The sequence below is a fragment of the Myzus persicae genome, unplaced genomic scaffold (genome assembly GCF_001856785.1).
Source record: "Myzus persicae strain clone G006 unplaced genomic scaffold, MPER_G0061.0, whole genome shotgun sequence".
Classification (NCBI taxonomy): Eukaryota; Metazoa; Arthropoda; class Insecta; order Hemiptera; family Aphididae; genus Myzus; species Myzus persicae.
This window is the reverse complement of record NW_019100582.1, coordinates 13,198-85,286: the sequence shown is the minus strand read 5'-3', so window position 1 is coordinate 85,286 and position 72,089 is coordinate 13,198. Positions and strand designations below refer to the sequence as shown.

The 72,089-nt window shown below is 28.9% G+C and overlaps 2 protein-coding genes across 8 annotated transcripts in view; one reads left to right on the top strand and one right to left on the bottom strand.

Annotated features, from left to right (window-relative positions):
• LOC111034935 (patronin) overlaps positions 1 to 22,747 on the bottom strand; it is a 27,162-nt gene extending 4,415 nt beyond the window's left edge. The window contains exons 1-23 of one of the 6 annotated variants that reach the window (XM_022316383.1): positions 21,708 to 22,746; positions 20,327 to 20,428; positions 8,273 to 8,368; positions 7,976 to 8,182; positions 7,584 to 7,793; positions 7,265 to 7,512; positions 7,090 to 7,199; positions 5,931 to 6,041; positions 4,529 to 4,610; positions 4,273 to 4,465; positions 4,016 to 4,199; positions 3,738 to 3,956; positions 3,485 to 3,657; positions 3,301 to 3,420; positions 3,108 to 3,217; positions 2,400 to 3,026; positions 2,111 to 2,322; positions 1,758 to 2,032; positions 1,457 to 1,687; positions 1,148 to 1,384; positions 837 to 1,035; positions 586 to 678; positions 417 to 488 (exon numbers count right to left, since the gene is read on the bottom strand). In XM_022316383.1, the coding sequence (XP_022172075.1) occupies positions 417 to 488; positions 586 to 678; positions 837 to 1,035; positions 1,148 to 1,384; positions 1,457 to 1,687; positions 1,758 to 2,032; positions 2,111 to 2,322; positions 2,400 to 3,026; positions 3,108 to 3,217; positions 3,301 to 3,420; positions 3,485 to 3,657; positions 3,738 to 3,956; positions 4,016 to 4,199; positions 4,273 to 4,465; positions 4,529 to 4,610; positions 5,931 to 6,041; positions 7,090 to 7,199; positions 7,265 to 7,512; positions 7,584 to 7,793; positions 7,976 to 8,182; positions 8,273 to 8,368; positions 20,327 to 20,428; positions 21,708 to 21,764 (4,168 nt within the window). In that variant the 5' untranslated portion in view covers positions 21,765 to 22,746. Of the gene's footprint in view, positions 1 to 416; positions 489 to 585; positions 679 to 836; positions 1,036 to 1,147; positions 1,385 to 1,456; positions 1,688 to 1,757; positions 2,033 to 2,110; positions 2,323 to 2,399; positions 3,027 to 3,107; positions 3,218 to 3,300; positions 3,421 to 3,484; positions 3,658 to 3,737; positions 3,957 to 4,015; positions 4,200 to 4,272; positions 4,466 to 4,528; positions 4,611 to 5,930; positions 6,042 to 7,089; positions 7,200 to 7,264; positions 7,513 to 7,583; positions 7,794 to 7,975; positions 8,183 to 8,272; positions 8,369 to 20,326; positions 20,429 to 21,294; positions 21,395 to 21,707 lie in introns of those variants that run through there. The other 5 variants (XM_022316391.1, XM_022316407.1, XM_022316398.1 and 2 more) reach the window with 5 other exon arrangements.
• A 13,615-nt stretch (positions 22,748 to 36,362) lies between these two features.
• Positions 36,363 to 68,482, top strand: LOC111035027 (midasin). Of its 2 annotated transcripts, none has more exons than XM_022316525.1 (55): positions 36,363 to 36,609; positions 37,769 to 37,981; positions 38,053 to 38,278; positions 38,355 to 38,499; positions 39,816 to 39,943; positions 40,108 to 40,401; positions 40,480 to 40,720; positions 41,520 to 41,691; positions 42,591 to 42,918; positions 42,984 to 43,200; positions 43,263 to 43,473; positions 43,543 to 44,008; positions 44,064 to 44,307; positions 44,802 to 45,010; positions 45,631 to 45,916; positions 45,986 to 46,096; positions 46,158 to 46,274; positions 46,348 to 46,662; positions 46,747 to 46,874; positions 46,967 to 47,145; positions 47,627 to 47,806; positions 47,862 to 48,025; positions 48,088 to 48,419; positions 49,325 to 49,522; positions 49,607 to 49,873; positions 50,331 to 50,552; positions 50,757 to 50,882; positions 50,945 to 51,086; positions 51,170 to 51,372; positions 51,441 to 51,652; positions 51,711 to 52,534; positions 52,597 to 52,879; positions 52,939 to 53,103; positions 56,843 to 56,979; positions 57,039 to 57,370; positions 57,445 to 57,629; positions 57,689 to 58,085; positions 58,155 to 58,328; positions 58,412 to 58,609; positions 58,671 to 58,855; positions 58,918 to 59,662; positions 59,723 to 59,949; positions 60,017 to 60,437; positions 60,502 to 60,630; positions 60,697 to 61,091; positions 61,869 to 62,025; positions 62,089 to 62,223; positions 63,363 to 64,139; positions 64,209 to 64,394; positions 64,453 to 65,539; positions 65,725 to 65,903; positions 65,959 to 66,336; positions 66,396 to 66,698; positions 67,632 to 68,021; positions 68,197 to 68,482. In XM_022316525.1, exons 1-55 carry the CDS (start codon positions 36,566 to 36,568, stop codon positions 68,365 to 68,367), a joined length of 14,880 nt encoding a protein of 4,959 aa, XP_022172217.1. In that variant the 5' UTR covers positions 36,363 to 36,565; the 3' UTR covers positions 68,368 to 68,482. The 2 variants fall into 2 exon arrangements, with proteins under 2 accessions (XP_022172217.1, XP_022172209.1); XM_022316517.1 differs by having other exon boundaries at positions 36,566 to 36,609; positions 57,039 to 57,379.
• Positions 68,483 to 72,089: the final 3,607 nt, after the last annotated feature.

Below are 72,089 nucleotides of genomic sequence, written 5' to 3'. Positions count from 1 at the left end.
CCATATGTCCGGGGATCTTTGCAATATATCAAAACTTTAGATTTTAGAATAAAATAAAAATGTTCATTACATTAAAATATAAAAACTAAACTTAATAACTAGTTGTCTTTTAAATTGAGACCAATTTAATTTTTATTCCAAAATATTAAATTATGTTGTTTCTCGCATTATAGTTATAAAATTTAAATTTAAAAGCCCAAATCTATATGATCCCAACAATAGTAATTATTAAAATACTTATGATACAGTATGCTTAAATAAGCATAATGCCACACATACACTAAAGTCTTGTAATTAACATTGCTATATGAGCAAAATATACAATTAGCAAGCAAACTATAGACGACTAAGATATAAATTTTTATATATAAAACAAATCTGTCTACACACATCGGGCAATATTAAAAAGTACTAACCTCTAGAATTTTTGTAAGATCCATGACGATCCAAATTTCTTGGAGTATTGAGTTTCCCTTCATCAGTCAAGTCTAAACAAGAAAAAAAGTCGGGGAAAATACTAATGAGCATCAAACAGATGCAATCTTATTTGTAATTTTGGAGTGGGAACATTTGAAACCAACATACCTGAGTAAAGAGAGGAAGTTGACGTTCGCCGAGTTTCGGCTAAGCAGTCTTGTGATCCTCGGTAATAATCTCGTCTAATTTGTGAGTTCAATGCTACGTGCACAAAATAACATTTTTATTTTAGTAGTGTTCAACAAAAAAACCAAATAAAGATTAAATAAAAAAAAAAAAACATCAAACAACATAAAGCGTGAGAATACAGTGAGTGTTGTTACAAAGAGTTATAAAAAAAAAATAATAATGAAACTTACTAGCAAGATTTGTGATTGAACCTTTTTTGCCTCGAGATGGTGTCATTGTTCCATCAGGAGTATCACTCCGATCAACATGTATAGTTTTTGGTCGGGGCCGCCCACTCTGCATTTTACTTCGTAACCTTGGAGGGCCACCCATAGTATGATTGTTGTTAATTTTCAATGAGTTCAAAAGTTCTTTATCAACAGTTTTCCCCTTAAAAAATAAAAATAATCATAAATAATGAATTATGTAAAAAAAAAGTATTTATTGTATTAAATATATACATATATTAAATTTTACAACAGTATTTTTTCTTGCTACTTACTTCTCTTTCAGCTTCTTCGATAGTCTTTTTAATCCTATATTGTTCTAATATCACCGCCCTTCTCTGTTTTTCTTCTTCTTTCTTACGCAATTTCATTTCTTCTTTTTCTTTCTCTTTTTCTTTTCTTTTCTGTGCTTCAATTTCTTTTTTATTCTTAATTTCTTCCTGTTGCTGCCTCCGTTGTAACGACAACAAAAGAATTCTCTCTTTTTTCTTTTCCATCTCGTCGATGGCCACCTTAATATAACATAAATTAATATACTTAGTACCATACACAACAAATGACAATTTATAAAAGTATATACATACAGGGTCTGGATTTTGGTTTTCAATAATGAGCTCAACTCCAGTAGATGTTGGAGTTTTGGAACGATTAATTTTGCTATTTGAGCTTTGCAATACCGCAGATTCAGAGGCAGATTTAAGTGGAGTAGACAATTCTTTTGACTTGGCAATCGTTGAAGAATTAAAATGTCTAGGAGAAATATCCAAGTTGTTTAGTGACACAGAATTGTTTAATACTTGAGTCAAATTCCTATCCTGTAAATCAAACATTTATTTAAAAAATGTAATTAATTTGTCACATAACAAAAGTTAAACAATGACATACTTTTGATACAATTTTTTTCATTCTCAGAGGAGGTTTGGGTCGTTTAGGTGTTTCTCCATCTTCAAATGACACATAAAAACCTTTATCCGATGTATTTGCAGATGTATCTTGACTAGTGTTGGATATTGAGGTATTATTTTCATTAAAGGAATTTCGATTAATTGGCATATGTGTTCGCGTAGGAGATGGTATCCTATAAGTTCTATGTCCTGACGTTATTTGAATTCTATTCAGGCTTTCAGAAAGGTCAAGATCTGACTTATTTGCATCGCTGCCTAAAACCAAAAGTAAATTCAAACGATATAGTTTTGTTGCAGACCAACTGACACATGATATATATATTACAAACATACCAATAAATGAAATGCTTTGAGGCTGCATATCGTCAATGGATGGAGTTGGCAATTGAGAGTGGCTTACAACATGATTGGAATTACGACGAGGAGGAGGAACTGGTGATGAAGGACTAGTTTTAACACCAGACCTATTTAACAGAGCAAATTCAGACTTTTGACGTGGCGACCCACTCAATGATGATGGTTGAGAAGATTTTGGTATTGTGCGACTAAATACAATTAAATTATGAATTAATATTATGTTTCAAATAGTCTAGACATTTTTACTAGGTTATGACATATTTACCTGCCATTCCAAACGTTTTGAGGTTCTTGAGCAAATGTATGTGTCTGTGGTGATGATGAAATGTCCCAACTTTTTCTGAATTTTTGTTGTTGCTGTTGCTGTTGAGGTGGTTGTTGGTTGTTGTGTAAGAAAAACTGCTGGGATTGTGTTTCCTTGTTAGGTGGCATTATTTGTTCATATGGATCTTGTGGCAAATAATGGTTGTCCGCTGGAGAGTATACATTGGGGTTTGGTAGTGTGTTAGAAGAAACTGGTCTTTGATTAACATATCCTTGCTGATTTTGGTATTGTGTGTGTTGTGGTTGATTATAATTGTTAAACGCTGGCATGGGTGGTTGATTGTGATTCATAAGACTATGCCATTGTTGATTATTATCAGTGTTGTTATGATCCATGTGTTGAATCATTTGTCCATTGGGCATTACACAGTTATTACTTTGCTGGCGGTTGATTAAGTAGTTTTGAGGTTGGTGAATGGAATGAGTGTTTTGATAAACTTGATGCAATGACTGGATTCCAGGATAATGCTGCATCATTTCTGACTGTAAACTGTTATGTTGTAATTGATTTTGTTGATTAGCTAAGCATTGTAAATCTGCTTGAATTTCTTGATAATTTGAATGCATTCTGAAATATTTAAACAAATTTATAAATTACAAAAATAAACTTTTATTAGAATATGAACAATAAATGAGTAATGATATTTACTTGGATAAGGTATTGTAATCTTCTGTATTTATGTGATCTAAATCAGGAGTCTTGCGGTCATCCGTGTACTGACTCATTCGATCAGACCATTTACTTTCCATCCCATTATCCTTTTATAACAAATTATTTATCAGTATATAATATACACTAAATTTTACTTAAATATTAAAATAACATAACTTTAAGCAAATACCTGAAATGAAAAAGACTGCTGAGCAGTTTTAACAGAAGATGGTGAAATATTCCCGTCGTTGAACATCATCCTACTATAGTTTGAATCGGGACTTTGTAGATTTCTACCGCCATTTTTATTCTAAATAACCAAACATAACATTTTAATATTTTCATCAAAAAATATGTAAACTTTTAAAAATTACCCTTGTGACAGCTTGGAAGAATGCAGCTTTTCCTACTTGTTGCCTTTGTCGATTCATAAGGGATTCCATTTTACGTTTGTCGTTTTCAATCTGTCGCCTTTTTTCTTCTAATTTTAATTTTATATTAAGCAATTGTGAACTCATTACAGAACCGTCACTTTCAGAATCATCTCCTATAGTAGTTAATTTTGTAATAACAAATATATATGGATGACAATAATGATCAACAGAATAAATTTTTAAATAGCATTACCATGATCACTGTGAGCAGCAGATGAAGAACTTTGTTGTAACCATGAAGTTGTACTGGATAGATTTACGGGTTGCGTGGTAGTATCAACATATGATAAACTACGTTTAAGTGTAGGCATAGGTGGTTGGACAACAGATTCTACATCGTCAAAACTATCATACAACATCCGTTGAAGTCCTTGGCTATTGTTTGATGCATCACTAGAAACCCTCGACATTGCTAAAATGTGGTATGTTTTAGTATCGTTTCATAGACCAAATTAGTTAGTATGAAAGTACCAGGACTAGTATTGGAGTGTTGTAATAGATTATGAACACCAGAACTATCATTTTCTTGAGAATGAGAATTAGTTACTTTGCTAATGCTATCTTTTCGTGCAACGTGTATGGCCGGTTCTTTGTCTGGATTTCGACCAAGGAAATGTAAATTATCTTGTGATCCACCAAAATTTTCAACTGTTAACTAATTTAAAATTGAAATAAAAATTAAATTTATTATTTCATAGTTATAAAGTTAGTTTAATAGCAAAACATACTTGTGAATCTTCAGAAAATGAATTTCTTCTTGATCGCCGACCGGCATACGATTGTTTTCTTGTGTCTTCCCAATGTGTTGGTTTACCTGCTGCTACATCATTATTAGCATCACCATTACTGGGATTCAACATTGAATTAAGAGTGAGAACAGAACGATTACGATGAACGATGAATTGTTCTTCACCATTACACCTAGAAACTCAAAAGTATTAAAATAAATTGTACAACATATTTTTTTAAAAATTCTTTGAATACCGGCTAGTCTTTTTTCCGTCTTGTGGCGGTTGAGGTGTTATTGTATTTGAAACTTTTTTCGCGGTATTGTTATGTGCCATGCCTACAGACAAAATACTACGTAAATAGTTGCAACTATAATATTTAAGTGTTTTAATTAAATAATAAATAAACAATATGTATACATATAACTTCACAACATTTAACTACATAAGGGTTTAATAGAAGTACAATGTACATCATAAACAAAATGAAATATACAGATGCCCAATTAAAAATTCTGCCAAATAGGCGTCCGAACTAGACCTTTAGGTCTACTCCCGGGCATCGCACCATACGAAAAAATAAAGAAATATAAATTTAAAATAATTTTATTTAAATTAAAAACTGACTTGATAAAATGTTCATATAATAAAATGTATTATAACAATTTAGTTCATTTATTTAAAAAATAAAATTAATCATTTTATCTCTATCTATGAAAATGTTTTCAATATTTTAAGTGTTGTTTTCTATTATAATATAGATATTTTAATAATTAGTCCAAGGAATTAATTATTTATAGTACATCACTTAGGCAATATAAAGGAACCCCAAAGCTTATTTATTTAAATATACCCACAAGATATAAAAAAAAATACTAATTTTTTCTATTCAAATGTAACAATTTTAATTATATTAATAACTTTTATTTCATAGGTTATGTGCATCTAAAAATTTAAATACCATAAAACATATTACACTTTTTGAAAAAAAATCAATAATTTAACGGTGAATACTCAAAAGGAAATTATTATTCAAGAATGTTTTTTAAGCAATATAATTTACAACTTTATAAGCAAATAAAGATGGGTATTGGGTAGCTATTGACAAATATTTGTTTAATTTATCATGAATTTCTTAACAACTTACTAAATTTGAGAAAAGAAATACGTAATATTCATAAAATATTTTCTAAAAAACTAATGAAAAAAAAAAATAAATATATAATCTATTAAAAAAATTAAAAATAAATATTTTCCTTCAAAAATAAATAAGACTTTACCAATCTATTTATTTATTTAACATTCACCAAAAATAAAAATGCCGTACGTAACATCACAGGGTAACATGCATAAAATATAAAAAATATTTTAAACCTTCAAATTGTTTATTTTATTACACATTAATCATTGCAAACATTAGCAAACAGTTAATAAAAAAAACACACATTGACAATGTCAAAAATTGTATTAAGGTATTAATATTATCCAAATTTGATCTAGGAAACAGATCTAAAATTCAACATAATAAAAAAAGGTGTAAAAAACACAAACAAAGCTATGCGGTGATAATTGAATTTTAGAGGCATTGATATATAAATATATAAAAAAACACACAAACAAAAATAAACTCATAACCAACTCGAATATTATTCAGATACCTGTAAACCCTGTTGAATGTGAATCCAAATTACTGCGGAGATCCGGTATAACAGAAATTGCTTGAGGTAACAAACGTTTATGCGCTACTCCGTGGCTATTTCTCGGATATGCTATCACCACAAGCAAAAAAAATTCTATAATGGTTTGAATCTTTTTTATCAAACTTATTTATGTTACCCCCTTTCTCGTACTATTTTATTTACTATAGTTGTATAATGTATTATTTGTTGGTTAAAAAAGTTAAAAAAGTTAAAATAACATCCATTTGTTCAATCATAAACTAAAAGTTAGAATGACAATCATGCAAAAATCGAAGTATATTAAATATATATACATTATCTATCTGAAAACTATTTTCATATAAATTAGATTATACAAATAATTTATTTAATTGACTGGATCAGATAATTTTATTTCATTATTGCAAAATATTTTATTTTAAATGGTAAGAAGTTTTCAATATTTTAACCTATCCTTTATACTTTATCATTAGTGTAATAAAAATGTTAAGTAGATCTAAAAATCACAATAAATGAATACTGGTTCATGTATTAAAATGTGGACGTGTAATTAAATTTAATAACTTTTATATAAGAATAATATTGACTAAAAAAGCATAAATTGCAAAACTTAACTAATATATTGCATGAATTGCTTTAACTATCCCAATTACCTCAAATTAAGTGGAAAATTATATTTATTACAATTTTTACTGCATAATATAACTTATTTATATGATTAATACTATAAGGTATAACATATAATTTTTAACTAAAATAAAACAATTTTAAATAAACCTTTGTTTTTTAAATATTGTTATTCATACCATTAACATTGTTATGTAAATTATTAAATAGAAAATACTTAGTTTGATTTTTAAAATTATTTAAAATATAATTAAATTATACTTCTAGTTCTCAGCATATTATATAGATAAGCATAAAAATATTAAAAATTTTAGAAAAACAAAAATAAATTATGAAAATGCTGCTGGTGTTTGAAATGAAAATGTGTATGGAATGGTTTTTAATAAATTATCTGATTTATTATATTTACACTTCAGCCATTCATAAGCATAACAATTATTAGAAAATCATATTCTAATTCCACGTCCACAAAATAATAATTTGCATGAATAAAATTAAAAATTTAAATTACCGTCTGCCAAGTCATTTCTACCCTGATTGAAACTGACACATTTAGCTGGATGTATTTCCAAAACATTGAATAAATCAGCAAAAAATGCAATTAAATTTGTTTTCATAGACCTATGAAAAATAAAAAGATATAAGTATTTGTAATAAATATAATACAATTATTATCATATTAATACCCTCTTATATAATATACATCCTGTGGCCTCATGTGAAATATGCTAAAAGGCAAACTGTGATCGCAAAAATCATTAATAACACTGAAATTTTTTATACAGTCCGTAGATGTTGGTGCTTTAGATACAGTGATATACTGCCAGGGCAACTCATCGGGACAATAAAAAGATATCAACGCTGCTATAGCTGCACCATCACTGATTTCATGAAAATCATTCACAGGGGAAATGTCGGGTACAGATGAATTTTCCTAGATTTATATACCAAAATACAATATATTTCAAACAAATAAAATTTAAAAAGTATTGAAAAAATACTAACCGTTTGAGAACTTGATATTCTATGTTTTAGAGCCTCAACGGTACGATTAACCCATAGTAAAATAGCTTTTTCATTATCCTCAGGCATTACAATAGTGGTTCTGTGAGGAACGTGATTCAGTCTTTGTATAGCAGCCATCACACGATTAGGTGTTGCTACTTCTTTTGCATACAATGTCATAACAGCTTCCATTATTGCCATATGAGCACTCTATGCAAATGAATAACATTAAAATATAATAATATTAACTTCAAATAAAAATAATAATAGTTGACAAATATCATAACTTTTAGTATAAATAATTTCATTAAACAACCAGAATATAACTTAATATTTTCTTATAAATCAATAATTTACAATACAATATATTAGTAATTCTAACAAAAACTTACAAGTTTTAAAGGTGTTGTTTGAATTAAAACGGTCTCTGTTACTGATGGATCATTTACAGTTACACCCTTTTTATTCAAAGCTTGGATTACACCCCAATGATTAAGATTATGATAATTTGGATCTGAATATATATTTCCTAATGCCAGACAATAAAGTTCAGCATTAGCTAAAGAATGGACCAAAGGTGGTTTTAAATGTTCTTGATTCTACATAAAAAAAAAATACTTATTAAATTAATATTAAAATTTAAAAAGTATGAATTAAAATACCCATAACTTGGCGTATTTTATACTTACATCATGGTCTTTATAAAATGGCTCAATAACATTTTCTGGAATTCTATTATTATATGCCTTTGACAGAAGCCATTTTATCGTAGCTCTTTGTTTAGCCTGAAAAAAAATAATATTTAATCATTTAATTCATATTCAAATAATTATATGCTGAAATCTCACCATAACATTAAAAATTGAGTATGGTAAAAAATTAATAAAACCGATTAGGTAGTTTGAAATTTAAATTCAATTTGAATAGTTTTACAATTTACTATGTTCTTTTGAGTAGTTCCAAGGATATTTTTTAAGTGTGTGTTTGCGAGTCCAGTAAATGTGTGAGTAATAAGTGAACATAAGTGTGTATATTAGTATATTACTGTGTGTAAAATAAACTGCGGAGCGCCCCGCATGGGCATGCACAAATTGACATTTTACATGAATATAAATTATTTTGTTTTTAACATAAATATGTTTTTGGGCTGAATACACTTTTTTTGATCAATTTTGTGTAAGGTTTGTATGGTTACTTAATACTTATTAGCGTAAAAATATTTTATTTATGATTCATTTATATTCCAAAATTATACCTAGAGGAAAAATATCCAGTTAAGTACTTCTTTTTTTTTTTCAAAAATATCATCTTTTGTGAATCTTATTAACTAACCTATTTATTTCGTACGATTTCTGAAAACATATTTGAATTCTTCATACAATTTAGATATTCACAAATGATTTTTTTTTTACTTCAACGTCTATTATTAACATTTTAAGATTCATTATATTCAAAAATTAAAACCTAATTTTGAAGGGAGTTTTTTTTAATTATTAGAAATAAACTTAAAACAAAGTGGAAAAGTTATATGATGAATTCAAATATATTTTCAAAAATTGTATCCAATGACTAGGGTAATCTGTAGAATTAGGATAAGATTCTACCATCTTAATTTTGGTAGAAAACACTGGATCAAACTTAATAAAATGATCAGCCAAATATATGACACAAAATAGATTCTGCTGAACACAAATTTTGCGAGGTTTGTTTGTAAGACGAAGAAAACACATGTGATTAAATTTTAATTAACTGTTGGTATTTTTAATACTAAATCACTTCATACGTACTTAAATACTTAATAAAATTTTAAAAACCTATGTTGTTATACAAAGTTAATTACATTTTTTTTAAATATTTTTAAGTCGTTTAATAAAAAAAAAATTTTTTTTTTGTCATAATATCGGCATACTTGTCTTATTTACCTTTTTAGAGACCTAATTTAAATTATAATTGTATGTAAACATAATTAAGATATAGAAGCCTAGTGTAGGCACTAGTCAAGCTGAACATACTTCCGAGCAAGATAGTGGTGCATTATTATTTTTTATTTTGACGTAATAAATTTTATTGCATCCTTAAAATGATTCCAAGTAAAGCTCAGTTTAGTGTTTACGTATAAAATATCAAGACATCAGAATATTTATACAAACGAGTTTTAACTTAAATATGGTAAATATTACTTTCTGTTTTCGGTGGTTCCAAAAATTCAATAAAATATGACATTTCTGCGAATAACAATCAATTTACATTTTGTAAAAATTCTAAATAATATTTGTTAAGTTTTCTACTACTTTAGACGCTAATAAAAAACTTAAAATTATACAAAGAACTACCGATTGTAAATCAAACATTGCAAATTAAATAAAAGCTCGTTTGGAGAAAATGTGTAGTAAAACATAAGAAAAATAATTAGTAATGAATCTTACGGTACATAAATAAAACGAGTTTCTTATCATTGCAGTGTTTATTTTGAAAATTGATCAGCTACCTCATGGCTATTTACTAGTTATGAACCGGCTTGGTATATTACTTAAGCTACTAGAAAGCTTGAAGCTAATTTAACTTTTTTCGGGTATCTTGTTAATGGTATTATAGATTATAGAATCGCGCGGCTCCCCAACTACTAACACAGGTGTTTTGAAGTTTGAAGTAATAAAATCCCATCCTCCATGCCCGTCATACGCATTTATTTTCTTAACCTATTTACAACACTAACTATGCAAAAAAATCACCCATTATGCCATTATGCTTTAAACATAACGACGAGTAAAGTTGTAAAATAATTATTCATCAACTTATTTACTTATGTATACATAAATATTTTGTTTCTACTACACAATATGTGTATACAATATTGCATTGATAAAAATCACGTTCAGTATTGTAATAAAATACTTTTTTTTTTTTAAACCCAGTTCAATGTGTGTAATTATATGAAACGAATAAAATTCGTTATATGGCAACGGGCATGGAAACAAGGTACCTCAAAATTAAACGAAATTAAAAATACCATCCACACATGGCCCTCTCCACCAGACTTCTCAAGGAAAATGGAAACCTCAATCAACAGAATTCGTATAGGACATACATCGATAACCCACCAGTATCTGATGAAGAAGGAAGACCCACCACTATGACCTATGTGCCAGCTGCGGTACTCATCTATCAATCAAACACATCATAACTGAATGCCTTTCATATGAAACGGATAGACGAGAAGCATTCAAACATTCTGTCAGAAGCTCTCCACCCAGACAACATAAGATACACATGATAACATTTATTACCAAGTCCAACCTTATCAATAGTATTCAACATGTAACTTATATAACATGTAAATAATTTAGAGTTAAACTCTTTGTTGCCAATGTCCATAGTTGCCGAGGCGTAATTCAAATAAAAAAAATTTTTTTTAAAAAGTTCGTTATAAATATACTTATCAGTTACCAATATGTCCAAACCATTTATTTTATAATATAGGTACAGCACGAAAAGATTTTTTTTTAAATAAAAATCTACACTTTGACAAAAAATAATAGGCATGTAATATGTTTAACGTAGATAGTAGGTATTATATAAGATATTTACACTTTTAAGTTAAACATTTAAAATATTAAGTGTATGCTCATTTAACTCGACGCTTAAATGGATGTGCGTATTATCTCAGAAATGAGTCATGCGCTCGTAGTTCGTACTACAGCAAACATTTATAGTAGGTACCTACTTGCTATAAATTATAATTTATATATGACGCTCATTGCGTATGATGCATAGAAATAATATTATAAAATTATAACATTTATACACGATTTGTTTTTTTAAGTTAACATTTTCTGCGGTATTGAGACTAAAAAAAAATTTAGTGGCAACACTCAAACTTTTGTTTAAAAATATTAACACACCAAACTAAGAAAATAGAACATTGAAATTTAATTCTGAACTCTGAAGAGCTGCTGCACTACAGCTGATTTTACAAGATGACATATTAACGCGTGTTCTTAAACACGGCGATTAATTACTGAAAATTGCAAGATAATAAACAACGCCTGAGCGTAGGTAATCACGCAACGTTGAAACTTGCTGAAACTTACTATGCAAGATGTAAGATGTTTGAAAATTAAGACATTTTAATGAATTTAGGTAGTTAAGCCCGGTTAAACGAAAAACAAAGTTTTACAATAATTGTACATTTGTACGCTAAATTCAAATCTTTTATAACTAACGTATAATAAAGAACCAGTCTGTTCTAAAAAGAACAATAAAAGAACATGCAAATATGCAATACTTAATTTACTAACCTAGACCTATATGAAAACACAAGTTTGTGGGCAGTAGTAAATTGAAAGCCGTACATAAATTAAATGTATAAACTCTTGAAAAATAAATAAATTTAATAAATGGAAAAATTGCAACTAGCGTAGGTACTACATTAATGTTAAGAAAAATATTTATTTTCGAATATAAAATCCCCAAAACTACATTAATTACACTAATAACTATTATTAATATCCATAATTTTACATTATTATAAGCCGTTATACTGTTTTTTGTAATTTTAAAAAAAGTTCAATTCTTATGTAATCGCAATAGGTACAAACTCGATAATAATATAATGTTCTTAGAATCATTACGTAAACAGTAAAACATATTTTGGGAACAGAAACTAAATAATTAGATGGAAAAACGATATATTTTTCTTTTCTGCTAAGAAACATGTAACGATATGAAATTAGGTCCATTCTATAAATAAATTATAAGCTACTTTGAGTATAAATATAGCAGTATAATAATATCAAATATGAAAGGAATACTTCGAATGAATACCTGTTAAATAGTTAATTTATAATACCAAAATTAATTGTTTATTATGCATAATTATCAATATGTAAGTAGAAAATCATAACATTAATACAAAATGTGGTATTTTTCTGTATTTATTGTCAAAACATGAATTTCAGAAGAATTTGAAATTAATAATATGAAGTTTAACACTAATGTTCCAATTACTTTTCACTAATAAACGTTCGCCTTAAAATAGCTTTATGAATCTAATGCCTCAAATTGGCATACCTATTCATTGGCCTTATTACCTAATAATAATTCGTAGACGTGAAAACAATTCATCCTACTCTGTGACCTCAATGAGAACGAGTACATAATATCATAAACATTATCTAAAAAAATACTTACAACATAATAATTAATTTGTGCGATAAGTAGGTAATAGAGATGATATTTATTACAATAAATTGTAGAAAAACGAATACAAAAATATAAATCGGAAATACATTTGTGCGCCAATTCAATAACAACAATGACATATGGTAACATCTGCTATGTTTTTTTCTATTGACCTTAGTTCGTGCACAGTTGATATGTCCTTAAACGAACGGCAGTTAATTGTTATTCTGAAAATGTGTCTACCCCTATCGTCCATAATATCGTACGATGTTCACCATTTAACACCACTGAAGAAGAAATACAAGTAAATATGTAGATGTATCGATGTATTTATTTTGAACCAGTGAGTGGAAAAAATGACTTTTTATTATTATACATTCCTCGTGATTAATTTCTTACATCCTAAGACCATAATATAATATCAATGGACAGACAGGTGTGGTGGACCGCATGGGCCCCCACAAAACGACTTCCATTGCCAACGCCTTCTGACTGTAGAGTAGGTAAGGTATACTCCTACTTGTTTATTTAATAACATTAATGTAACATAAATCTATGTTATGCAAGACAAATTTTACTCAAAAAAACGCTTATGGCTTTAAAAAGTAGTTCGTATTTTTTTCCAGACCTACAGATGTTTGAGTTTATATAATTTAAAGATAACTACATCAAAAGTACTTAATATAATAATGTATTCACTATTCAAACAATGATGAAGCAAAAATTGTACAGAAATAATAAAGCATTGTTAATTTGTTAAAAAAACCCAAAATCAATACCCACTATTTATAAATTAAAATTATTAAATAAGTTTTTGTTTTGTTGTAGACGTTAATTATAAATTGAATAAAACATTTGAGTAAATAAATGCTGCTATCATATGCAGAGGTCATTGACAACCCAACTAAATTGGGCTAAAAGTATTTCAATGAATAAAATAATTTAATAACGTTTTAGCCACTGATAACACGTCATAATAAAAACTTCTGTTTCGTAAGCCTGGATATTAAACGAACTTCTAAACAAACCCAAAAAATACGGCAATACCATAAAAGGAATTGAAAAATAATTATGTTTCATTTGAAACACATTACGACAGTATTATATCAAAAGTTATGTTAGGTAACTGAATGTAAGTCGTAACAATTCATGAACATAAATATATGTTATGCATTTATAAATAATATAAAATATTTATACCAAAATAATTTGACTCTAAAATGTAGTGCCAATAAATTCGTAAAATAAGTTTAAATAATAACCAATCTTGTAAAAGTTTTTGAATACTAGTACAATAAAATATATTTTTTTAAAAATAAATAATATTCCATTCTATATTATTAGGCAATTTGTATTATGTAATTTCTTTAGTGTTTTTCTCTAAATAAATGTTATATGAACGATTGACAATATACACATTAATAAGATAGGTTTTGGATAGTAATGTTCTTTGTATACTTTGTTTATCTCGTCAAAAATAAACTGTATTATTGTTTTTTTTTATTTTAAAATAAAAAAATATACAACCCTATCATTTAAAAAGTGATTATGATATAAACAATTCTCGCATTGTGACGTTTTTCAAATTTTAAACTTTTAAAGTGATAATTCGACACGCGAATATTGGTAGCCGTTTATTCAAAATATAATGATTAAGGGTCGGAAGTTATAGGACCTATAATAAGAAAAAATATGCACGAAAAAATTATAAAATATGCATGAAAAGATGTCAAATTCCAGAAAAACCATTAAATGTAGTGATTAATTGCACTAAAAGAAATGTAAAAATAAATTTATAATATTTCAACTATGGCAGAAAATTATTTAAATTTTGACATTTTATTGAACTGAAAATATATATTTGTAAAAATCAAAATATTAGTGAAATAGAGATGTAATCACATCACAAAGTTGTTGATAAATTAATAGTCAAAGTCAACTGCGACGATAACAATAAATACCTATATTAAATATTATTGAATTTTATATTTAATATTATTATGAATACACAGCAAAAGAAAGGAAAATAATTTTGTGTATAAAATCAAGAAATATGATCTTTTTTCATACAATTTGCAAAAATATGCATTTAAAATTTTTAAACTCACCATTGTTTCGCTCTGATTTCTAGCTATAAATTGAGAACATAATGAATAATACAACTTCTGAGACATAGTAATGACAAATACTTAGGACATTTTATAACATTTATAAAAAACTATCTAAAAATTATGTAGGTAGTAGTCAAATTTACAAGACAATTTTTAAAATTCCAAGATCTTAAATTACACATTTTAACAAAATAAAAAGTTTTAATTATTTTTTGATTTGTTGCATTGCTCAGATCCAAGTTTACAAAAGTGCAATAGGTTCACAAGCACATTGCTAAAATAGGGATAGTGATCTAAATGATTTTTTTGATCTTTAAAATCAAAAGACCAATAATTTGTTCAATAATTATTATTTCCACCTGTTATTTGTATGATAATACAAACTCTATGGCTGTCCTCGCATAGATGATAAAATAATGAATAAACATTCCTGTATTAACTTAATATGAGGTCGTAGTTTTTTTTCAAAAATAATGTAGTAATTTTTGGGAAGTTTTTGTTTCTAGGATAGTGATATGGGATATAAACTTAATTGATTTAATATAAAATATAACCCATGTAACCTTAAGTATTTATCGATACATTTCTTTCTGATAAATGTTGAGGTCAAATACACAGAAATAATTGTTACAGACTGTAGTTTAACTACAGCTTACCCACTATTAATATTTCAGTTATATTTGAAAGATTTATTTAAAAATTATATCTCTACATTTGCAAATAATTGGCGGACGCATGGACTAGTACCCCAAGTTGGCTCATTAATTTGATTTCAATTTCTGTTAATTTGTCCTTAACAATATGTCCAATCAAATATGCAAAGTTAGGTGTTGGTAGTTTTATACCTTAAATTAAATTTTCTGAAAAAAAAAAATAACCTTCTTTACGACTATCAACTATAGAATATGAAAATAGAACAATAAAACTAGTAAGTACCCACCTAAAAAAATTTTTCCTGCCAAATGCCAATCAATATGCTAACCCTGATGCTAACTATTAGTATAATTTACGTATATTGAACAAATCCTGTTTAATGAACTAAAGACTAACTACATTCATAAATATTTAAAATATATAAGAAATTACTTAGGAAAAACGACTTATATTTTTCATTAGTAGGGTATACATGAGGGTGTACATAACAAACGTCGATAAATTGAATTACCTTTTTAGAATATAATTGCAGTTAATTCAAACATACATTATATGATTAATTTAAGTAGGTAGACATTTTTTAATTAAAACATATAATTATTATAGGTACCTACGTACAATATACATTTTTGGATTTTTTCAATATTAGGTAATTACAACTCAAGGATTAAAAAAATATCCAACTAACAATATAATCATAATCAAACATATAAAAACAACAATGAAGAGTATTAGGTTAATAAAATAATAAATAGTAAGCATATAAAATAATTTAGCAAACTATACATAGAGCCTACATATTCCAAAAATGTATCAACTACCTAGGTATCTATAAGTCATACCTAATCACCCAGTTATACACCTTGTTATAACATTGAGATTCCAATTAAGATTAATTTATCAAAAATAAGTGAAGTTTAGAAATTTTAAATTAATAAATAATATTATGTTTGGATTAATTGGATAGACAATAGACAGTGTAAATATTAAATTACCTATCCTTGTATTTACAGTGTAAATGATAAATAATGAAAGCCCCTAGGTATGATAACTAAAACATTTAAACTATGACCCAAATGCAGGCAATAACAATAAAAACAATAATGTGTATTCTTGAAGGCAGTAGGTTAGGTTACACTAACATGGATAAAACTATAATTTTTATTCAAATCCCTATGTCCTTACATATAAAACCAAATTTATAAAAGCATAATTCTTTTTGTCCTTGTATAAAAAAAATACACCTACATTCAAAATTTAACCGTTATTTTATAACAAAATGTACCTATATGTTTAAATAAACCAAATGATATCGACAAAGAACTACATTACCTACACCTATGTTTGTTATTCGAATTTTGTTTTTGTTTTATTTGGGTATAATATAGGTATGTATAATTGGTTCTAAATTATAGGTATTTAAATTTTTAAATTTAACATTTACTTAATAATGATCAAATACAAAATGTACGTATGATTTTTAAGTTCCCTCAAGCTATACACACTAGGCAAGATACTTAAGATACTAAACAAAATAATTTAATGAAGATATTAATTATTAGATAATATTTGTTACAAAATACTAACAAACAAATAGGTAGGAACACACCTTTGAATAAGTACACAATTACCTTATTAGTTACTTAATAATCTAAAGTGATACCAAATAGTAGATTTATTATAAGGAATTTGGTGACATGAGTATTGAACTATTAAATATTTTAACCTTGAATGCCTACTAAAATTGTTATTATGTTGATTTGTTGGTTATTTCATACCATTCAATTGTGAGTTCTAAATAATTACTTCATTTCAGATGAAAATTATCAAAATAATTTAAAAAATAATCCACATTTAAATAATTAAAAATATACATTTGTATTTACTTGTCTACAAAATAAGTAGGTAACTAAATATTAAAACCATCTGTCAATCCAGGACTAGAAGTGACACCTAGAGTAATACCTACTACCTAAGTTCTAGTTTATTGTTTGAATTAGTTTAAAATGTAAATTTTTAAACAGCACAGTTTGATAAATTATGTTAATATGTTATATGTTTAGTTCTGTATTACTTTATCTAGCTATGCAATATTACCTATTTAGGTACTTTATATATAAATCAATAATTGTACTCTTAAGATTCAAAGTAAATTTTAGTTTATAAGAATATAAGATAGTTAATATATATTACCAAAAGAGACCTTAAACATAAGTAGGTAGCTAATTAATTGCTAAATAGTTCTTAGCAATTTTTTAAAAAATAATAAACTGAAATCTACAGAAAATAAAACAGTCATTACTTGAGTGGGGCATGTCATACTGTAATTGATTTTATGAGTAAGTAAAACAAATTCATAAACCATGTAGAAATTTAAATTTCATGAATTAGTCTCTATCATACTCAAACAAAAAAATGTAGGCAAGTAGGTAACAGCCATAGGCGTGCGCACGGGGTGTGCAGGGTGTGCAGCTGCACACCCTGCAAAAATGTGTGCCTACTTTAAATTGTTGATGAAACATTGTTTAATTATTTAAAAATGATTATTGAGAGTTGGTATAATTAATTCTGTATAATATGTATACATGTATAATATATAACATAATTATGTATTATACACTATTGTAAATTACATAAATAATAGTCCGTTCATCGAGATAACGCAATACCTAATAATAATAATAAATCTAATATCGATTAGTAAATAGGTCTATGGTTTGGTATTATGCTCATGACCGTGGTCAATGATTTAACTAAGAATTTTTGATTGATAGTGTTTCCCTCCAATTTTTGTGTTTATCACTTATCTGTTATTTCATATTTGGTTTTCAATTAATAAAATAATAACGATTAATATCATAGATATGCCAATTTTATTCTGTGCTATGATTAATATACTGAATCTTAATTCTTAAATCGTATTCGTAATATTTGAAATTATATAATAATTGGTATGGCTTCAAAAAAACAAAATACATTGTTGAATTTTTTCAAACCCAAAGAAAAACAAGGTAAGAACAATTTTATGAAAATACTAAATGCATTTAATTACAAATTTTATTTTAGATAATACATTTTCTCATATTAATGTTCCTAAAAATGATCCAGATGATCCAATGTCTATTGTTAAAAATACAGACTACCCGGGTGACTCATTGTTGATGTGTGATCAATCACCAAAAGTCAATGATTTAAGTAATATATTAAAGAAAACAGTTTTACTGATACAGTCAATAAAATACAATTCTTCTTTTAGATAATACATTAGATAATACAATAGAGAAAGAATCAGACTTAAGCAATTCAAAGATAGGTATGTACTTTAAACTTTCTATTCTATGAAGTAAATGTTAAATGTATTATGTAATTATATTATTTTGGTGTTGTTTAACAGGGACCTGGTTCATGTTCTAATGTGTCTAACTAATTAGTAATCACTAATCACCACCGCTGTATATCCTAAAATATATTGTGTTATGTAGCCAGTCATTATTTTTTTTTGTATCAATATTCAATGTTTTAGTTACATTATAATTTAAAACTAAGTATTTGTTTTTATATTCATAAAAATACAGTAAGAATAAATTATGGGTATTATAGCATTTGATTATTTATTTTATTATTTTGGTAGCTCTTATCAATTACAAGCCAATTTATAATAATAATTTATAATTATAAATTCTGTAAAATGTATGTTTTAATGTATGTTGCTATAACCACTTCTGTATCACTAACATTGTGCCATGTAGGTGTAGTTATAGTTTTAGCTTGTATCAATGTTTTAATTGTGTTATAATTTACAAATATATACCTATACTATTACTTTCAGATTGTACTATGCTCTTACCATCTAACCAGCCCAATTGTACTCTCCTGCACCCTCTAGATCCAGCAACTCCTTTGCCTTCTAATAAAATTGAATTATCTGATCGTATACAAAGAGGTCCTTATCAACCAATTCTTGAAAACTATCCAAGAACCAAAATGTCAAACACTCTAAGGCAATTTCATAAAGAATGGTTTAAGAGTTTCAGCTGGCTGGAATACAGCGTTAAACTAGATCGTGCATATTGTTTCAGCTGTAGAGTTTTTTTACACTCTAATGGAAAAAATAATGGACAATTAGATAAGACCTTCTCACATTTGGGTTTTAATAATTGGCGTTTAGGAACTAATAAGTTTAGAACACATCAGCTTTCCAAGTCCCATATTAACAGTAGTACTTCAATGAGTAATTTTTTGAACTGTAAATCTATAGATGTTCTGATAGACAAAGGAAATGAAATTCAACTTGCTCAAAAAGAGAAACAAAAATTGCATAANTGAAGTCAGACTGTTTACACAAATAGATGACATACCAAGAGGAAGTAATAATAGTACAATAACTCAGTGGTTGAGTTGGATAACTAAAGATGGAACAGACCGAATGAGAACTTTTGAAAATATATTTAAAGTTCTACAAGAATTTACTACCATACCAGTCACTAGTTGCTCTTGTGAAAGAGCTTTTTCAAAAATGGCAATAGTTAAAAATAAATTAAGAAGTACAATGGCTCAAGAAAGGTTAGATGCCTTACTTACAATTTTTGTTGAACAGGAAATTGCAAAATCTTTAGATATGGAGGAAATTATTGATGAATTTAAAACACTAACACCAATACAAAGAAGATTACCATTATAAAATACCTATAAATGTAAATGCTAGTTGTATAATATGTAAACTAATAATTATTTTATTTTAAAATTAAAATTTATTATAAACTAATTATTATAATATTAAGACAGTATTTATCTTACTGAATTATAGTAGGTCAAGTAACCCTTACTAAAATAATTCTGCACACCCTGTGAAAAATTCCTGCGCACGCCTATGGTAACAGCAATGTACCTACAAACATACTAAATTATAAATGAATATTAGCTTAATTACATTTTATTTTAAATATCAAAATGACCTAGGTACTTAATGCATAATAAATTGGTTGGTACTTAATAAAACATGGTTGAACGTACTACCTAGGTACCTACCTAACCTGAAGTTGAAATAATTTTTTTAATAGTTGAATAGGGTACAGAACAAGTGAATATGATTTTGTAAAATTTTGAAGAAAAATTTAATACCTAAGTACAAAACTAAATAATCTGCCAAACAACAATAATATTTTATTGGTTTGATATCAAAAAATCTAGATTTAACAATGGTACCTACATATTATGAAATCTATAAAAATGTATGTTGAATCAGTATGACAGTATACAAGCATAACTTATCTGATGATGTACGTTGGTACCTAATATAATAGGCACACAGGATAGCTAATTACAATTGTTCCTAATATTGTTAGTACGTAAGTAAAACATTTGAAGAAGACCAAATTCCAAATTAGTTAAAGCTATTTTATGGGTAAAATAGGTACTTGATCAATAGGAATTCTGTAACTTCAAAATTGGTAAACGATATTCAAAAGGTATATGTTCTCAGCCTAGCTAACCGTTTAAACACATTAAGCAAGAGTCTAAATATATTGTGCCAATGAAGGTCATTCAACAGTTGGAACTTTACTGAACTGATTATCACGATCAATTATTGTAAGCATCAATTACAGTGTCGCATCCGAAGAAGGCAATAATAGAAACCTCCCCGGGAGAATAGAAATACATCACCACCACCAGTTCCGGATCGAAGATTAGAATGAGGATTGTTGACGGAGCAGAATAGAAAAATCTCTGTGTCTGTCGTGCACACAGAGTCATTGAAATCTTACCAGATCGCGGACCAGATAGCCGGAGTCGTTCATGCCTTGCCCGGTGGCGCTCGAGGAACGGAAAAAAAAAACTATGAACAGGCACTGATCAAAAAATTTTCTATCTCATCTGTCGAACCAAATGTCTCGTCGGACTACGTACGTCTAGGGCACTGAGCAAAACCAGGAAAAAGTCGGAGCAGGTAGGTATGTCATCACTGTCGTACCGATACGTGCCTAGGTCACGCGCATCGACCGCGATACCCGTTTGCCTAGCTAGTTCAAGGGAAACCTATTCGCGAAAGACACGTTTATTATTATGGTCGTTTTGAGAGACAGTCGCTCGGTTGACACTTGACGGATAAACGTCGCGGTCGCGCGCGGCGCAGTCGTCGTCGGGTCGCGCGGACAACGACAATTTCTGACGATCTTACCTGCGAACAGATGTCCGGGTTGCCAGCGAAATGTCTCGATCCGTCGGCCCGGTCCATGGCTCGAGGCTTGTCTCGCACCTGCTGCTGCTGCTGCTCGACGACTACGACGATGACTGTTCAACGCGATTGATGTGCCACAAGAACACCAAAGATCCGACGACGTCGTTCCGCGGCCCACATCGATCACGTTAAACCACTGTTATTATTTTATTACCGGACGACGACGACGGCGATGATAACGATGATAAATAATTATAATTGCAATAGCTGGTGCGTGCGCGTGTGTGCGGCCCCGTGTGAATTAACCGATAATAATGATAGCAATAACCGTAATAGGTAAATAATGATAATCGGTGACGTGAGCGTGCGAAAATCAAAATCGGCAATTTTCGGAGGGGGGCAGGGGGGGCTGCCGATAGGGTTAAGATCGAGGTCTAGGGGGTGAAAATGAGCAGTGCTCGGCGACCGATATCGATTGTACGGGCGACGTGTGCGGAGTGCACGCGAGTACGCGACGACTGTCGTCTGTCAGCCGTCGGCGGTCGGGAGGCGGAATCCGAAAATCCGATCGACAACGATCGGTCGCGTTACGACTACGGTAGTTACCCACGTACGATAATAATGTAACGTTTCATGCGCGCGCGCGCGCAACGGTCGCGGGGGGGCGAGGTGTGCGACGGTTGGGCGGCGGCGGTTGTGATAGTGAGCAATGTGAGCTACTGAGCTCGCGCGATGCCCCTTCCCCCCCGGAGTGTCGACGTGCTACGAGACGCTACTACGCTAGGCGAGTGAGAGCTGCAGCCCAGTATAATATCGTCTGCTATGGTGCTGGAGCGCGCTAGACGACGGCGGAAGACAAAACCGCCGGACCGATGTTGCGCGAAACGACTTATCAGTGCGTGCGTGAGCGCCGTGTGTGTGTGTGTGTGCGTGTGTAAACGAGGAGTTTCACGAATCGATGAGATAATAATATTATTATTGTTTATTTGTGTCTATTGTAAACAGTCGGTGATGGAGAGAGATCCTAGTCACGGGGAGAGAGAGAGAGAGAGAGAGTGAGCGATAAAGCGAACGGGTGATATCGCGGCTCGCTCGCCCGTTATGTCGCGCGAAAGCGTATTTTTTTTTTTGTAATGTTTCCGCCTCGCAGTGATAATACGACCGGAGGACGACGGCGGCGGCGAGAAAACGAAAACGACGAAAATTATTATCATATCCCACGTCCCGCCACAAATCCCCCTCCTATCGGACGGGGGCGTTTTCGCCGCGACCGAAACGTTCCGGCACGGAAGAAACGATCTCCGTCCCCACTAACCGGCAACTACCGACGAGCCGTGTTTCGTGTGTGCGCGCCCGCGGTACAAGTTACCGTGTACCGCGAGTACCGACCGCCGCCGCTGCGGGTTTATTACCACCGCATTGCCGTACTCGCCGAACGAGCGAAGGCGGCGCGCGTAGGTAAACTATGCGTCCATCCGTCGTTGCAGTCGGCGAGTCCCGTGGGCACGGTCTGTCGATTTTACCGATATTACCGCCGATTATAATACCCACCGAACTATCATACTAAACCAATACTTCAGTGATGTGCCATTGATTGCGGTCCAATGACAATAATATTATTGTTTAGTACATATTTTTTTCCATCCATAACGCCTCAAAACCCGTACCTAGGTACCTATATGCAGCGTACTCGACGTTATTATTTCGACTGACTGTACAGCAACAATATTATGTACTTTTGTTCTGTCCTCGGTTTTCTGTAAAATGTCCAAGCCCCTCTGCGCGTCGTATACGCCGTGAGATTTGTAGTTCTGTTTTTGAAACATTATTTAATGCTTGGGTGGATATTTCATATTATTATACAAAACGGATGCGTTACATTAGTGTTAATTTACGCGCATGCAATGCAAACTAATTGTGTGAGTAATACCGGTAGGTAGGTACTGAAGAAATAATAACTTATGAAAGTTCAGTATTTTAAGTTGACCAGAAAAATATAGCAAAATAGCCAATCCTTAAAACCTTTCAGAGAGATAATAATATAGCCTTATAAGTAATAGTGTGATCGGCGGCGACAGCCTTGATTATATTGTACGAATGTGCTGTTTGTGTACGTGAACAACAAACAACTTAAATAAAACTTTTGTTACATCCGCGTGTCACGTCGAGCACCGTCTAAATAATGAAATATTTACACGTGTCCGATTTCAATACAGTCGTGAAAGATGAAACTATTGAGTAGGTTTTAATCAATCTAAAAACAAAACGTTAATATTGTGTTTCATATTTTCTCGACAGAAGAAAAGTCGCATCTCTCAGAAATAAGTGGCAATTACTGAAATCAGATACAATATGGTCAACGCCGAACTGTACCTACATAGGTACCTACCTATTTGCTTTTTAACAAGCTCCGGTCGAACCTAAATTGGCTATTTATTATTTTGGTCCACATCATGTCGATTTGTATTTGCTTGCAAAGTGAGTCCCGGATATTATTTTAATTTTAAGTAGAATTTGAGATTGAAAATATAGGGAAACTTGCTCTTTCAAGTGTTCACTGGCCACCACTATAATAGTGCAGGTTTCGACTTTAGAGTGTACCTCGTCGATCGTCTTTGAGTTGTTCGATAATCACCTGCAAATTGTAGTACTTATTTTAAATTTGAATTCATATTGATAATTCATTTTATACAAAAAACCAATCCGAGCGGAGACGATGAGTTAGCATCCACCTAAGTGTACAAGGAATGGTGATATTTTATACTTGTCTAGTATCATTATACAGTAGGTTGAACTTGAATTAAATGGTAATATTTGACAACATTTTCGCATAGCTATAGGTATTGTTATAGTTATTTTAATAGAAATGGCCAAAGGAGCAGGCTGGGTACAACACAGAGCTCCAAATATAACAGCAGTTCTACTCTGGGCTTTGCCCGGAATCTAGATTAGGAGATGCATAATGTATAACAACTAGATATACCATATACACATAACTCATTACACATTTATGTATTATACTATTATGTATAATATCGTATATGGTTGAGTGTAGGAGGTCCTGTCATACTTAATACAATTCTTTAAAATGGGTTTCGGGCAGTGGCGGTCAAATGATATTGTAATGGCGGAGGGGCGGGGATATGGCTGATTTTATAACATGCACTATTTGATTATTATACTATCTTTTTTTCCTGGACTGTTTTTCTGCTGACATCATATTATAAAAACTTTTGAAAGCGTTCTTGGTTAAAATACGGTGAATGTAATAATCGATTTTTTTTATTATTTTAAAGGTATATCTATAACTACTGAAAGCACGTTCGCAGTTTCCTGAATAAAGCTGTCTAATAATATTTAGACATTAGTCGAAAAGCCATTAGTGTGATTAAATTATTAGTTTGTACTATATTTGCTATGCTTATACACTGATTTAAAGTGCCGAAGACAGGCCATTATCGACAGCTTGGGCCGTTCGGTCATATTAATATATTCCCACTCCCTACTACGCTCATCACCACAGAATTATGATGCAATAGCTTACTTCTTCAAATCGTGTTCTATTAAATATATACCTATTTATTTATGTATACGAGATATTCCGGATATTTGTTATTAATAAGACCACCGGTCACCGGCCCACGGCCCAAACGAGAAAAGCGGCCCACTGCAGTCTTCTGGGACAGTAATCCACTGGGACAATTCGGTCCTGAATTTATTAATGGACATAATAGTAGCCAGTAGGTAGATATGTCATATACTCATAATATGTAATATACTAATATGTAATATGTTATTGTTATTTCATTATTTGTTAGTTGTTATTATACTCATAATTTAATAAAAACGATTATGCAAAATGGTGTGAATCGAGCTGGCCATCGGTATACTACTATACTATTTATTACACTGCAGAATATTTTGAAAACATCATAGAATACAACAAATAATAATAACTCAAGTTCCTATTGATAAAAAGTTTAAAATTTCTTTGATTCGTAATATATTGAAATACCTACAGCGAAATAACTATTTCTGTCAAAAATTGGTGCGTCGTACATAAATTATAAGTAATCTAATTTTTCCGCTGTTGTTTAACAAACACTACCTATACTATAGTGTTTTACAATTAATAAATAATTTTCGAATTTGACTATTTTTAATCATCCCTAAGTAAGAAGTAACTAGATCAAATTTACTACCCGAAATCACCCCAATATGAAAATTTAAAGCTCTTATTATGTTAACGTTAAGTGTCGTCCGACTCAAAAAAACAAATTACACACACACATCATTAGGTATATTTTAGAATAACTCGTAAAATCAATGATTATAACACGGATACACGCAAGTCGGCTGCATCATATAACACGCACTATTGACCCACTAGGTCCAAAAGTTGACCCTATTAAAATGTCTAGGCACTTATATAGATAATACCTAATAGATAAGCGAATCGGCTGGCTTTTCAACGTCCTCCACCTATATGTAATATGTATAGGTATTGTACTGTGTTATTTTTCTGTCATGTCTCTACACGTCATGACTCGAAATAATAATAATACATTAATAATATAATGAAATAATATATATTGTTTTTATTTTGTAAACAGGTGAAATATTATTTTAAGTATTATTAAAATTATTTTTAGGGAATACAGTAGAATCTGTATAGCGCATAGGTACCTACCCAATACTGCAAAATAACTTCTTTATTTTATATGTTTTTCAAGTGCACATTTTTATTAAGTCAACTGCACATTTCATATTTCCATCTTACCTTACAATAAAGCCTGGACATACTACTAATCCATATTTTTACCATACTGAGAATCTCAATATGAGATTAAGATTGTATATACATTGACAAATATATAACAAAAAATTAATCCAAATTAGTTCAAAAAGAGTTGATAGCAATTATTTTCAATTGATTTACTAAATGTTGACAACGATTGGGAACGGATCGGTCAAAGTTGGTGGCTCGATGAATCCCCCCCCCTCCCAATGTATTAATTTGCTACTTAGTACTTTGTACACAATATGCAATTAATTTGATACGTATTAAATATTTGCTCTACTTTTGACACTAATTTTACCGTAGTTGGGGGCTAATTGCACACACAATGACACTTTTCTACGTACCAAAATATTTTTCAGAATTGTATGGCTATATGACTATTTGTAAAAAGTTAATAGGTAATATCATTGATTATAAATACTAGTATTTATTTTCAATGGTAATATGTATAAATGTATATTATTTTTTAAATCGAAAGTGAACCGTTTTCAAGGGGTTGTGTGTAGGCAACAAAATATTATGTTCTCCGATTATTAGTATTAGGTATACATTTTTATATTAAGTCTATAAACAATGTCGGGTGACCTAAGTGACAATCTCTGGGCCTCCAAAGCACAAAACTATGAAAAGACAAACGTATTTGTGGTTCTATGTCCTAACACACTACACAGTACGTAGTAGATACACACCCAATAATTATTTACATCTTGTAAAAGCCTATAACTTGTTTTTATTCAACATTTTTCAAATAGAAAATATATTCTACGACTTCTGACGATTCCTCAGTTTCATTGTCTCAACACAGTGGTGTATTTATAATTTTAACAAAAACCTTGTATCATTTCAAACTGTTAATTAAAAATTAGACACCGAGTTAATAGTATATTAAATTATAATATATTTGTTTGAACATTAAAATTATAGATTATACTTTATTAAAACAATTTATTTTATAATTATTTTAATTATTTAAGAAAAGTATACTAAATAAGACATTAGTATACTAGTTTATTGGTGTATTTAGTTTTGGGCATTACCCAATAGTCAAGCTTTGTTAGTAACTATTATACTATTATACATACTACATTGTTGATGATTTGGTTTAATGAGTAACCTCTCAAAAACAATGAAAGATGTATTGTCAGTATTTGAGTCTTGTTAATCAATCTTATTTGATATTTAGTTTAAAAATACTTTTTTCATTTAAATATTTATAAATTTATTAAAGTAACTATTTGTGTATTAGTGATGAATGTACAAATGTATAAAACTAAACAAAAAAGTTTCTGTAAAGAAAGTATTTGAAACGTGATTCAAAGTACCTATTAGCATTACTATTATTATTTACTAATTGTTTATCAAGTTCGTATTGAACACTCAAAAACAAATATTTAAAAAATGAGGAACAACTGCTTCTGAAAGATCATGACTGTTTCTCCACTATTTGGGACTACCTTCCTTTTGAATTGAAAAATAAAACATATATTAATCTTCCTAACAGAACCACTTGCTTTACATACCAGTATATTGTACTAGTCTGGACATAGTTAGCATTTAGAAGCAGCAAAATATCTTAACAAAATTAATGATGAGTGAAATTTCAAAAGGAGATTGTTTTCATACATTTCACTCAATATATTCTTAACTGAAATAAAAATATAACAAATATATTTTTGATGCTATGATATTTCATTGTATTACGTTACAATTTATCAAAATATTTCTAATCTATAAATCTATTATTATGATAACTTTTTAACCATACATTAATATCAGTAAAGAAAACAAGTCACAATATTTCTCAATGAAAATATAACTTTTAAGTAGTTAAGCAATAATTCAGCTAGTTTCTACATAATATATTATATATATATATACATACATGAATAAGCATATTAAAAAAGCAAACTATTACACTTGTTACATAATTATCATTTTAGAGACTAGAAAACATCTTTATATCACAATAAAATAAATACAATTTTAGTCTACATTTTAAGTCTCAGTTAGTATGTAGTTGCTTTCTAAAAATAATGCTATTCTTATATTTTTCACAAACAGAAATATATTTTTTTTTGTATAACTATTCATTATATATATATATATAATTAAATCACAAATTAACTGTTTTTAATATTAATACATGTATTATTAATGAGTATTAGGAGATTTTTCTGTAAATGATGTTGCAGAAGATAATATTATACCAGGTGTTTGAGGTTGATGCTGTTGTTGTGAAGATGGTTTTTCTGTCCAATTTGCATTAATCTCACGTTCTAATCGTTTATATTCCTTGAAGCAAAAAAAAAAAAATTATAAAAATAAATCATACATACATAAAGTCATAAATACAGTGTTTCGAGTATCCATCAATATTTATTTTGAATTAATATGTTTTAAATATTATCTTAAAATCTATGAATGTAATACCGTATTATAATTTATAGTATTTAATATTTATAAGCTTTTCAATTTAGAGGAGTACTTTGCATGATACTAGGTAGTCTTTGGAGATGGCAGGTGTATCCGATGAAAAACTTGATACATTTTAATGCATATAAATTAAAATATTCTGAACAAAAAAGTAAAGAAACATTTTTAATTTTAATTTTTAAAAAATGATTGTAACCTTATGATCTTTATTATTATATGTAGATGTACCTGTAACATGTATTCCATTACTAGCAAATTGAAATTTAAATTAATCATGTTTTTTGTCCATTCGAAAATATTCTAAATTAGATACTAAACTACTTTGTGAAAATCTGAAAATCTCCGAAGGTTTTGATAGTTGCCAAAATTTGAAAAAAAATATCTTATTATAATTTTTCTAAAAACTCAGAAATAAATTATAATTAGTTGACAATAGAAAATAATACATTATATTATTATTATACAAGATTTATAAAGAACAAGAAAAACTATAAAATTAGAATAAGAAAACATTTTTATAGATTTTTTATTTTTATAAATAAAAGGCACATATTTTATAATTTATACTACTATCATTGATTTTACACAATACAGATGCTCCATCTTATTGTTAAGGGGGATCGATAGCGGACAGTTATTTTAGCCAAAACATGCCAATCTTTGTCCCTCATACTAATCGATCTAGTGATACAATATTACCTTATAGAATTGATTTGAATTTGTTATCATGTCTAATTGAGATCGGTCAGTCTACTTAATCAATTTCACCTCCCAGCAACTATAAATTTAGTTTGAATATTTTGAAATTTTTGAATTTTCAAAAGTTAATTCAGAAATCATAAAATGTGGACTGACCGATCTTAAGAAGACATTATAACACATTCAGATCAGTCTGTTAAAATATTATAGCATTATCACGTAAATCGGTAGGATGGACAAAATGACATACAAATGAGTATAAATTGTTAGCCATTCACGAGTGCAATACCAAGTAGGTGACTTCTACATGCGCGTACGAGAACACTCCGCTATTTCTTTTACACACAGTCACAAACACACACACTCTAATCATCACTTACTACGCACACATTTACAAGACCCGCATGTAGCAATTTCAAAACTGTCTATTTCAGTTTTTTTAGTTTGAAAACTCCTTAAAAACTATCCACCACCGATCCCCTTAATATTGAAAGCTACCTCTCCCTCAGAAAGTAAAACCAAAAATATATTAGATGTGTAAACAAGTCCTTTAAAAAATAATGGATACTAATCGCTGTCAGCCACTAGATTCAAAGCAAACCTAGCAACTGACAACCAATAGTAGCTTCCAATATTAACAATAGAATGGCTTATCTGAATATACTAAAATCAATATTACTACTTATGTATTATAGTTTAGATATAAACTAAACTTTAAAAAAATGATTTTTAAAGACAAAGGCAAATTAAAACTATCAGGGTTAGTAAAAATCAAACAAGCAAATACAATTTTTGAAAATTAAATATTGTATAATACCACCTATCATACCTTTCTATTCAGTGCATTTTTATAATCATATTATGTTTTAGTATGTATAATACTAAATATATACTATATTATTCATATATACGTGTAGGTTTATTAGTTGTCACGAGTAAAACAATGTCATAAAAGTTTAAAAAAACTAAAAAGCAATAGAGTTCTGCCACTTGGGTTGGGGATTGAACCGGTGAACTACAGATGAAATCTAAGTAGGCCATTCATATTACCTAAAATGGATTAACTTAAAATATACCTACCTTTCTTTAATGATTAATTAAAAATGAATTACAAGTACCTGTAAGTTATAACAGTATGTATAATAGGTACATAGGTACATTGTAGGTAGTAAAAAGCAAGACTGGCCATTAACGCGTTAATAAGTTAAAGTTAAGTTAATTTCACTTTTTACCTTAATTAGTTAATTTTTGTTATGACTATTAACTTAATAATTAACTTTAGGAGCTTTTGAATTAACTTTTAATTAACTTGAGTTAATTTTATGTTTAAGAAAGTCAAGTTAATTTCAATTTTAATTATTATATAGAAAAGCTGTTCTTCTTACAATCTATTTTCAAAACAATGCAATCCAAACCACAACTCAAACCAAATACTTAGGTCTAATTTTAGACAAGCGTCTAACTTGGGGCCCACACCTCAAAGTTAAAAGAAAAACTCTTAACACTAGATTTCACCTTTTACGGCCTATCCTCAAGTCCAAACCCTCTATTGACAACAAATTATTAATATACAAATCAATGCTAAAACCTATCTGGGCCTACAGCATCCAAATTTGGGGATATGCCAAGCCTTCCTAAATACGGACTATACAAGCCTTCCAGTCTATTTCCTTTCGCCTAATAACATCTGCGCCATGGTAGGTCTCAAATCTCTCACTACATAAGGATCTTAAACATTTAATCAGTCTCTAAAACAGCCAAAAACTAAAATTTACACACCAAAACAGCTAACCACACAAATCCATTGATTTCCAACTTGGCCAGTGACTTCATGCCTAATAACCCCCCGCGTCGACTAAAAAGACACTGGTGTCGCAATCTCCTGAATCTTGAACTGCACTAATTAAAAAAATAAAATTCTCTAGTCTCTCCCCCAAGCTAGGGGTATCCACACTGGTGGGCCTCCCTCCTCACGCGATTCATGTTGCTTTTTTATTATTATCAAATTTACTTATTGTATGTATATAAATTACAGATTGTAAATATTCTATTTTATCTAATAAAAAAAAAAGTTATTATGTAATTTGTTTTCAAATTTGTATAAAATATAAATACCTATCTATGAAATTACAAATATTATCAATGCCCATTATTTTTCGGCATCATCGCCGTTATTTGATTCTTATCATTTTTTTTTTTTTTTTTATTTAATTACTTACCTATATTGTGTCTACAAGGGAGTTTTAGAATTTTAGCTATATAAAATATATTTTATTATATTTCTATAATTTAAAGTAAAGTTTATAATGTTATTTTATTATTATAAAATTAAAAATAATGAACAATTAATACTTAGGAATATTTGCAGAAAAACAATAAATACAATTTCAAATGTGTATACATATGAATTTTTTTTATTTATTAAAAGTATACACTTTTTTTAAAAATCATGTGAAATATTGTAGGAATACAAATGTCTAGTACACATTTTATAAGTTATAAGTATGCTAAAAAAGTTTGTACTGTTACCTTTTGAAACATATAAAACAATAATAGTTCTTTGGTCTAATAACATAAACAATTTTAGGTACTCATTATTTTTATTTTACCTATATGAAAATAAGAAACATTTTTTTAACCAACTTAACTTGAGTTAAAAAGTGAATATTAAATATTGGTTTACTCTCAACTTAGTTAAATTGATGGACAATTTTGGATTAACTTATAACTATTAACTTGATTTAGATTTTAATTTAACTTAACTGAGTTAAAATATCATTAACTTGTACAGCCTTGGTAAAAAGTATAAATCATGATGATGCCTTATGGAAAACAACTAGGTGTTGCAATAATTGGGTAATGTCGTAAGGATCAATAGGACAATGACTACAAAATATTAATGAACAACCTATGATTGTTTATTAATTGAACTTCATTAATCTGAACAAATACCTATTTCATTAGAAATTATTTCAGCATTATGGCTATTTATTCTTATTAAATCCCTAATAAGAACAATTTAATACACGCTCTTTAATATAATAGGTAATATTTCTAAATTATTCTTTAAAACCCTTGAAAATATAAAAGTTTCTGGAGTTGTTCCAAATTATTATACACAGACTCCAGACTTCTGTAAGTAACAGAGTAGGTATATTTTTAAATAAAATACATGCCAAACATGTGTGCACCTTTCCAAGACATCAAAAGGAGTTATATAATTACACCACAATCCAGCAATGCTTACCTTAATAGTTTCTTTATCGCGAGACGCTGCTATTGCCTTATTCATGGAACTGTTACGCTGCAAGTTGTACCAGCCAATGTGCATTACTCCAAATCCCACTATAAACATGAGAACTTCTTTGTTGCGGAAAACAAACTGTTTCAAGTTGTCCACGGCCATTTTAGCAGTATTATATATATTATGAACGGTTTCCAAAATGTAATGAACTGATTAATTTCAACAGTGCACGCAAACACATTTAATATAAATTATGAATTTCGACTAGTTCCACTCTAATATTATAGTACACACATTCGACTCGTTACCTAATGAATCGTAATTAATGCCGTAATCACGCAGTTAGATACTGACTATACCGAACACAGATGTATTAAATGGTAATTAGTAAATACGAATAATCGACATTTGGTAAAAAAGATTTGTTGAAATAAAAATAAAAAATCACTATCATAGTCCATGGATTTCAGGCTGATATTGAGTGATAACTTTTTTCGTCGTACTTTTAAAACATAATGGACGTACATTTAACAAGAATCGTATTTTATTGTTATCAACTTATCATAAAACTTCAAAAATGTTACCACCCTAATACACTATTTAAATTTATTACGTATACTATAACATTTTAGTATTTTACATCTTTATTAATCCAGAGTAAACACTACCTACTAAAATAAATCCTACTAAATCTATAGTTCAAAATTCAATAGTATCTATAAAAAAAATAATAATAAAGGAATTGGAATTTTTAAATGTCTAATGTTTCAGAGTTTACACCGATTAAGTAAACAGTTCTGTATAGTATTTGTCTAATGTTGAAAGCACGTTTAAAGATATACCTTTGTATATCTTTAATCGTGGTTTAAAGGGGGGCACAACTGGATCCTCACAGGACACGGATGTAGTACGAATAATAGTTGACTACTACCATAATATACTACTATTGGCTAGCTCGTTTTATTATTTGGGTACAAATATGAATTTTTTTCCTTAAAAAATGTTCTATTATTTAAATTTTTTGTTCAGAATAATATCACTTATTAGGTTCCCATACAAATATACATTATAATATATATTAATAAGTATATAAATATCATAAACTATAATATTTTACTACAGGTAATCAACAAACGTTTTATACTTATTAGAATCAGTGGCTTCTAAGCCGGCTTTATATAATTTACCTACTGTGTTTCTGAGTTGATATTTTTTTTTTAGGAATTGCAGTAGTAATTGTAGGTAAGAATTTAAAAATCAAAAAATCAACTCTATCCCAAAATAAGAGAGAAATACTTTAAATAAAAATTAAGAGGGAATAAATAATCTAAGTTGCCAGATGACTCTGGTCTTGACTTATGACCACATATAATTGAGTGGTCAAATTAAAATAACATATAAATAAACCATTAGGTATCCATAACATAATTTGTCTCTTCCATAGTTCCATAGGTGTTATTTTAGCATTTTGTGTTGAATGCCGTTTATTGCTTAGCAAAAGTGTCTATCAATTTGAATAACAAATATGTTATATGTCAACTATTAAGTGCATTAAATATTGTATGGTTATTAAGGAATGCATACACATTTGCACTTGGCACATTACGGCCTGCCGCCTGGTCACCACCTTTATTTGAAGTTTTATCTCCATTTTTATGAACTATAATTTAAATAAATTAGTAGTACGTAAAGATATACAAAAATAAAAACACACATTTTTAGAATTTCAGACATCAAACAATTGTTATACCAAGTGTACACTAGAATACTAGATAATAGAGACTAAAGTACATAAAAATCCATCTAAAGATTAATATTGATAGGAGCCTATTTATTTTTTGTATTACTTGTTAAAGTGAATATTCTCCAAAAATTTGCATTTTAAATTTTAATTATTTTAACCTAACTATTGATAAATATTTATTATCAAATGATCATATTATCATATTTACAGTTTTTGGAGCTCAAATCGTTTTTTTCTTAATGAGTATGGTCAAACACTAAAAAAAAAAACAAAAGATACAGACATATTAATATTATGCTTGTTTTAATAAATGTAGCCCTGAAACAACCTTATGTAGATACTTACAAATATCTAGTTTTAACATACTCCAAGAAAATAAGAATCTAAAAAAAATCTATTGAAGATGAGAAATTGATACTTTGGTCTTGGTGATCCAGTCTGATATTACATTGAGAAGACACTACACAGGCATTGTTGTCTCCGTCTTACAAGTGCTTAACATTGTAAATGTACTTTATGTACTCACAACAGATCACATCTAGCTTCATTAGTTCAAAAGTTAGGTTGAATCAACCTATTATGAAATTGAATAGTTTTATTTTTTATTTTGTTAAAATTATTTAAAATCTATACAGTACAATAAGTATAATACTTGAATTTGGTAATGAATGTTAGTGACAGGTTACCATTTATGGGCAGGCACTCAGCAATGCCACCCGTTCTAGAAACCTAATAGTAAAAACATTATCTGTGTATGTGAGTTCGTTTTTACAATAATTCAATTTTAAAGCGAGTTTTGAGTAGGTATATAAAATGCATTTATCATTATTCAATTATACCAGAGATGGGTAACTGCCATACCACAAGCCATTATTATCTAGCCTTTGTTACATTTTAAAATTACTTCATACAAGTACGTTTTTCGTAGATAATACATTTGTATAATAATTCTATTGTAGTAGAAATTAAAAAGCAAGATGCTTCATTTCATTTATGCGAGTTGCAAACAAATTCTATCTACAAAAGTGATGGGTGTGTATGTGTGGTTTTGGAAAAATACCTGTTGAAAAATATCCACTTTTATGATGTTTTATCGATTTTTCGTTTTTGCATTAAAAATGTTATCTATGCTCAGGCGTGCTAGATTTTAAAATTCTAAAAATTGGCCTTCTATAAACTTTGTGCCGTCCATCCCTAATTTATAAAAAACTAATTATTGATTAAAATATTTTCCACCTATTTATTAATATTTTTATTTACCAAATTAATTGTTTCAACAAATTATTGTTTTAACACTGATTTTTTTCATATAAAACATTTTAGAGGATCTAGAATATCATTTAATTATGGACATGACTACATGAGTCTTGTCATATAATACGTATAATAAACAAACACAATCCAGTAGTAACATTCTTTCTTTTTCCACGAGTCGTTTTATTCACATTTAGCCCAAATACACAATAATACAAAATATGTGAGATAATAAAATATTATTTTTTCGTCAACTGGCATTGCATTCAATTCAATTTCGAAAAAAAGATTTTCGTGTAATATGTCTCATGAACTATGAGCATAAACTGTGATAAGATGATAAGCACAACATATCGCAAAACACGGAATCGATCTAATATGTTATCTATGGAGGTATACTTTGTATCTCTCATAGGTCCGTCACTAACTTAATCGTAACGTTTTCAAGTATCAAATGTTTGGATACTAACTTCATATTATTTTAATCAACATGTAACTCACGTGTATTTCTCGATCGTCTTTTCCTGCAACACATTTTTTCGGCCGATAAATTTAGCCGATACGGTGTGTGCGTCAATTCAAAAGTTTTTTGCATCTTAATTATTGTACGTAAAGTAAATGAACACGCGGCATTATTCCCTTTGTATGGTTTTGATTATTTCGTGTTTGACAAATTGTACGTGATGGACCCAGAAAAACCCGGCGTATTAGCCGTGGACGAGCTGAGGTAAATAAATGTTGTTTTTAGTATTTTTAAAATATACTTAACCTATGTGTTCCATTCATAATATTCATATCCTTGTGATTAGTTTTCTTATAAATACCCCATTATTCTCATTATATTCAACATAAAACCCAAGGTTGGTACTTAAAAAGGTAAGCACCTAGGAATATTATATTTTTCCAAATGGTTTGTTTATTTAGTTGCTGTAAAAAAATAAATAATAATATATAGTTAGGTTTGAACCATAATAAATATCTAAGTTTATTTCAGACGGGTCGGCTCTGAATGTTTTATCAATTATGTATCGATCTTTAAAATTAAATCAATAACGGTAGACAACAGATTTATAGATAGATATTACCATCACACATTTTTAATTGGTTGTATCAATGTGAACTAAACATACTTTTGACAAAGCTACCATTAGGATACCTCGGCATTGCAAAACCACATGAATTTTTTGATGTATTTGAAGTCTCCTGTTGCATAGTGTTTTAAGTTTTAAGTTTATTATTTATTAACTTTTGGGCAGGCAATTTCAATAGTATATACATGAATAGCTCTGAATTTCAAGAGTCTTAATTAATCATATTAAAATAAATTGATAAATATAATCTTTATGAGCCCTTAACTATCATAATTAATTTCAAAAATATATTCTTGTGTAGGTAGGTATATGATCTTAATATTTGATATTATATTGTCTAGATATCATTACGTCCCTAGTTGTCATTCCCAATTTAGATTTTCAAGAAGTTAAGTTGAATCAAATAAGTATTATTGTTTGTCAACTATTTTCTTAAAATCGTAATTTTTATTGTAGATATTCTAAGAATGTGTCATTATAAATCCTGGCAGCATATATTAGTTATAACAATTGTTTTTGGATGGTATAAGACCCAATGTGATACACAAAAAAAATTTATTTTTTCAATTTTATTAGTTTATATTTACATTAATACAGTGATTCCTTTCCTAATAGAACCTCTAAATAGCTAACAAAATTTTAGCTACTGTGTGTGTCTGGTGTTTTAAATATTCGCTGTAAATTCAATCTGATAAATTAAAAATAACTACCTACAAATCAAATATTATTACATATTCTTCTGATTAGGAATCTGATAATGATATTAAATTAATTATTTTAAATATATATTTTTAGAATAATACTAGATTATTACTCTGAACATCCACCACCCTGGATTAATAATTCACCATCAATACCTAAAAAAATGAAAATGGCCGATACAGATTTAAATATTGTTGAAGATGTTTTACGTTCATTAACTTTGGCTGCTGAACATTTTCGAAATCTTTGGGATTGGTCAGAATTTGCCAATTGCTACTTAAGTCACAATGACAAATATGTTGTTTGGTAAAAAAATAAAAATAATAATTTATTTAATCGAAACAAAAATATGTTAATTTTATATTATTATTTTTAAGGTTGGCTTGTCAATGCATGTCAATAATATTGCAATTGACTGAATCAGAAAAAAATAATCTTATTTTACTTCACATGGATGAAAAAACCAATGAAGAAAACATGCTAAAATATAATTTAAAGTCTTATTCAAATAGTAAAGATTATTTAAAATTATATATACCAGACCCAGACCAGTATACAACTGTTGAAGAAGTATCTCTGTCTATAGTCGGGCCTCCAAAACAGGTACATTATCAGAAATCTAAATTATTCAACAATATGAAATAATATGTACTAATGAGTTAAAATATTAATTGTATAGCCTGGTGATCTTATACTTGTCAATTCTACGAAACAAAATTTAAGGAACCTATCATTAGCTGTCTCTGCAGGCAAAGTAGCTTGTTTGGTTGGACCTGTTGGGAGTGGCAAAAGTGCTTTAGTACATTATTTAGCAAATATTACTGGTTTGTACAATTCAATCAATTAATTTTTGAATATTATTAACTTTTATACTAATGTTTTTTTTGTATTTTACATTGATAGGATGTAACACCCATGTTTGTTGTTTTTGTCATAAAAGTTTGTAGTATCAAAAAAGTTTGTGCTCAGCACTTTACCTTTAATTTCAGTAGTGTGAATTAGAGTGAATCAACCCATTATAAAACTTAATGGTTAGAACATTATCCGTGTTCATGTGTTGTTATTTTACGGTAATTCAGTTTTTAAGCAAGTTTTAAAAAGCTTTTAAAATTGTGTTATTTTATATATTCCATAACTCGCCTAAAAAATAAGTCATTGTTAAAACCAATGTAAGAACACAGATAATGATTTTACCATTAAATTTTCCGGTCTGGTGGCATTACCGAAATTCTTGCCTATAAATGGTAACCTCCTGTTACTAATATTTACTATCAAATTCACTCACACTTATTGTAGCGCATAGATTGTAAATAAATTTAATGAAATTAGACAATTTTCAAATGTATGAAATTAAAATATTACTATAGATATGACAGTTAAACGATTTAATATGTTAAATCATTGAGCATCGTGTTAAAAAAGATGCTATGCATGCATTTGTTGTATGTCTTAGAAGTGTATAACACAGCAAATTTACACTCAGTATACTCTATTCAGAATAAGACCGTGACCCGGCAGCGACCATTTTTCGTTCCTCGAGGGTTAGACACCGTCCCCACTAAGGCAGCATGTCGGGCGCTGCCACAGAACAAAGCCACTTCCATGCGCTCAACTCGGCCGCCGAGTCATGGTATTATTCTGAATAGAATATAGATCACGTTTACGTTCGTTATTTTAAAAATTAGAGAGTATCGACATATTATGAAACTTGATGGTAGGAACATTATCTGTGTGTGTATGTTGGTTTTTTTATGATAGTTCAATTTTTTTGTACACAATGTAGTGTAAATTAAATATGCTCATAGCTCACCTAAAAACTGATTTATCTTTAAAAAATCCACGTACAAACATGATGTTATGACTATTAATTTTCATATGTCGATTCACTCTAATGTTTAAACTAACAGAGGTAAAAGTGATCTGCCCAGTGTAAATTTTCTGTTATGTAAGATAACACATGTATAGTAATACATGTATTGTAAGATGGAGGCAATAGATGTCTATGTATAGTTTTTTTAAGCATTACATTCAACCCCTGACTCAGTGACTTTTTTGTGTTGTGCTTATCCAGTATCATGCAAATTAAATGTAAATGTTATTGTATAACTAATAGTAAAACTTGTGTTTAATATCCGAATAGGACATACCGATGAAAAATTACTTACTGTTCAACTGGGTGATGAAACTGATTCTAAGATGATGTTAGGATCTTATCATTGCACAGACATTCCTGGAGAATTTGTTTGGCAGCCAGGAGCTCTAACAAAGGTTTGTTCTTAAAATTTGGTTACCTATATTATCATTATTATCTGCTTGAAATAACACAAAACATATTATTTGTATGACATAATTGAATTAGAGAATTACTAATATAAAATTTAAATTTTATGTTCCACTTTTAAAAAAAATTGTTTACTATTTTTTATATTTAGGCTGTGACTGAAGGAAAATGGCTATTGCTCGAAGATATTGATTCAGCTTCTAGTGATTTAGCAGCTGTTCTCGTGTCTCTCGTAGAAAATCGATCGCTAACTGTTCCTGGATTTAGAGATCGACTTATTCCAGCTACTGGATTTCAAATGTTTTTCACTCAAAGAGTGATAACTACTACTAGCGGTTACTATCACAAGCAAAATATTGCAACGGATTTATTGGGAAAACACTATATCCAAATTAATGTTGAACCACTTAGCAAAACCGAACTGATTGAAGTTATTGAAATTAAAGTAAATTCTAATTACCCTCATATTTGTATATAAATTATAAACTATTATTACATTATGTCAAAAAATATTATCTTTTAGTTTCCAATATTGAAGACAATTGCCCCAAAAATCATCGACGTTTTCTTATTATTTTCTGCTGGATTTCATAATAGTGATGCTATATTGAGCTTAAAAAGAAATGGAAGATTAACGTCTACGAGAGATTTGATGAAATGGTGTGCAAGGATTGTGAAAGAATATGATGTGACATCCAGTGAATCAGCTTTAAAAGTAATCCAAGATGCAATTGACATATTTTGCTGTAGTGCTGCAGATCCAAGTACATATATTAAAACTTAAAGTATAATTAAATAATTAGTATCATTACGTAGTAAAAGAAAACATCACACCACCTGCAATTTATCCTTGCAAATGGTGTTGTATGAGATATACTTGCGGAGATAGTATTCATAGTTTTAGTTTAATAATTTTTTTCACAATATTAAAACATTATTTTGTTATGGTTTATTGTTTTTTATTTTTTCATTTTTTATAACAAATTAGTGAGCATGTATATCCGATAAACAAGTATTACAACGCAGTTAATCTGTTCTCTTCTATTTAGTGTGAACATTTGGTAAATATTGTGTTCGTTAATTTCTCAAACGTCATTTTTCTATGTAATATTGTTATTATGGAACAACCATTGTTGGTACTGACAAGGAAACATCTTCAAAAGTTTTGAATACTTTGAGTTATAATAAATAAATATATTTGAATAATTATAAAAATGTCATCAAATATGGTTATATCTAACCGCTATTTGAGTGTCCTTAAATGAACAATTTATATATTTACCAAAATAATCATTAATCCTATACTCTGGCCTACAAAAAAACGCAACTAGATGGTGACCAAAATATGTTTGAGTTGAAACGTACCACAAAGTTTATAAAGTGAGGGAAACGGTTTACTTATCTCTTGGGCTGGAGTATAAAACACTATCTAAATATCTATTATTTATATTTGATATATTTATACAATTTTCAATAATTTATTGAAAACCACTATTAATACTAAATGTTTTCATTTAATATATTGGTTATAATTATATTCTAATTATTTTTTATTTATTTTAGAAACAAGACTTGAACTTGCTTGTCATGTTGCTTCTTTAGTTGGTGTTGTGAAAACCAAAGCAGAATTTTTTTTAAATGAGTATAAACCAACTATTGTACTTGATGAGAAACACTGCATTGCAGGCCGAGTTACGTTAGCTCGCACTGGTTCTTTTTTAACAGACAACTATATGTAAGAATTTAATGTTTTTATCTTATGATAATAGAAGTATGGCTGTATATAAGTAAATAAACACAGTGGGTTGATTCTATAATGAAATATTATAGATTTAATGCATGTTGTGTATCGATATGTTTATTTATTTATTTTTTTTTTAATTTAGTAGATTTATTAATAATTCAAATATTTATTATGCTATTATAATTATTAATTAATAGATATTTCCCAAAAATGCTAAATTGCTATTATTTTATTAAACTGTATATTTAAAATACCATATTATTTACCTAACAAAAAGTAGGAAAAAAATTACATACAAATTAAAAAATAAGTGTTTTTTAACAATCTGTTTAGATTTATCAATTGATTTAATAGTATACACTTTAACGACACCAAACTCATTTAACACTACCCTGACAATACTATAATACCATTACAGATATTTATGATTTCATCCCACATATTTCATGATATTGTACCTATTACACATAATATTTGACGAATTTATGTGATAACATTTATACAGTTGCTATATACATAATGTTGAAATATATTATACATTATATTTATATATTTTGCTGAATTGTATGTTGTAGTATTAGCCGATATTTTTGCTATAGCTCATGTTGTTTTAAGTTTACTCTGTCCACCAAGAGAACATGCCAACTCTTGCTGGGCAAAGTATAGTCATTGTGTAAAAACAAATATAGTGAATTTTACCAGCATATTTAAATAAATGTAATTTTACCCAATATGTATGTCGTTATGGACGATACTGTCTATTGTTTTAATTTTTTCATCTCCAAAAGAAATTGGTATCTTGAGTTTATAGTCAGTTAAATTATCTGTGTTTTTTAGTCCATATTCCACATGTACATTATATATTTTACATAGTTTAATATTTTTTTTAGATCAAATTCTTCAAAGTTTGCTTTAACACGTTCATCTTCTTGTCTTTTGGAACGTATTGCTTGTTCAATTGCTACTAAAGAATCTGTGTTGCTTGTTGGTGAAACTGGTACAGGAAAGACATCAACACTTCAACTATTAGCAAAACACACAGGAAATAAATTAACTGTTTTAAATATGAATCAACAAAGTGATAGTGTTGATCTCATTGGAGGATATAAACCAGTTGAATTAAAGATTATTATCAAACCAATTAGAGAAGAGTTTGAAAGTCTTTTTCGGGGAGAGTTTAATATTGAACAAAATTCAAAATTTTTGGGCCATATATCGGTAAATTAACTATCATATACATTTAAAAATTTAGTTCAATTTGTCTTTTTTTTTTTTTGTCTTAGACTTGTTTTAATAACCGTGAGTGGACTAAGTTGATTAAATTAATGAAACATGTCTTACAAAAAGCCATAACCAAAAACACTAAGAATAATAAACCTGTTAAATCTTGGTCAGAGTTAAATGAAAAATTAAAACGTTTTGAAGTTCAATTCAAACATTGTCAGACTGCTATGGCGTTTGCGTTTGTTGAAGGAAGTCTTATACAAGCTGTTAAAGAAGGTAATAGAATACAAATAGCATTTAAATTCATTGCAACATATATTTATTTTATACATTTTTAGGGTATTGGGTTTTGTTGGATGAAATAAACCTTGCTTCAGCTGAAACATTACAATGCTTATCCAGTTTACTCGAATCTGATGGAACTGTGACTATATATGAAAAAACTGATTCTAAACCTATACCTAGACATCCAAATTTTAGATTAATGGCTGCTATGAATCCAGCTACAGATGTGGGAAAAAAAGATTTGGCTCCTGGCATAAGAAACAGGTGTTATCTATTAAACTACTAAGTTGAAATTTATTATTTTATTAATGTCAATTTATTTTTGTTTCTCAGATTTACAGAATTTTTTGTTGAAGAGTTAACAGATCGTTCTGATTTAATTACTTTAACAGCTTGTTATTTACCAGACTATTCTGCTCAAAAATTAAACGCTATATCTAAATTTTACTTAATTGCCAGACGTGAAGCCGAAAACTTTCTAGTTGATGGCACAGGACACAAACCTCATTATAGTTTGAGAACTTATTGCCGTGCATTGTCTATAGCATCTTCAAATCCGTGTCAATCTGCTCAGAGATCGTTGTATGAATCTTTCTGTCTAAGTTTCCTTACTCAGTTAGACACTTCCTCTCATAAACGTGTTGAGTCATTAATAGCTATTACTATGTTTGGTGAAAAATTAATTCAAGGAGTTATTAATCAGCCTATTCCAAAACCTTTAACTAAAACAGAGTCTTATATTCATTTTGAGGGTTACTGGATTCAAAAAGGATCATTGGAACCTTCAACTGCTAAAAAAGTATGGAAATAGAATTTAAAATTAAATATGTAACTAAATTTGAAATATTTTTCAGTATATTATAACCAATAGTGTTAAAAAAAATTTACGTGATCTTGTTCGAGCTGTTTCATTAAGTTGTTTCCCAGTCTTAATTCAAGGTGATACATGTGTTGGGAAAACAAGTCTAATCACTTATTTAGCAGCAGCATCTGGTAATGTTTTAGTACGTATCAATAACCACGAACACACAGATTTACAAGAGTATATTGGTTCATATTCTGCTCAATCTATTACTGGTCAACTAGTTTTTAAAGAAGGTTAGTAATGAATATTAATACATTGGTTTTGTAATAGTTTTTCTGTAAAATTAATTGCCAATTACTTTTTGAAGACATGTACATTGTATTAGTAAAACTTCTAAGTGGTTTCCATCAGTTCTATGCACGATTTAGGCCCAATGAATCATGGAAAAGTGTCTGTGAAAATCACTATTAAAAAAAGCTAAAAAATTCACCACTAACGCTTGTATGTAATAGGGGTGATAAGCTCAAATACAGCTGTTTCTATATCGCCACACATCATTTTGCAAGCGCTAGTGGTGAATATTCCAGCTGTTCTGGTCATTTAATTTGATTGCCACTTTAAAGGAATCTTATCATAGGTTATCGAGCAACCATAAATCGTGGTTCTACGCCAGTATTTGTTGGTAACTGGTGTACATACTGAACTATATCCTGTCCATTTATACCCTTATACTTATATTAATTATTAATAATTATTACTTTTATTCAATTTGACTATATTTGTACAGGTGTTTTGGTAGAAGCAATGAGAAAAGGTCATTGGATTGTATTAGACGAGTTGAATTTAGCCCCAACTGATGTGTTAGAAGCTTTAAACCGTGTATTAGATGACAATCGAGAACTATTTATTCCAGAAACACAAACTACCATCAAAGCCCATCCTGGGTTTAGAATATTTGCAACTCAAAATCCTCCGGGCTTATATGGTGGTCGTAAAGTAAGTTCATAATTATTTATTTAATGTCAAGCCTTGTAGTTTTTATTGTAATGTTTAGGTTTGTTAAATTAATATTAGGAAAATAAGTAGAATATTAATAAATTACAATCAAAATGAATAAAATTATTTTCAATGACTTGAGAACTGGTTTAAAATAATCATTCAGAATTATTAGTTATAAATTATATTTCTGATGATATGTTAATATAAGATTGTAGGTTTCTTTAGAATTTTATATAATACACTTAGTATTAAAAATACTTCAACAAAGTAAATTCAGTGAAATTTCTATACAACAAACTTCTATTTAACAAAATTTGCTGTTTAACAAATTCATTTATATTACAAATTTTTTTTGCTCTCCATACAATTTTATTGTATGGAAGTTTCGCCATATTACAATATTATATTTGTTTTTGAAATAAATGTCTATTGCTTATTACATTAAGAATATGGTAATTTTATTCTTGATAAATGTTAAGAATTTTTAAAGTATTACATATGATGTGTATGTTACTATATTAATGTACAGTTCAGAATATTTTTGATAAAATCATAATGATAATTTATTTTACTTTTATGGAAAAAAATTAATCTTGGTCTCTTATTTTTATGCCTAGATATTATCAAGAGCATTCAAAAACCGTTTTATTGAAATGCACTTTGACGAAATTCCAGCCGATGAGTTGGAAACAATATTGTTTCAACGCTGTGAAATTCCTTTGTCATATGCTAAAAAAGTAATATTGGTTATGAAAGATCTACAATCAACAAGAAAAGGAAGTGCCGCATTTGCTGGAAAACATGGTTTTATAACACTTAGAGATTTATTCAGATGGGGTGAGCGATACCGTTTGGCAAAAGCATCAGAGAATTATGATTGGAATCAACACTTAGTTGATGAAGGTAAGAAATTAGTAATACACTAATTAATTTCTATCTTACTATTTACTAAATTTTTATATATTTTTTTAGGTTTTTTAGTATTAGCTTCTAAAGTTCGTAAACCAGAAGAGGAAAAAACTATATTACACGTATTAGAAAAACATTTCAAGTGTTCACTCTCTTTAGATAGATTATTTACATGTGAGAAACATTCATTTTTTTATTTTTTTTTTTTATTGAAAATATATTTAAATTGTTGTAGTAAATGATGAGACATCACCAATAACTCGCCATATACTTAAAAAAATAGAGATACAGCCTCCTGGATTTAGTCATGTTTATATGTCCAAAAACATTAGACGAATGGTGGTTCTCGCTTGTAAGTATATTGTGGTTTATAAATAACATATTTATAGTACTTATGTACCTATTATTTGTATTTTTTATGTTAGGTAAAGCAATCGAGTTCAATGAACCCATCTTATTAGTTGGTGAAACTGGATGTGGAAAAACAACAGTTTGTCAAATGATTGCTGCAATTAATGAAAAACAGCTATTAACTGTTAATTGTCATCAACATACTGAAAGTTCAGACTTTCTTGGCGGACTAAGACCTGTTCGAAACAGAGAGCAAGATAATGATCAAAGGCTATTTGAATGGGTTGATGGACCATTAATAGAATCAATAACTCGTGGACATATGTTTTTAGCTGATGAAATATCATTGGCCGACGATAGTGTCTTGGAACGTTTTAATTCATTGTTGGGTTAGTTTTAAGTATATTTCAAAATAGTATCTAGCCACTAAATACTAGTATTAAATAAATAACTATACATTGTTCGTTTTTCAGAACCTGAAAGAAAACTTTTACTAACTGAAAAAATTGGAGATGATGATGGTGAATCAGAACTTGTTGCACACTCAGAGTTTTGTTTTGTTGGTACAATGAACCCTGGAGGAGATTATGGCAAGAAAGAAGTATGTTAAAGAATAAAAATTGTATATTTAGCATTTAACATAAATATTTAAATGAAATTTGTTATTTATATTTTGATGATTAATGGTTTTAGTTATCGCCAGCACTTAGAAATCGCTTAACAGAAATTTGGTGTGAGAGTTGCTCTGATAATGATGATCTTGTTCAAATTATTAATCACAACTTTTCAATATCTAATGAACACAGTTTATTTTTGAGTAAATCGATGGTTGATTTTGTTAACTGGTTAAAATCTGCAGAACAAATAAAATGGTAAGCAACTTTTATAATTTTGCTATGTGTAATTGTTTACTTTAAATTTTTTATTTATTATACAAACCATTATTAATGTCAACTATACTAATAAGTAAGAGTGTCAGAGGTACACTTACATTTACTGTCTATCTCATGCATAACAGGGTGTATAATCAGTGGATTATTTGAGGTTTAGCAAATTAAGGGAGGGTCTACATTTGAATAAAAAGCCTTATTTACATACCAAATTTATATTAGACTAATACTTTGTTCTAGGCATAATATGTTAAATTTCTAAACTGATTTACTCAGAGTTAAAAACACACATTTTGTTTCTGTGTAAATAATGACGGTTGATCCAAAATTAATGCTCTTTTTAATTATTTTTTAATTATTTTTTAATTACTTATTTAATAATTTTAATTTGTATGTATTTATATAATTTATATTTTAAATACTATACTTAATGTTTGTTAATTAGACATTACTTCTTTCATAGTTACTTAAAATTGAACATAACCATCCGAGACTATTTAATTTGGGTAAAATTTATTGAATCAATGATGAGCCAAATACCAAGCAATGATATCAATTATAATAGTATGCAGGCATTTTTTACATTTTACAAGGAAGGCGCAATTATGACATTTCTGGACAAAAAAAATACAATAAACCATAGGTAAGTCTTAATTTTTCATTGATCTTGTAAAATATTAATTTAAATAATTTTTTAGTTATGATCAGGCCATTGAACACGCCTTAAAAGATTCTTTACTTAAACATTATCCTAAATCTTTAAAAACCGAAGATATTAAAATTTTTGAAAAATTAGTTGAATTCTTTCCATTAAAATGTCTGCCAGAATGGTTTGGATATGATGGATATTACATTCCTAAAGGTAATAAAATATTTATGTACTTTAGATCTCAAATACTAAAATTGTATTTTCCGTGTTAATAGGTAATATGCCACTAGAACCAATTGCTGCATTTTCATTTGACGCTCCTACCACCAAGTCAAATGTCATAAGATTATTACGATGCATGCAAATAGAGAATCGAGCAATTTTGCTAGAAGGTAGCCCAGGTGTTGGCAAAACAAGTTTAATTCAAGCAGTTTCCAAAGCATCGGGTCATAAATTGACACGTATTAATCTCTCTGAACAAACAGACGTATCAGATCTATTTGGGGCAGATTTACCTACTGATGGTGGTGATGGTGGTAGTTTTGAATGGAGAGATGGTCCATTTTTAAGAGCATTAAAAGAAGGAAATTGGATTTTATTAGATGAAGTATGATATATTATTTTTATTTCAAAATGTGTACATACTCATTTGTTTATCAACTGCTTCTAACTAGTATTAACAAAATATTCTTTAAAGCAGGGATCTGCAATATTTTTCATTCAAAAGTTTAAAATAATATAAACTGATTTTTTAGGGCCACAAAAGATTTACATTTTTGATATTTAGCTATGTAAGTGGCTGGTTATTAATAAATTAATATGATACAAAATAGAAATCAAGTTTAGATATTAAAGTTTTTCACTGATTTACTTAACCAAAATATAATACACTAAAACCTTTTAAAAATAAATTACAATTTATACACTGACTTTATATTTAACATTGTTGCATGTTAATGAAACCATTATGAATTTAAGAATATATTTGAGAAGCATTGGTCTTACATCATCCAAGATAATGAGCACATTTATACTAGCGTTTTATACTATATATTCTATTCCTAATGAAAAAATCTCTATTGAGCATTCTGATGGCTATGGTAGTGCCAAAGCCAAATTTCTCCTACCTTGCTAGCTGACATTTCCCAAAGACCATGTATGAACTTTAACAACTATCAAAATCGGCTGTGGATTGCCCATTACTACAGATTGTTTTTGGGAGATGCGTAATACGACACTGAAATTGGTTCGGCTAAACTGATTATTTTTTTTTTTAATAAAGTAGATCATTTTTATTTTTGTATAATATATTTATAGTCTATGGTTACACAAAATATGGGTCGCAAATTGCTGAACCCTGCTTTAAAGTATTAACAACAGTTGTTACTTGATAGATGTGTTGTATGATTATAAACACAAATTAATAGTTTCAATAGTGTTTTATGACTTAAGGGGAAGTCCTCTTAAGTAAATGATAAAAATTATGATTGTTTATTTTGTTCATTTTAATAGTTAAATTTAGCATCGCAATCAGTACTAGAAGGTTTAAATGCAGTTCTTGATCATAGAGGTGAATTATATATCCCTGAACTTGGCAGAACTTTTATTATAGAATCTGAGAAAACTAAATTATTTGCTTGTCAAAATCCAATGAGTGAAGGAGGTGCACGAAAAGGACTACCAAAATCTTTTTTGAATCGTTTTCTTCAAGTAATTAAATAAATTCTTAAGTCTATTACAAATTAAATCTCATGCATTACTCTATATCTAATTTAAACCTTCGTTTTGTTTTAGGTTCATTTAAACGCATTAGATTATAAAAATATTGTGAGCATAATGAATACAATTTATGAATCAAAAATTAAAAAGATTCAACCATTAAATTTAAAAAAAGTAGTCAAATTTACAATGTCGTTCTGTGATAAATATAACGTGGATTTTAATCTAAGAGATATATTACGTTGGGTTGATGTAACTTTGACACTGAAATGTAATATCTTGGACCATTTACCATTAATATTTACTGATCGTACAGCGGGCTTAAAAAGTTTGGAAAATGAGGTAACTATTGTCAAACTTCGTATAAATTTATTATTGTTATATATTTAGGTCAGAGATAATTGTACTTCAAATATTTACATTTGAGGAAAATGTTTTGTCTTATTACGGTATTAATCCTTTCAAAACTTTAATTATATAACAATTCAATAAAGTTAATTATATTTTAATTATGGATTTCCTGAAGCACCTATAAAGTTTGGTAATTTTTAACCTGTCTTGTATCCAGCAAAGAATATGAATTTATAAAAATAGTAGTCTCCCTCAGTGGTGATAGATCCTCCTACGCAAATTGTTAATAGAGAAGGAGAGATTATTTGTTTTGTGTTATTGTTATATTCTTTTGTTGGATAAAATTAAATTTAGTCATGTATTTGAAAAACCAGAAAATAACTCGAAATTCTCTGACCTAATTATATCTTTAAATTTGTAATTACTTATATAATACATTTTTATGTAGATACTCAAGGAACTGAGAAAAATGGTTGCCATTACCGGGAGGACATACGATTACTTACGAATATTTCCTTCTGGTATTATGTTTAATAGATTTGTAGTACCACGTAAACGTGCAATTGGTATGCCGATTGATCAAAGTAATAATAAGTTGATTTTGAGGTCACATGTCCATACATTGAACTCTTTAGCTGTTTGTATGAAAATGAATTGGATGCCAATTTTGGTAATATATGTTTGTTAAGTAAATTAAGTAAAAATAAGTTTTTAATTGTTGTATACTTACAATTATTTAGGAAATTGCATAGGGGAAAAAACAATTTTTAATGATTGCTTCAATCTGAAATTTTGAAGTCTACCACATGACCTATGTTTTTACAGTTAATATATATTGATAATGGTTAATTATAATTGTTGTGGTTTATTTTAGGTGGGTAGTGGTAGTGGAAAAACGTCAGTGATAAAAACACTAGCTCAATTGTATGGTTGTGAATTGCGTGTATTATCTGTAAATGCCGCTATGGATACAATGGAAATATTAGGTGGATTTGAGCAAGTAAGTAAATTAATTAATTAAAATAATTACGTTTTTTTAAATGCATGTTACTTACTTTTTAGGCAGACTTTAATAGACACCTTGAAGAATTTGCTAAAAGAATAGAAAATAAAATGTTTATTGAAGTTGGTGAACAACTTTTAAGTAGTCGAAATGATTATATTTCCTTACTAATTTTGTGGAATGAATATAAGACTATGACTGGTAAAATATAGACAAAATAATTTCTTTGTTTTACTGTAAGTTACAGTTGTATTTAACTTGCAGTTATTTTTGTATGTTTTTAGATGTTTCCAATAATACAGTAACCACTATGGCCTCTGAAACAACATTATTTAAAAAACGTATAGATACGTTAATTAAAATTGCAAATGTACTTGCAAATGATGAATTAATTTGTTTACTTAAAGCTCTTAGTGAACGTGTTTGTTCTACTGGAAATTTAAATTCTGGCGGAAAGTTTGAGTGGATTGACAGTATTTTAGTTAAGGTCAGTTTATATTTTACTCAACTAATAAATTAAATGTCAATAATTTTTTTTTTCATTTTGTATTACAGTGCTTAAATGACGGTAGTTGGTTGTTAATTGATAATGTAAATTTATGCAGTCCAGCTGTACTGGACCGTTTAAATGGACTGTTAGAACCAAATGGGATTTTAGAATTAGGTGAAAAAGGAATTGGATCTGATGGACAAATCACAACCATAACACCACATAAAAATTTTAGACTTTTTTTAGCTATGGATCCAAAACATGGAAGTATTTCAAGGTAAATATTTCAACAATACATTTTAAGTATAAATTCTAAATTAATAATTGCTTTTCAGGGCTATGAAAAATCGTGGAGTTGAAATTTTTATGGGTCCATTAGATGAAGTAAATACGACAAACGATATTCATTCGCTGATAGAGCAGCAAGGTATTAATGACAAGTCAATCAGTCATACATTGCTAAAAATTCATAAAATTATGAAAACCCTCATTTCTGGAATCAATATTGGTATAAATCATCTTCTTCGTGCAGCATATTTAGTGTCTCAAAACATAAAGCGAGATCAATCAATTACACAAATTATCCGGGAAATTTGTATTGACACATATGTTCGTTGTATAAATGAAAATTCAAAACAAAATGCTATTTTAGAAATTGATAGGCTTTTAGAAGAACATACTACTACTTCAAATGAGTTTTTGTTTTCTAATCTCAAAACAATAGACGCTTTACAGTCTTCGAGTTTAAGTTATATTAAACAGCAGTGTAATATTTTAAAACGTGACCTTTTTAATAATACCGACATAGAAGATTTATTATTGTGTTATTTTGGGCGTTCATCAAGTTCAGATATTTCAATTAGAAGTAATATGGTACTAACACACATAAACATTGAAAATGAAACCATTAGGAATTTTGTAAAGAAACCTCCGCTTATGGGATTTGATGAATTACCGTTTTGCCATAAATCTGTTGATCATATACCTTTCGAAGACTTACCATATGACTTTCGATATTTGCCAAACATTTATTTTAATAGAGGACGACCTCTTTACGAACCTACAGAATTTTATGAAAACAAAATACATTTGATGTTAGATCATGCCTTATATCTTGCTTTAGATGAACATTTGGCACCTTCAAAGTTACACAAAAAAAGTAAGTTACTTAAAATGTTATTAGATTAAATATTAAAATTGTATTGTTTTATATTATTTTAGAGTTAATGATAGCAGATGGTGGTATAATGCACGATTATGCTGTTCTATCCATTGCTTTTGATAAATATATTGAGTTTTATCTGGGTAATGATAGATTTTCTATTCTTGATAAAGATTGTCTACTATTTAAAGAAATGATAATTTGGATACACACAATTGAAAAACTTCTTTTTGAAAACTTGGATAAAGAAAAAGAATTTGTTACCGTATTAATTCATTGTTATTTTAATATTGTTACAAAAAACTTTTTACCCATGTTGGAAATGAGCACCAGACTTAAGAGGTACTATTCTTTAATAATCAATTAAAATTTAATTTAACTAATGTTTTTATAATTTCTAGACATATAGAACTAGAACGATTCAGCCCAATGATAGTTGAAATCACAACAAATTATCTAACACCAAAACCTTGCGCAAGACTCCTCAAATTGCTTATATCTGAAAATAATATATCATCACCCTTGTGTTGCAAAGACCATGGTGATAAAAATATTGAAGCATACAGGTTAGTGACATGAATAAATTATTATAAATTATTGTTTTATGACTCATAATCCATAAATGTCATCAATGTGTAAGTAGTAAACAAACTGTTTTGCATCAATAATAATTTAAAATCTTTACATGTTCGTTCATCATATTTCTTTTACAATCCCAATTAATTAATTTCCATATTCACTTTAAATCATCTAAGAGAGCTCTAATATGTGATAAGGGGCCTCATAAATGCGCTTTTTTTTTTTTGTCAAAAACTACTATTTCTAATTCCACCATTATGTATCATAATTATCATGATTTTTATTCTGAAAAAATATTTGGATTCTCCGTAATATGTATAAGGAAAAAATCGAGCCTCAATTTTAATTGTTGTAATTTAGATTGCAATGAATGTTGATATAATTTTCAAAAATTTGCGATATTTTAATCTTAAATTATTTTTTCTTCTTCTCTTCTTCTTCATTGGCATTACAACTCATCAAGAGTTTTTGCCGCCACTGACACCGCCTTCCACTCCTCTTGATTTTGTACTTTTTCTCCCCAATTTAGTGTCTCTAGTTTCTCTAAATCTTGCTTTACTCCATCTATCCATCGCTTCTTTGGACGTCCTCTTGGCCTTTTTCCTGTGGGTTTCCATTCAGCCTTCGCTTTAAGGTACTCTGAGTGAGACCTTCTTCATCACGTGCCCAAACCATTGTATTCTTTGGTCCTTAACAAAGTTGGTTATCCTTGGTATTCCTGTCAACTCTCTGGTCTCTTTGTACTTCCTTCTACGCCAACACCCCTGGTCATTGTCGTATACTGGGCCGTAGATGATTCTCAGTATTTTGTTTTCGAACAACATGAGTTTTTGTTCCATTTTGCTTGTCTAAGGCCACACCTCACATCCATAATATGTCAGCGTCGGTCTAATTACTGCTGCGTAGAGGTGTACTTTGGTTCTTCTAGAAAACAGTTAAGATTTTAAGTATTTGGACACCGAAAAGGATACCTTTTCCGCCTTGATGATGCGGCTAATTTAATTCAATGGACCAGTCATTATTGCCACTGATAGTGGCCCCCAGATATGTAAATTGATGCACTTTTTCAAATGTATGCCCTTGAATCACTACATTTTTGACCTGGTTGTTTTCTCGTAATAGCTCCATCACTTTGGTTTTATCATCATTTAGGTTCAGCCCTATGGTTTTTGCTTCGTTAATGAGGGCTGCGGTGCTCTGTACCATGCTCTCTCCATCGTCACCTATGTTCAAATCATCTGCAAAACCTAAAATACCAATCTTGTTCGTTCCAATGTTGATACTCAAGTTATCCCTTTGTATACTCCGTACGACTTTCTCTAGTGCAATATAAAACAGTAATGATGAAAGAGCGTCACCTTGTTTTAAGCCTTGTTACCACTTGAAATTCTTCGGATAGTACGTTGTCGACTTTTACTTGGTATTTCGTACCATTCATGCATACTTTTGTTATTGAAATAAGCTTTTGAAATTTCGAATTCGTACATTACATTGTAAAGACTTTACCGATGAATGCTGTAATATGCCTTTTTAAAGTTGACAAATACCTGCCACATATTTCGCCTGTATTCATATTTTTTTTCTGTAATTTGGCCGATCACCGATAACTGATCCATAGTTGATTTTCCTTTCTGGAACCCACATTGGTATTTCCCCACACACTCGTCTGCAAAAGTTTGTATCTTCCTAGTAATATCTTTGCAAACCTCTTATATATATATATATATATATCTTGTTCAATAGTGATTGTCCTCTGTAGTTGTTACAATTAAGTTTGTCACCTTTCTTGTGCAGCGGTACCACAATAGCCTCGTTTCACTCTTCTGGTAGTTCCAAATCATTCCATATTTTTTGACATAACTCGTATATTGCTTGATGTAGTGCTTCCCCACCATACTTAATTAATTCGGCCGTTATTCGGTCAGTCTCAGGCGCTTTCCAATTTTTCAGACTGTTGATAGCTTTTTTGACTTCTTGCATGGATACATCGTTTACCTCTTGTTCCACCCTATGATCTATCCATGCTGGCACTGGTCTCACTGGTACTTCACTATTGAGCAGTTCCTCAAAGTAGTTTTTCCATCTTGTTACTTTTTCAATTGGGTCTATTAAAATGTTGTCATCGATATCCTTGACAGTTTTTAGATTAGGGTTAAATTGTTTGTACTTTTTAATCTTTACGAAAAAGTTCCATGTTCTGTCTTGAGTGTTGTCTTAATGTCTTGTTCTGTCTCACGTAATAGTTCATTCATGTAGTTTCTTTTTTTCCTCTGTATGATTCATTTACATGATCTCCGTTCTGCTTCGTAATTCTTTTAGCTTAAAGGGGTCTTAAGCTGGAGGCCTCTTTGACGGGCTACATTTCTTTTTTCTACGGCCTTCCTATAATTACTATTAAACCATTTATTCTCTCGGTTTTTTGGTTCGCCTAGTGTATTGTGGGCCACTTCAAGTATGGTCTTTTTGAAGATACTCCAGTCCAATTCTCTCATTTGTTTTTTGTTTCTCCTTTAATTTACCTCTGATCTCAGGAATATATTTTTGTCTTCTTTCTTCATATTTTAGCTCTTTGATGTTGAATTGTTGTGTTTTTTGTAAATGCCTACTCGTTTTTTGCAGTTTGAGACGAAACTTGCATATTACTAGAAAGTGGTCTGTATCAAAGTCTGTCCGTCTGGAGACTTCCAGGTTTATTTATGTATGTTCTTATGAAGAAAAGTGGTGCTACTGACTATCAAACTTCTAGATGCTACAAATAAAATTTCTCTCTGGCCATTTTTATTGCTCTCCCGTGAGCGCTTTCAAGTCCAATAATGGGCACAAACATTAGATCTTTCACTATTTTTGCGTTTGTCGCCTAGCACAATTTTTATTACGCTTCCAGGTAATCTATCGTAAATCCTGGTTACTTCTTCGTAAAATTCATCTTTATCTACTTCATCACTGTTTTCCGTTTGTGCATGTATATTAATTAGGCATATCTCTTAAGGCTTAGTTCTTAATCGTATCGTACAAATTCGTTCTGATATTGGGTTAGATTCAAGTACACAAGACTTTTAGTTCTTATGGACCGCAAAACCCGTTCCATAATTATGTCTCTTCTCCGTTCCTTTATAGTAAATAATGTAGTCGTTAATCTTTATCTGTCCCTCCTCGCCCGTCCATCTAATTTCTTACAGTACCGCAATTGACACGACATTTCTGTAAGAGTCTGACATGCTCCCGCACGATGTAAGCTTAAGGTGTTCCAAGTCGCGATCTTAATCTCCTTGTTCTTCTGTTTCCGTTTTCCATTTGGGTTATCTGTATCTCTAGTCCGTGGCTTTGTTGGTGGTTTCTTAACAGGAAATATTTTACGATGTAGGGTTATTAACCCTCCGATCAACTCTCCATACCTTGAAAAGGAGCTCGGGGCCCTGGGTTCTCTAAACCCGTAACACAAAGGTTCTGCATCGCCTGAGGGTCTTAAATTATTTTATCAACTAAATAAAATTAGACAAATGTGCTCCAATTGATCCAAGTACAGGTGGAAAACTAAAATATTTTGTCAAAATGCAAATTGACATCATCGTATCGACGTATTGCTTGAACTAGAGTTGTTTGTTTAAGTAAAAATGTTCCATAGAATCTAGTAGTAAGGAGGCGGAGGCCCCTAATGTAGCTAAGAAAGTTATCTTAAAATATTTATAAGACTTATAATATGTATTATTTTATATAAAATTTTAGACGAAATAGTGAATTTATATCGGCAATTAAGTCAAATAATATACAAGCTTTAATGACACACGAACTTAAAAACGAAAGAGATGATTTACTATTGTTTAAATACATTAAATGTAAAACAATTCCTAACTATCCTGAAGGTAATATAATAATTACACACATGTCGTTAATTGTTATTAATATAATATTTTTTTTCCAGAATTACCATATAAGAAAATGAATGACATGGAACTTAACCTTATTCCATTGTGGGAATTAGTAATTGAACGGAATTTTTTAACACGTATCAATTATAGTATATTAAATGAAGATGACTATTTCCATAATAAACATTATGATTTTATGCAATCATTGTTAAAATTTGTTCCTACCGTATCACCATTTTACTGCAATTCATTAAAATATAATTTCACTGTAGAATTTTTAATTGAAGCTCTAAAATATTCTATGAACTCAGTAGCTGTAGAAAATCCTAAGATATACTTAGAATGGTCACCTAAAAAAGTTGATAATTTGGAAAATCACGACACAGTTAATGAAGTATTTATTTTAATTATTTATTATTTATTATCTATGTATTTACTCTATTTATTATATTTGTTTAGGAAATGCTGTACTCATTTGAACAACCATTATTCACTAGTTTTATTACTAGTATATTATTAAAGAAAACTGAACCATATTATACATTTGCTCCAAGACCAATCCGATTCATAGATAACAATAGTCATAACTTATCATGTCTTAAAAGTTTTATTTGGAATTGCTCTAAATGGACTTCTGATGTTCAGTTAGTTGTATTTATGTTGTATATTATGTGTATTTTATAATTATTGTTTTCTTTTATAGTTTTGAAAATATTGAAACATTGTTGAAGCTTGTAGAATTGTTCTTCACACCATTTTTACCTCCTGATTTCAACTTTCTTCAAGATGTACATGAAGCGAGAGACACTCTTGAATGTCAGAGTGCAATTAATGCTATAGTTGGCAACCATAAAACCATGGTGAAAGCTATTTTTGATACTGCTAAATTAGTATCACATATTGTTAGAGATTTACATTTGTTCAATCATAAAAAACACCTAACAAACATTGAACGTGATAACTTAATTAAACAATTACAATTTAATGCTGGTTGCTTATGGGTATTATCTGGCATGTGCTTACTTGAAATTTCAACATCCGTTAGTCCTGTTGATCCGTTACAAAAAGCTGTAGTACGGTTTGAGTGTTATAAAGCTGAGGTATAATATTCAATTACATTAATTATGTCTAACTAATGATTTATTATAAATAAAAAAAAAAATTTTTAGAAAGCTAAAATTGCTAAAAGAGTATATGCCGAAGAACAATTTTGTAAGGTCGACTGTGTATCACATATATATCCATTTAAAGTTTATTATCATCAAAGACTTAAGATATTAAATGGACAAAGACTTAAGGTTGGCTATAGGCCAGAACCTCCACTATACAATGTTATATTAGAAGTAAATTTTTTTGTTATTATTATTATTATTTTTAAAATTAAAACTTAATTTATAAACATTTCTATATATATATACATTTCTAGGAAGTTAATCGTTTTTCAAAAATGTACGGTTTGGAAAGCAATACTTACAACATGATAGATTCAAACTCTGATCCTGAAGCTCTTGTGAATGAAATGGATAACTGGCTTAGTTCTGTTTCTAATTTTCATGATAACTTAAATGAAAAATATGCAGCTTATCCAGATCTTCTTACTGGAATAATTCTTTCTATTAATCAAGTAAAATTAAAATATGAAATTATTTATTATTTTTAAGTAACAACCTTTAAAACTTATTTAGATGAGATATGGAATGAGGATGTTAAAGAATCATTATAAGTGGTCTATACCAAGGGACAAAAATGTTACTAGAGAAGATGTAGAATTATTAACATTATTTGGGGAATTTCCACGATTTTGTCCAAATATTATAAAAATGACAAATATGGATGAAGCTGTTTCAATGAATATAAGTGACAAATTTCGGTAAATACCTCATTACTTTGCTTAATTTTTATATATGACTTACATTATGTTATTTCTTTAAGGTGGTATAAGTTGTGCTTAGAAGAATTAAATAATATGATGTATTTGAGTAATAAATCATATAGAACTGAACAATACATGAGATCCATTGAATGTGTTCTTGAAAAGTTTGTGGTGAATTGGAAACGACTTCAAGAAGAAGAAGAAAACAAAAAGCGCGAAGAAGATAGCATATATAAACAAAAATCATTCTGTGAAACTACATCGGAAGAAATTGAAATTTCCCAAGGAGTTGCTCGTCAATTCCCAACTACTAAACATTCTGATTTTGATGATATTGAGGGACCCTTAACACTTGATAATGATATTTCAATTGATTCTGTTCCTCAAGAAATCTACAATCTAACTGATAAAGATATAAATGATATTTGTCGATTACATACTGATTTAGTAAGACCAGCCGCTAAAGCTCATTGGTTAACAGTATCTCCAGAAGAATTTGATCAGAAAAATGCTATTATTAGAGTGAAAAATTCATTTTCCGACAGATTTTGTTTGTTTGGAAAACTATTAATGTCCAAATTTATGTATTTGGATTGTTCAATGGATAATAAAATGTTACCATGGCTTTTATTGGCTACTGATATAGCAAATAATCCAAAACAACTTGATACTAAGGGTTATTATGATTTTTATAGAGATTCTAATTTAGAGTATGCTAAAAAGACTTACGAAGTCCTTAAAAATGTAGAAGATCATATTCATAAGTTATTACATGAATGGCCAGATCATCCTACATTACAAACGGTGAGCCTCTATTTGTTTTTTAGAATTTTCATGAAATAATAATATTCATTTATTTTTTAGATAATCAAAGTAGTGGAACGTATAATGAATTTTGACTGGTCAAGTCCAACATGTCGTTTTCTCATTGGCCTAGAACTTCTTTTAACCAAGCTCCATGAATGGGAAGAAGTTGCTCATCGTGGTATTAGTGTTCGCGAGTTAACATTATCTGTAACTCATTATATCCAAGAATTTAGGAGTCTTGAGTTGAGTACTTGGAAGGATTGTTTAAAAACTTCACTTAAAAAGTAAGACTAAATTTGTTTAATTTAATATTTTTCCTTCAAAACTAAGCACATACAATTTATTTAATAGGATTCAAAATGATTCATCTAAATGGTGGTTTCATTTGTATTCAATTTTCCAAGCATACCTTCACAAACAAGATAGTTTTCAGCAGCTAGTAACTGCTGTACAAAAGTTTATGGAAAGTTCTTCCTTAGGCCAATATATGGCAAGATTAGAATTACTTTATACATTCCATTGTGACGTAATTTGTAGGGAAAAAACTAAAGAGCAAATTGAATTGTGTAGTGCATCTTGGAATCTTTATAAATATTATTCCCAATTTAAAGATTGTATAAATCTTCGCATTGAAACTTTAAGTGCTGATACCAAGAAAAAGTTACAAGATTTTGTAAAAATAGTAAAATGGAATGATATTAACTACTGGTCTGTAAAAGAAACTGTGACTAAAGTTCAACAAACCTTACACAAATATACACGAGAGTATGAGGTAACATAAATTACAAAACTGCTTAAATATACATTATTAATTATTTATGTTTTTATTTCTATAGGAAATTTTGAATAATCCTGCATCATTTGCGATGACTACACAAACAGGAATATTAAGTACTAAGGCTGATAAGTATGAAGTACCTATTTTTGAGATTGATAAATATTTGGAAAACTGTGAGATAACTTTGGTAAATATGCAATTATTATACAACTATTAAATGTTTTTTGTATTAATATAACAATTGTTGTCTTAGTATACTTTGCCATCAAGCTCATATAATATCCTTACCAATATTAACAAATATTCCAAAAAGTTATTTACAATTTCTGGTAAAATAATGACTAACTGTGGTTATTCTGAACACATTATTGAATTAAACGATTTTGTAAATGGGATAATGGAATCGAGTCAAGAACTACGTGATCTAAACGTTGATCCAGAAAGTTCTAAAGATAAACAAAAATCTCAAGCAAAACAAATTTTGCAACAAAAGCGTAAAGCATTATCTGAACTATTTAAAGCCTTACAACGTATTGGCTTGTCTTATAAAGCTGGTTTAATGGGTTGTGAACAAATGGATTGTTCTATTGAATTTGCTCGTTTACCACCAATAGATATAAATGCTGCACTTGAATCTCTAACTCCCAAGTAAGCGAAAATATGCCCTTATTATGCTTAAGTTAAAATATATAAAAAGTTTAAATATAAATGCATGTACCATGCAGTGGTCGAAACATTCACTAAAAAATTAATTTATTCACATTCGTGTCCTATTCAAATGAACATGATCATGTTCTTTGAAAAAATGAAGACGTTTATTTAAATATTTATTTTACTTTCATGAATTGTTTAAATAATAATATAATATCGGGGAAATCTTAATGTTATTGTTGTTAATGTCAAGCCTTGCCACTGGAATTTCAAGTATTTTATTTTTATATTCATTATTAAATAAATATATTAGATAAATTGCATTATATTATATTATGCATATTAAATTTTAAATAAATTGAACATCTTAAAAACCATCATTACAAATTCATCAAAACTATAAACGCTGTTAACGTTTGTCTTCTATTTGAAAAAATGAGTGACGTTATGTAATTGTTCATTAAATATGGACGTGAACCATTAATGTGCATTCATATACGATGTTCTCTCCAAACACTATGTATATATTACAGTTAACGATATTAATCATGTTATGTTAAATATATAAATTATAAAGCACAACAAAAGTTTATTTTAATGAGCTTTACAAATAAATGTATGTTTAAATACTAATATTTTTTATTTTTTAAAAATCTATTGAGTGAATGTTTTGGCAGTTCTCATCAGTCTTATCAAGTTTCTATATTATCTTTGACTGTCACATCCATATATATACATATAATATTATTTAATTTTATCTGTTTTCTATTTCAGTCCGGCAGATAATGATTTGCGATGTGCTTGGTCTGATTGTGAATCATATTTTTTAAAATCTGTATCACAAAATACTGCTCTTAAAAATGCTTCTGAAACTCCAAAGTTAGGCCAACAAGAAATGGATCGTATTAAAGGGTTTATCAATGATTTAAAGGTAACATGTCTTTTTTAAATATCATATCATAACATTATAATAATAACGATATACTATTTCTAGAATATGACATGGAAAACTAAAAAAATCTTAGCTTCGCACATAGAGTGTCTAGTCAACATCCGTAGTATGACATACTTATCTAAAATTATTACGGAATCGAATCGTATTAAATTTGATCCATCCGAAGTTTTTCAGGTAAATTGGTTAAATTTAAATATTTGAATAAAATATCAATAATACAATTAATATGGTTCTAACCTTATAAGGAATGCATATATTAGGGTGACCATAAAAATAAAATGAAAATACGGGACACTTTAGTTACCTAACTAAAAAAAAAAAAGGAAATTCTAATTTTAACTAAATATATTAATATAAAAAACAAATTAAATGTATGCTGTATAATAGTTTTTAAATACAAATAAAATATTAATAAGTATAATATGTACACAAAAGTCCAAAAAAAATTATTTTGATGACGATGGCACATAAATTTCTTAATTTAGAAATAATTTTTAAAAACAAATTAGGTAGTATGGTATACTGAATTTTAAATAAGCTTAATAAACTTCACGCTACTACGTCTCTACGACTACGACTACACTGGATGTTATCGTGAAGACGTGAACTCGACACTCATGTATAAATATTAATAAAAAATTATATTTTGAATTTTAAATAAGCTTAATAAACTTCACGCTACTACGTCACTACGACTACGACTACACTGAATGTTATCGTGAAGACGTGAACTCGACACTCATGTATAAATATTAATAAAAAATTATATTTATAATTTTACATAGATATTATAAAATAAAAATAGACATTATATTTGACAACAAACTGGTTGTGGCGGATGGAATTGTACTTATTTAGTAGACGACTTCACACATCAATATAATAATATTAATAACATTTTGTAGGTTTAACGTTGTCGATAATGATATGACATTATTAGTTCTCTATTTTCAACCCACAGCAGTTATAATAATTTGTTGTCAAGACAAGAATCTAAAAATAATGCTGATAAGTATAGATTAGATGTTCTATTGAATATTGTGATACAAAAATATCGTAGAATAAAAAAAAAAAATAAATAAATTAACAATAGAGAGAAAAACGGGATTAATACGGGACCTACTTGAAAATACGGGACAAAATGGGTCCCGTATAATACGGGACGTATGGTCACCCTAGCATATATTAATGCAGTTTATAATGTATTTTGTATTACTATTATAATAATAATAGTATATTTTATTAAAATATTTGCACTTTAATTAACTTCATAAGTACTTTGTAAAGTTAACTATAAAATTATTTTTTTTTAGCAACCCGTCAATTATATAGTCAACAGCATCAATCTTTTGCAACAATTTAAAATTGCATTGCAATGTGGTAGTGAAAATATAGATTCTACATCAAATGATTCTATAACATCGTTACTAGGTATATCACCACGTGACTCTGATAAAGAACAACCTTCAAAGGAGATTTCAGATAATGTAGATGATATTATTAAATTAACACATAATACACTAGATTCAATAATAGATGAAAAAACATACAATGCAATGAAATTGTGTGATATAAATTTTATGGTTTATGAAAAGTATGATGCATCTATTCTTGTATGTGAGCAAATTACGCAATATATTAGTAGGTTTTACAAAACTGCTTGGATAAACGATATTTATTCAATTGAAAACCACCAAATTGAACGCCAGCCTTTTGTATCTGATGCTAATGAACCACCATTAGAAGAAATAAATAGTTTAATTAATCAAGTCCTTTTAGCAGTTGAAAAACTTTATAAAAAACATACGGACATTAAAGAAGATAAGGAAGAAGAAAAGTTATTAAAATGTTTGATTACTCAACCATTGTCTTCTGACTTAGAGGATTGTGATATAATCTCAATTAATAAGCAACTTAAAAAGGTGCTTAAATCATCAACTGGTAGTAATGTATTAAGAACTTGTCTTCCAATATTTGAACAGTATACATTATTAGTTCAATATTTTATTACTCAACAAACAACAGTTTATAGAGTTCTATCAAAAATGAACTATTTACTATCTACTTTATTCACGGATCTCGCTTCAAATGTATGTTTATTTAAAATTGTTAAAATGTTTTTGATTTTACTAAAATAGATTTAATTCTTTTCTTTTAAGGGATTTTGTATACCCGATGAGTTGTTAGAAGGCGAAGATGGCACACAATCTGATGGAAAAAGTGGTATGGGCCTAACTGATGGCGAAGGTGCCAAAGATGTGTCCGATCAAATTGAAAGCCAAGATCAACTTGAAGATGCCAAAAAAGATTATAACAATGAAGCTGTACAAGATAAAGATCTTAAAGTAATTTATTAGTTAATATGTTAAATAGTTTTAATACAATATGTTTGTAATTTATTAGGAAGAAGAAAAAGGTGTTGAAATGTCAGATGATTTTGACGGAAAATTACATGATATGGATAAAGATGAAAATGAAGTTTCAGACGATGAAAATAATGAAGAGGACAATGATGACAAAGAGATGGGAGAAACTGGGGAAGGTGCAGAGACATTAGATGAAAAATTATGGGGTAGCGATTCTGAAGATGATGATTGTGATGAACAAGAAAATTTAAAAGAAGAGGATGGTAAAGGAGGAGAAACTATGGGAGACAAAGAACTTGGAGCAAAAAATGATAATGACAATGTTGAAGAACAAGATAAAAGGGAAGATATAGATCAAAAAAATAGCAAAAAAGATATAAATGAAATGGATGAAAATGGAGAAGAAACTGGTGAAGACCATACAGATCCTCACCATGGAGACTTACAACCCCCACCTGAGCCTGAACCAATGGATTTACCTAATGACCTTCAGTTGGATGAAGGTGAAATGAATGATAACGAAGAAGGAGATGAGAATCCTTTCGATATTGATGCCATGAAAGAAAATATGGAGAATGCAGAAATAGACAACGAAGAACCTGATGAAAAACTTAAAGATAATAATGAATTGGAAGACACCAGTGATGAAGAAATGGGTGATGAAAATAAAATTGATGACACTAAAGCAACTGAGAGTAATGAAGAATTAGAAGAATCAAACATAGACGATGATACAAATAACGATGGTGGTAAAAAAGACGAAAATAAAACAGGAGAAGAACCTAAAGAAGAAGATAAAAACCAAAATGTTGAAAATGCTAAGCCTTCAGAAGATGACCCAAGTAAATCAGAAGTTCAACCTTCAAATCTTGATAACGGTGGCTCTAAAGATCAAGTTTGCGAAAATTCTGATGGACAAGATAAAAATGAGGATATTGAATTTAATAAAGAAGAAGCCACAGGTCCTGAACAACAAGGCGTTGGCCAATCTCAAAGGGAAAGTAAAGATACCAAAGAAGGACATAGTGTTAATGAAGATAGAGGTGCTCAAAGTGAAGAACCTGGTACTAAGGATAAGAAAAGAAGAATGAAACCTGGTGAGAAGGATATGGATAGAACCTTAGGTAAGAAACGTTTATTATGAACAATATGTATCAGTAGTTTTAAGTATTGTAATTTTAAATTATATAATTTCCAACCACTTTTCGTAACTCTTACTGATTATAATCTGCTAAGCTTTTTATGAAGTATTTATTAAGTATTACGTTTATTGTATATTAAATTTTGTTAATTATTATTTTTCTTTCAGCTGAAAGCAACGGTCCTATGAAAAAAAGGCTTAAAACAACTGACACCCAAGATGAAAATAGTGATAATGAAAATGGTATAAATGATGATAAAGACGCCGAAAACAAAAAAGGAGAGCTATTTAAACATGTCAAAGAGTCTAAAGACGGAGATACTGAAACATTAGATGCCGCAACAACTGTTGGTACTTTTTATTGAAGTATAATATTATGGTATTAATTTTTTTTTTTTTTAGGAACAACTCGAAAAACGACCCTTGCCTAATGATGAAAATCAACCAGGTGAAGAATTAAAAGATGATGAGATGGAAATTGAAGAAGATGTTAATGAAAGTGATACTAAAAATGGTGATGAAATATTGCCAGAAAAAATGAAAACAAAAAGTCGAAACAATCAATCTTCTATGAATGACCCAGACGATTCTAAAGAAGATGACGAGTTTATTGAAGAACATGTTGATGTAGATGGTGAGGATATTTTAACTCATTATGCCGAACGTGGCCAGGAAACAACATTTCATACTGTAGATGTTGAAGAAACCGAGAATGTAGATTCTACCAATCTAAAAGATCACAATGAATATATAAGAAGCCAATTTGACAAGTGGCTTGAAGTAAGTTTTTAAAGATAAATGTATTTTTAAATTCACTGAAAATAATATATTATTTTTAGAGTGAAAATAAAGAAATTCAGACTGATGAGGCATGGAATAAATGTGTGGATGCAACTTCTAGCTTAGCTCAAGAATTAAGTGAACAATTGCGACTGGTTTTAGAACCAAGTAAAGCATCTCGGTTGCAGGGAGATTTTAGAACTGGAAGGCGAATAAATATGAGACGTGTTATACCTTATATTGCTAGTCAATTTAAAAAAGATAAAATATGGCTTCGAAGGACTCGACCATCAAAACGACAGTATCAAATTATTATGGCAGTTGATAATTCGAGTAGCATGATGGATAGTCATGCTAAAATTGTAAGTCTATTATATGCTATGAATAAATAATCAATATACTTAATTTAAAAGTTGAAACCTTGATTACTCCAATCATAATATATCTATGAGAATGTTATTATAAGTTTATGATATATCTTAATGCATTGATCTTTTCTAATAAAAAATGTTTTATAACTAAATTAAGTTAAGTTTATAATAATTATTTTATTTTGAAAATATACTTACATTTATATGTCATGTAACTAACGCTAACTTCTATAATGAGCATATTATCAGTTTATGTTAAAAGTATTTTTTATTCTAGACCTTAAACTTTTGTTTATTGTATAATTACATTAATTAATTATTGATCAAAAATTAATTAAGTACTTATAGTTTTAAAAAAATACTTAACTTTTAATGATTTGTTTTAATAATGTAGATAATATCCAGTGGCTAGGAATGAGTCTCTCGGTTAGGGAGATATTTAAAAATAAATCAATATTAATGGCAATATTATTTATACTCATATTATATTTTAGACAATATCATACGAGAGATAAAAAAAACTGTAAATTAAAAACCATCCACGATAATGAGTTTACAGTGATCGATGGCGCAACAGCGATATAATTACTGAAAAATAAAATAAAACCAAAATATGAACAATGAGATGTGTCTCATAGCTCAAATATAACCCTCTCCCCTACTTATTTTCAAATTTTAACTTTTGTTAAACATTAATATATTAGTTAGCTTGGCTCCCTTGGGTAAGCCCTTGTTAGTAGACATTATCTCCCATGACACTTGGCTATTAATAATATCCTTACTATTAATTTATTAACTTATATACTTTGTAAATAAAATATGTTACAAAAAGAAAACGTATGTTTGAATATTTACAATAGTAAATAATATGTTAATAATGTCTTAAATATTTGTTAATAATGTCTTAAATATTTTTGTTTTCAGCTAGCCTTTGAGTCCCTAGCACTTGTAAGTAAAGCTCTTACATTAGTGGAAGCTGGAGAGTTAGGAGTTATGAGTTTTGGTGAACAAACTAGAATTGTTCACCCACTGGGTGAACCTTTTAGTGATCAAACAGGTTGTAAGCTAATACAAAATTTTACCTTCGATGAACAAAAGACCAAAGTTGGTGAGCTTATAGAACTAGCTACAGCGGTATTTGAAGATAGAGGACAATTAGATGCTGGTGATCGACCAGCTCAATTATTGGTTATAATGAGTGATGGTCGTGGTATAAAAAGCGAAGGACCAGATGTTGTAAAAAATGCCATCAGAGCAGCTAAAGTCAATGGAATATTTATTGTTTTCATTGTTATTGACAATCCTAAATCAAAGGTAAATTCAAAATATTAGATAGTAAAAAGCTTTATTTAATAGTTTTAAAAAATTGGATATATTGTGTATGTAAAAAATATTAATTATTGTTAATAATATTTATTGTTAATTATTGTTAATAACACATTATTGTCTCAAAAAATTATTAATTATTAATTAATATATTTTTTTTTAGGAATCTATCCTGGACATCAAAATGCCCGTATTTGAAAATAATTCTGTTCGTATTGAATCATACATGGACAATTTTCCATTTCCATTCTATGTTATTTTAAGGGATGTAGATAAATTGCCTGGTGTTTTAAGTGATGCACTTAGGGAGTGGTTTGAACTTATTACAACCTAATCATTTTCATTAAACTTAAGTATTTAAAAAGAAATAAGAAAAAAGTTTTTAAAATAAAATATATTTGATACAGCCAATTTTGTTTGTTTACTTCATTCATCATTTTTATATACATTTTTTTTTTTTACATGTTGGCCAATTGTATTTATTATCATTTAATTTTTTCAGTTTTTATTTTAATAATTTAAAATAAAAATATTGCTGTATTTTTCTGCACTTGGTGTTCCATTTTTTTTTTAAACCTTGTTAGTATGTTATTAGAATCAAATTGTTTGTAAGATAAAAATCATTCCATTAGGTACAGATGGTAATTACAAAGGTAATATTAACATATATTCTAAATAAATAATTTGAAACTACAGATTTTCAAACAAATCATTCATCAATTAACCTGTTCATTGCTACATTATTTATGCTCAGCAACCTACTAATAATAAAGTTTTTTTTTTAATTTTGTTCTGAGATCTATACTGGTTTGATGTAATTATTTAAGTCTAAAATTTTGTGAGTCAGGGTGTCCTACAATTGTACCATTGCTGGTAAATGATAATATTATACAACACAGGAACGTAATAGTACGTCTGGAGGAGTGAAATGGTTATAAATTTTTTGAACCACTCAAATTCTTTGATTGTTACAAATAGTAATTTTTAAAAATAAATGTTATAAAAAGGAATTTTCTAAATACAATAATTCATACAATAATTACAGTTTATTAGAGTTTACTAAAAATGTACGATAAGTGACTACTCATTGTTCATTCAGATAATTATTAATAATTTTATTTGAATTGCTATTTATTTATCTATTGGGTATTGAGTTCCTATTCATTTAACTTAGATTATATTCATTGTTAGATATTTTCAATTATAACTTAATTCTTAACATACAAAAGGCTAAAGCTTCATATTCTATTAAAATAAATACAAAATTAACTATTGTATAATTGCAATACCTTAAGTAATTCAAACTAAAAGAAGCAGACAAGTGGGTAATGCTCTGCTGTACATTAAGTATTAAGAGAGTTCACTGTAATGAATAACTATTAAATTTGAATTCAATGATATAAAATCATTATATGCAAAATACAATTCTGAGCAAAGACTGTCAGCCTATGGTATTACCAAGTATACTTGTATTTTATGATATTATTGTGATTTAAGTAATTTATTATAATATGAAGCATTATTATTATGCAGGGTTAATTACTTATTGCTAAAAAAATTGCATTTAAAAATCTCATTGTTGTATAAAATATCATAATATATTTTTAAAGTTTCAAGAATCCAAGCATAATATTTTTAAACCTTAGCTATAATAACATTTTGATGTATGTACTCAATTCTAAATTCAAGTCAGTAGCTTATCATCTATAAAAATGTTTATTCTAAGGATATTACCTTTAAAGTAGTTTAACAAAAATATTAAAGTATAAAACAGCTGATGTAGTATTGGATCTAGTATTTATTATACTTGGACCATATTTAAAAATTATTAATTTTAATAAATTAATATAAAGCACCAACATTTTTAAATTACCGTAGCCCCCATATCTTCCAAGCCCATTATCATGAACCTATTATCCTTCGAGTACTCTTTCAGAAAAATTATATGTCTAGTAAATAAATTACATTTGAAAAGCATAAGTTTGAGTCACCACAGTCCTTAATACTACAAAAAAATTCGATTATTTAAAAAAAATGGTCTTTGAGTATGATTAAGAATTTGAATAATTTCATCAATAAGAGAATGTGACACCCGCATTCGTTTTTTCAGTCTTAGGTGCCTAAAACAAAGCTAATTTTATGTTAGCTCTAAACAATTTTATTCTGTTATTTTTGATTTAGTATAAATTGACCCATTATACAATTTAAAGGTAAGGCAATTATCTAAGGCATCTCGGACCTCGGTTTTTATAAATATTTTTATTTTTGAGTAAGTTATAATCATTTTAAAATGTACAAAGATTGTACGTTTTCAAGAATGTCAAAATATCTTGTTTATATAAATATCAATAAAAGTCTCCTAGATGCATTAGACAATAAGCTCCAATTCACTATAATTCACTATAATTTTAGAATTTACCACGCTATGTTGTACGTTTGTAAGACGAAATATCAAAAGGGTAAAAAAATAATTCGAATTACTGAAATAATAAGCTAAATTTAAACACAATTATTAGATAAATTATAATTAATAATTTATTAACGATAAGATTATAAGAAATACATTTTGGTGGGTAGGTACACTTCAAATTGCCGAGCGCTAAACTTCAAATTGTCGTTTGTCGACGGCTAGTTAATTCAAATGTTACTACAAATTACCGAGTGTACATGTACGATGTACCTATGCATTGTTTTTATTTGAACTACTGTGATATTTTTAACGAAACAAGCAATTATTTCAAATTACCAACATTTTCAAATTATTGAAGGTTTGAATTACTATCGGAAGTCGATTGTATTATTATTTCAACGAAAATGGATCGTAATAATGAACGTAAAAAGTTTGGCATCACGAAAGCGATAACCGCAAAATCAATCGGACATGAATTCGATATCTATAAGTTATAAGTATAAGTAAAACCAATGTATATTTCGTTTATTGATCAGTTAAAAAACAAGTAACTATCCAAACATTTCACGATGTCGTTGTCAAGTTGCCATCTCCTCGGTTTTAATGTCGACGACGATTAATCTTTAAGACACTGACATATTTTGTTGTCTCCGTTTTACAACTTACAAGTACTTAACATATCAAATGTTACGCTCAGCAGATCACGTATATCTCCGTTACTTTGTGTGAATTAAACTTATGAAATGTATAGGTAAGATTATTATTTAGTTCACCTCAGAGGTATTATATTTAAATTTTAAAGCAAGTTGTGAGCATTTTGAGATGTACAGACAATTAACAGCCATGGCAAACATTAGGTTTCGAATATAATACAAACGTAAAACATTTTATAAGCTGAAAAGTTAAAATTTAAAAAAAATTAATCAACATTACAAAATATGCAAATTATTTTTTTAATTTACATAACATTACATTAACATACATGTACCATAACAGGATTGATAGTTTAAAACAAAGTTGCTCATAAGTTGTTCATGCTGTGACCAAAAAATCTAAAAATGACAGTTTTTTTGTAAATGTTTTAGTTTGAATTTGGACGAAATTTGATGGTAGGTAACCTATTTAGACGAAGAATAACGATTTTAATTATATTGTTGTAATTTAAAAATATTATTCGGGGGTACTTGAAATTTTCAAAGTGGGTGTATTATTATATTTTATACACGCAGTTATATTTTAAAATGCAATTTTCTTGGATAAAAATCATTTGACCTACTGACCTTCTGTATTAATTACTATAGTATGAAAATATACTTAATAATACTGACGACTGTTTTCACTAAGAGTCGTCAGTCGTTGTTCATAAACTATTATTTTACATAATTATACCATTGAATTCAAATTTAACTCATCCATACAGACACTCATCGCGACACTTAATACACAAGTACCCGCGGTATCCACGTACCCGCTTTTTTCTCCAATTAGGTGCTTAGAAAATAACTGAGAATTTTTTTACTTTAGACTATATTTACTTCGTTATACATCTTGTTCATATCTTGTTCATAATCTTGTCATAAAATTGTATTCTACAAAACCTACTTAATATAGTTTATAGTTGTATTTAAATTTTAATATTTGATATA

What these genes read in the sequence shown, in the direction of transcription:
- LOC111035027 (XM_022316517.1), top strand. Translation starts at nt 36,566, where the DNA reads ATGGACCCAGAAAAACCCGGCGTATTAGCCGTGGACGAGCTGAG. An exon ending in ACGTTTTAATTCATTGTTGG is followed by an intron (nt 46,663 to 46,746) that starts GTTAGTTTTAAG and finishes TTCGTTTTTCAG; the next exon opens with AACCTGAAAGAAAACTTTTA. An exon ending in ATTGGATTTTATTAGATGAA is followed by an intron (nt 48,420 to 49,324) that starts GTATGATATATT and finishes TCATTTTAATAG; the next exon opens with TTAAATTTAGCATCGCAATC.